Here is a 71,197-nt window from a genome sequence, read left to right as displayed (position 1 = left end):
AATTCAACCACTTACAGACAACAGTTACTTTTCTCCTCAAACACAACATTCCACCTTAAAAGATGCAGAGCTTCTTAATATAACCAAAGCAGCGAGAACAGTGTTTCCCTACAATTGTCACATCCTGGCCCAATCTTGTTTGTTTTCCCCCGCCATGTGGCTCTGTCTGTCTGTTATTGTCCATGTCTCCGCCTTTGTCTCTGCCTTCGTCTCCGCCTCTTTTACGTCACCCTCGTTATTTGTCTCAGGTGCGTCTCATCTGTGTTTTGCATTTAAGTCCCCTTCCCTCACTTCCTGTGGTCGTTCATTTGTTCTTTGTACTGTTTCGGCCCATGTTGTTCTCGTGTTGTTTCAAGTGCTCTATTTGTTAGAATCCCTAGTCATGTTGTTTCTGGTTCTCGTTCTTAGTGTTTGCCCTCGAGTTCGTTTATGTTTGTGTTGTTAATTTCTTGTAAAATAAAGTCTGTGTTATTAGCGTGTGCGTTCGCTTCCATCAGTCCGCACCCTACAAGCCTGACAACAATCCTAGACACCCTCTGAAAACAAACTTTGTTCTTTACACTCACTCACAACACATCTACTACTTTTTAGAGAAAAAAATAAATAAATTTGGGAGGAAACAAGACTTACAATGGGACCTCTTCTGGTCAGGCAAATAATAAACAACAGAGTTTAAACTTAAAACTACAGGTAGAAGCAGCCTTAGAGCCGGCTGCTAGGTCTGTAGTGAACGTCTGTGCTTAATCAGTCCCATCAAACATCCAAGAGCTGCTGTATGGTGGAGGACAGATGCCACAGATGTGGGGTGAAGGTATGGAGGGAAGATAACACCATCAGCGTCTATAAGAGGGCAGTCAAGGGTTTTATCACCATAGCAACCATCTACTCAGATAGTCTTCAATGCATAGAAGTATGAATAAAGACACAGGTTTCCACAAAGTTTCCCCACTGACCGTGATTTTATCCCACACTCGGTTAAAGCTCTATCTTAAAAAGTAGGTCTCACTGCGGTGGCCGGACTTGGTATTGACATCAATGTCATTTAGCCCACTTTACAAGTTATTAATCCCCCGTTTGTCTTTGGATGGGGGTTTGACGGGCCGTAATTATGTAATCGTCTTCTCAGACGCCAGGGAGTCTCAGCAGGAGTTTGAACTGGACCCTACAAGCCTGACAGAATGAACGACCAACAAATGGACGCAGCTAACACAGACAGTCCGTTCGCTGGGTGTGCGATTCGCCGGACTCCATTCCGTACAGGCCCCAAAGACCCTGTAGGGGAGGTTTTAAAAGCGGCTTCGGAATGGAGTCACCGGCTCCAGCACGTACACGCCAGAGCTGCCCAGTGCCTTAAGGAGGAGTCGATTCAGGAATTGAGAGATTGCTCCAGCGGGAATCGTAGGAGCCGCCGAAAGAAGTGGGCTGGAGTCTCCCCCTCGCTGGTGGATTACCCCCTCAGGTCTGGGGGAATTTGGGGGGGGGGGGGTTTAGGGTAGGTCCTGTCCAACCTCAGGACAACGGAGGTGAGGCTAACAGGGGCGCACCTCAGGGGGATCCATGGTTGAAGAAATCCCTCAAGAGAGTACCCATCAGACCCCCTAAACCCTTAACAGCTCCAGTCCATGACGTCGTCGCAGGGCCCCCTGCCTCTGTGGACATCGTCGCAGGGCCCCCTGTTCCCAAGGACAGCGCTGCAGTCCCTTCTACCGCCCAGGAGAAGCTTGCAAGCCTCCTGGCAGATCTGGAAGCTTTTGAGAAGAAGGAATACGCCGAACATGCTCCAGAGAAGGCAGCCACCCAGGCCGCTCCTGGCCCCATGAAGGCGGCACCCGCCGCTCCTGTCTCCGTGAACGCGGCGCCCGCCGCTCCTGTCTCCGTGAAGGCGGCACCAGCCGCTCCTGTCTCCGTGAAGGCGGCACTAGCCGCTCCTGTCTCCGTGAAGGCGGCACCAGTTGCTCCTGTCTCCGTGAACGCAGCACCCGCCACTCCTGTCTCTGTGACTGCGGCTTCCTCAGCCACTCCTGTTCAAGTGAAGGCGGCTTCCTCAGCCGCTCCTGTCTCCGTGAACGCGGCGCCTCCAGCCGCTCCTGTCACCATGAAAGCAGCTTCCTCAGCCGCTCCTGTCCTCGTGAAAGCGGCGCCTCCAGCCGCTTCTGTCCCCGTGAAAGCGGCGCCTCCAGCCGCACCTGCTCCATCGGAGGCGACTTCCACGGCTGCACCTGCTCCATCGAAGGCAGCTTCCTCAGCCGCTTCTGTCCCAGTGGAGGCGGCTTCCTCAGCTGCTTCTGAACCCGTGACGTTGGCTCCGGCCGCTTCTGAACCCGTGACTGTGGCTCTGGCCGCTCCAGGTTGTGTCCATAGGTCGGCCCCATGGACTTCGGGGCCGATCCCCAGAACTGTGCCCAGGCTGGTTCCTCAGACTTTTTCACAGACATTTGCCAGTCCTGGGTACCCCCCAGTTGTCTTGGTCCCTGTATCTGTCCCTGTCCTGGTTCCTATTTCTGTCCTTGTCCCAGTACCTGTGTCTGCCTTTGTCTCTGTTCCGGTCTCTGTCACCGTGTTCGTGTCTGTCCCGGTAAACGTCATGGTCCCTGTTCCCCTGCCAAGTCCAGTCCAGTCCCCTGTTAGTCCTGTCCAGTCACCATTTAAACCGTCTGTCCAGTCTCAAGTTCAGTCTCCTGTCCACTCCCAGTATCAATCCTCAGTCTCAGCACCTGTCCAGTCTATGTTCCAGTCTCATGTCTCTGCTCCTGTTCTGTCTCAGTCCCTGTTCAGTGTCCAGTCTAAGGTCCAGCACCCTGTCTTGTCACGAGTCCCGTCTCCTGTTTCTAGTTCTGTCCAGTGTCTGTTACGGTCTAGTCCCTTGTCCCCAGCTCCATTTCCTGTCTTGTCCTGAGTCTTGTGGTTTCATTTTTGTTTTGTTTCTCCTGGCCCCTCCTGCGCCAGCTTCTGGCGAGTCTAGTTTTTCATGCTCCGGGAGTTGCACGTCTTGGAGGGGGCGTCTGTCACATCCTGGCCCAATCTTGTTTGTTTTCCCCCGCCATGTGGCTCTGTCTGTCTGTTATTGTCCATGTCTCCACCTTTGTCTCTGCTTTCGTCTCCGCCTCTTTTACGTCACCCTCGTTATTTGTCTCAGGTGCGTCTCGTCTGTGTTTTGCATTTAAGTCCCCTTCCCTCACTTCCTGTGGTCGTTCATTTGTTCTTTGTACTGTTTCGGCCCATGTTGTTCTCGTGTTGTTTCAAGTGCTCTATTTGTTAGAATCCCTAGTCATGTTGTTTCTGGTTCTCGTTCTTAGTGTTTGCCCTCGAGTTCGTTTATGTTTGTTTTGTTAATTTCTTGTAAAATAGTCTGTGTTATTAGCGTGTGCGTCCGCCTCTGTCAGTCCGCACCCTACAAGCCTGACAACAATCCTAGACACCCTCTGGAAACAAACTTTGTTCTTCACACTCATTCAAAACAAATCTACTACTTTTTAGAGTAAAAAATAAATAAATTTGGGAGGAAACAAGACTTACAATGGGACCTCTTCTGGTCAGGCAAATAATAAACAACAGAGTTTAAACTTAAAACTACAGGTAGAAGCAGCCTTAGAGCCGGCCGCTAGGTCTGTAGTGAACGTCTGTGCTTAATCAGTCCCATCAAACATCCAAGAGCTGCTGTATGGTGGAGGACAGAGGCCACAGATGTGGGGTGAAAGTATGTAGAGAAGATAACACCATCAGCATCTATAGGAGGCCAGTCAAGGGTTTTATCACCATAGCAACCATCTACTCAGATAGTCTTCAATTCATAGAAGTATGAATAAAGACACAGGTTTCCACAAAGTTTCCCCACTGACCGTGATTTTATCCCACACTCGGTTAAAGCTCCATCTTAAAAAGTAGGTCTCACTGCGGAGGCCGGACTTGGTATTGACATCAGTGTCATTTAGCCCACTTTACAAGTTATTAATCCGCCGTTTGTCTTTGGATGGGGGTTTGACGGGCCGTAATTATGTAATCCGTCTTCTCAGACGCCAGGGAGTCTCAGCAGGAGTTTGAACTGGACGCTGACAGTAAATTTTCACTGTACAGAAACATACTGTGCTTTTTAGAAATGTCAGTAGCAGTTTGAGTCCTGCTTTCATAAGTCTTTATAATTGCATTCACATGCAGAAAAATATCTCTAAAACAGTTAGAACTACATGTTTACCACTTTTTTAAAGGTGCGGTAGGGGATTTTATTTCATGTTGAAACTAGTACAAACATTAGAATCATTAATATATGTCGGACGTGATATAAAATAGTTATATTAGCAACGGCATCACGTTCCTGAGAAAACCCGTTTTAGCTTGTCGTTGTTGTTGTTGTGCTTCACCTGCTTGGCCACTGCAGGTCACCCTCACTCATTCACTTATGATAGAAATCAATATACACAGCTCTGATTGGTCAGCTTCTGAGGTACAAGCTCTTGTCTGTGTACAGGGAAATGAGCTGGTGTTTATATAGAGCCCAATTGCTGTTTACAACACGATCATGCAGGAATCATGTGACCAAAACAGCTTCCAGATGCTCCGCCCAGTTTCACAGTTCTATTACTTGATGGGAAATGGATATAAGACAGTTCAGGGTTTGGATTCATAATGTAACCATGCCATATCTCACTGACCAGTGGAAACACATTATTAAATCATTATGAAAATTAATTCTTAGTTCTATTGGGTCTCCAATCAGTAACAGAGCCACACTTTTCTTTTTTGCTGAAACACCATTCTCTACTTTTGACAGTTACTTCTTTTTAAAAACTTTTACCCTTAATTGAGACTTATCTGCCCCTGTGCTGCCCTGTAGGCGTTTTACGAGCCCCGCGGGAGCGGCCGGAGATTCTCTTTGGCGAGTGTTCCTGTCGCCTAACAGTCATCAGCTTCCTCTCTCGTTTCCAGCTTCCTCTTGTGTTTCCTCTCCCGTTTCCAGTTCCCTCAATAGCCGCAGTCATGCGAGAGATTTGTGAGCCAGATTAGACAGTTTTGGGACCCTCCAGGAACATGACACATAAGAAATCTCAGTGGAACAACGGAGGGACAAAATGAGGTATTGTTCACATGTAACGCGAGCAGTGCCGCATATCGTCAGCAAGGAAGGTCGCTCTATAGGAGGCTCAGCTTGGCACCGGTTTCCATCTGAAAAGTTGGGACCTTTTACACGGTCTAAAGGGATTACACTGGCACATTGTTTGTAATCAATGCTACACTCTAAATGTGCTTTCAATGCTACAACACAAGACTTAATTTCCAAATGTGTACATTAAAGGTGCAATGAATTATTTCTACCAGTCAGTAAAGTCTGTACAAATTAATATGTATTATATTTATATTCAGTTCTGAATTTCTAATATTATTAGAACTTTATTCAGCTCTAATAATGTTTCCCTTTTTGTGTTCCACCTTTGTGTTAGAATTTCCAGTATCTCTGTAAAGTACAGACACCTATGGGTTAAAGTTTGAGTTTTTTATTCAAAGAAATTGAGGAATAACAGCAGCATTAAAGGTGGAAAGTCTGTGGTTTATGTGTTTTAACAAACAAAAATCTATTCTTCAAACGTTACCTTCAGCTTCGAATAGTCACCTTTTTAAGGTGTAGCCGGAAATTCAGATAAGATCCTAGTGAATATTAGCTTTGTAAACTGACCCATTTAAGGTGAAAATGTATGAATATGAAAATTGAGAATAATTTCTCAATATTTGCCTCCTAAAATGACATTTAAGGTGGAATGTTAAAAATCTATAAGAAAGATAATGAGCTCTCTGTGCTTCCAGGTCTCAGAGGGTCAGAGGGGTGTAATGTTTTAAGGTGGAAATGAAAACCTTTGCGGTTCCTCCAGTGGTAAAAACAGCAGCTGCTCATTTGCTTTTTGCCTCACCGTCTCTTCCCTCTCCTTATTTGTTTTCTCTCCATTTCCACCTCCACATCACTGCAACACTCAGCAACATTGAGGAGACCACCCCAGTGACCAACAGAAAAATGTTCTTGCAAATATAGAGGCACTTTTAAATTAGAACATGCTTGACAGGTTTGTCTACTCATGTCTCAGGCCCGGTGGAGTGTTTTTGCCAGAGGTTGGTGTGTGATTATTGATTTTTGAGAAGCACAGGTTGCTTAGCAGCTGTCATACTTCGATATGTCTTCACATGAATGTGCACAGCTAAAACTGGTCTAGAAGTCTAGGTGTGGTGGGTGTAATGTCTGAAAAGTCCTTCATGAAAAATGGGTTCAGATACATGCAGTGTCCCAACAAGTCCCTCAGAGCTTTGTCTTGATCCCTTAAACCAAGACATTAACAATCGCAAGTCCCACAAGATCTGAGATAACAAAAATCAACCCTCCCAGAGCTCCCAGGTATTACACTGTAACCGTAAGAAGCGTAATAGAGATGTATGAACCGATACACAAATCATTAAGTCAGTGGTAGTGGAGAATTCTCGCCCCCCAGAGAATGTGGGATATGAGAAAATGTTTCCAAACACTAGTTTCTGGTTTGGATTTCGTCCTAATGTCAGCGTTTTTAAGCATTTAGACATGTGTTTGGAAAGTGACACAAGTTTGAAGGGAAAGTTCACCCACTTTCAAGTTGGTAAATGTCATAAAATAGTCATCCATTGTTTTAAGAGTCTACTTTATGTAGTGGCTGAGATGTAAACAAGGCAAATTCATCCGTTTGTTCATTCATAAATTCATTCATTCATTTGTTCTCCTTCTGGAACCCTGTAAATCCATTCCGATCCGGAATTAAAGTTAACACGATAGTTATGCAGGAACTATGACCAGTCGTCTTTAAGGTTTTGACTTTTTCCTCACGTACCCAGGTAGTACGTGTATGTGGGACACTTACACAGTCAGTGCCACACTGCATGCCAACCAGAAGTGACCCAATTTGTTGCCTGTGTTGGTCTGCTCAGGTGTCGTTATCCCGTGTGGCAAATGGGACATGGAAATGGTGGAGCTATCCTTGCTTATGTAAGCTTATATAAAGGAGCAGAGGTTCGAAAAGGTTTGATTTCAGGCCGAAACTGTTTCAAACATATGTGAGCACTTCAGCAAAGATTAAAAAAAAAAGAAAAACACATTCCTCAAATCCTGATTCGTTCTCTTTGTGTCTGAAAGTAGAAAGCTCCTGTATATCCTTCATTGCCAACGTAGCTCAGCTTTGTACTCCAAGAATCCTTAGGACCTCCTTATTCATTCATTCATTCATTCATTCGTCTTCTGTAGCTGCTTCATCCTGATCAGGCTAGGCTCAGTAACACGGCATAGACAGGGCTCCAGGCCATCACAGGGCAATTTTAGGTGGTAGTGGAGCGTAAATATACAGGATTTGTGTTGTAAGACATGGAGACGTCTAGTTCCATTTACCACTAGGATTCTCTTCTCCCACTCTTCACACACTGATAGCAACACTGCAGGAGAAATGCTAGCAATGGCTTTCAGTATCCGTAGTTTCAGGTGCTGCACATCTCGTATCTTCACAGCATAGACAATTGCCTTCAGATGACCCCAAAGATAAAAGTCTAAAGGGGTCAGATCGGGAGACCTTGGGGGCCATTCAACTGGCCCACAACGACCAATCCACTGTTCCTCTAGGAATGCTCAGACCTGACACCCATAATGTGGTGGTGCACCATCTTGCTGGAAAAACTCAGGGAACATGCTGGCTTCAGTGCATAAAGAGGGAAACACATCATCATGTAGTAATTTCTCATATCCAGTGGCCTTGAGGTTTCCATTGATGAAGAATGGCCCCACTATCTTTGTACCCCATATACCACACCATACCATACGTTAAAACCAAGCACACCATTGTTTTTTTTTGTGAAATTCCCAATACGTTTGATGTGTCACATGACCCTCTTCCCATTTAAAAAAAAAACCAAAAGTTGGACCCAAAATGGCCGACATCAAAATGGCCTCCATGGTCACCACCCATCTTGAAAAGTTTACCCCCTCCATATACTAATGTGCCACAAATAGGAAGTTAATATCACCAACCATTCCCATTTTATTAAGGTGTATCCATATAAAGGGCCCACCCTGTAGTTCACTTTTACAGCACTGTCCTGAAATCAAGGGGGAGATGGAGTGAGAGAGGGAGGGGTGGTTTCCTACCTTCCTCTAAAAGTTACATAGTGCAGTTTCTGCAGTGTTGAGCCCGGAGTAACAATAACAGAGGCTCTATTCTCCCTGGTACAGCTCAGAAGATCATCAGAGGGATCGCACATAATGTCATTTTAAGGTCAAAATGTTACCTAGTGTTACTTATAATAATAATATATAAATACAAAAAACACTCTGAAAGACACTGTTTACGTCTCAACCTTTGAATTAAGGCTTTATGAGAAATGAAGAGAATTCCTCCTCAAACTCCACTGACAGTGTTTCACTTTGACATGAGCATGAGCCTGGGTTTCTGGCTTAATTTAGTCTGAGACTAGGCTTAATTTGTGTCTGGGAAACATGCCCAAGGAACAGAGATGTAGAGGAAGGGTGGTCATATAGGGAAAGACATATAACTGACCCCATACAAACCGGATTAAAGAAGTCGCCTGGCCTCCAGGGTTAACTAAGCTCTGTATGAACCTGGGCTTGGATCTTATCCTCCGAGATGTGATAACAACTGTCCAGCTTTTGACCTTTTCACCTCCTGCGCATGGCATGCGACCCGTTTGGTGCAGGTACAAAAACAGTGTGTCAGAGTAGACGCTGGGTATTTACAATGGCCTGTTTTCCATTTCCATAACACACTCCTTTAGTGTGGCGCTGGGTTTATTTATTTAGGTATTTTTCCAGATGAAAATATGCACTTTCTGAGTTTGAGCCAAACCTCCCGAAGCTTCCAGAGCTTTTCTGAAAAAGAAAAAAAAGACAAACGTGCGAGAGTGACCACAGTCCACAAAAGAGCAGTGTCAGTGAAATAAAGCGTCCAGAGAAAATGGAGGCTGTCATGAACATTACATTCCTCTTAGCCACTCTGAGAGCAGGGATAATTAACCAGAGCACTAATTGCACATAGCTGGCCAACTCTCTCTCTCTCTCTCTCTCTCTCTCTCTCTCTCTCTCTCTCTCTCTCTCTCTCTCTTTCTTTCATACAGACATTCCTGTCCTTCCTAAATGCTCAGAACTCTCACAGAGTAGGGATGATTTGGGTGGTGGATCATTCTCAATGCTGCGGTGGTGGTGTGTGAGTGTGTGTTGTGCTGGTAAAACTGGGTCAGCCACAGCAGTGCTGCTGGAGTTTTTAAACCCTTCAATGTAACTGAGGGACTGAGAACAGTATCATGTCCAAAGATGTCTCGGTGTGGTCCTTTGACACATGCAGCACACAGCGGTTTTCTGTTTTAGACGCGTTCTCGCAGCAGGAAATGCTCAGCATACTTTAGGCATTAGGCTGTGTAGCAGATACTCCGGGACATTAGAGGCTCCATTCACACATGCGCTCACTCAGATTTTGGCTGGAGTCTTTAATAGGGTGCTAGCAGGACACAGTTTGCGTAAAGTCCAGGGCAAATGTTGCCCACCAGGTAAACTCTGAAACATATCTAGGTTACAGTACATGTGTGAAAGGGGCTTAATAGAGTGGAGAGTAAGGAACAAAATATTCAGAAACTGCATCTATTTGGTCAGTAGGGTTGATAATGTGGACAGCAAGTGTGGACTATTAGCGTTATGACTTTTTGTTTACCAGCTACATGCAAATGTGATGATTCAGTGCATCTTTAATGATAACAAACACATGCTGGAAGACCTTATAAATGTATAGGAAGGTTTGGGTCAGTTGACACGAAGGGCTTATGTAGGTGGAGTCTGACAAACTCTGCTTCACAGTTAATGTGTTCCCATGTTTCCTGCCGCTCTCAGCTTGGATTACTCTCCTGGGGCATGGGCCCGGATTTCTGTAAAGCTGCTTGGGGACGACGCCCTTTGTAAAAAGTGCTAGACAAATGCATTTGAATTGAATTGAAGTGGATGTCCTGCAGAAACAAGCCCTTCCTGAGGTGAGCTGGGTGTGTTAGAGCTGGGAGAGCACTTCAGAAGACAGGGGAGTGGACTGAATTTAGACTAAGGAGCTCACTTCTGAAGCTCTATGGAGGTCCTATGAAACTCCAGATTCCATTCCAAAAATGAGTTGAGGCAAGTGTGATTTAATAGGGGACATACTATAAAATTTTAACCTCTTCAGTGCATGTGAACATTAAAGTGTGAATCAGGAGCTCACCAACCCACACACTGTAAAACAAGGCCGCCAATTCATTTTCTGCGTGCTGCTAAATCTGAAAACATGGGATAAAAATGAGCGGTTTTGAATCTGCTCCACCTCTGACGTCAAGTACAGAGACTTTAGGATTGCCCCGCCCCCTCATCTGAGTCTGTCCAATCACATTGTTGGACCTGCCTTTATGTGAGAGCACAAAAGACGAGGTTAAACACAACAAAACAGACATAACCAGCATGGAGAAATCAGAACACTGAGTAAAAACAGTGAAAACGAGAAAGGAAAAAAAAGAGAACTGAGCCAAAACGGCTTTGCTCCTCACTGCTGTGCACTCGGGGTTGGGGTGAACAGCAAGTGGCTCATTATCATTTAAAGGAACAGGTGCTGAAAGCGACCATTCTGAACAGGGGTGTTTAGACGGGGGACTGACCAAAGCAGGCCACATGTGTTTTATTTGTGCTCCATTATGGAAAAAGGAGGAGAATACGATCCCTTTAAGACTGGGGAAATGTTTAAGTGAACATCTTAAACAACTGTAGCAGGGAGGAGTTCAATCTGACAGCGAAGCACCAGCAATTAATCCAACAAGTTGTTGCACGCCAAGTTGTTGAGGTATTTCACACTTCTTCTCTGCATAACACTATCAGTAAATTCAGGAAAGTCTTTTGGGGTAACGGACAACGCTGACAAACCCTCTGTGACTGACTTTTTGAAATTAGAGCTGCGGTCTGACGTGACCCAAAGGTTGTGGACACCTGCTCATTAAAACATTCCTTCAGGATTGAGGGTCTCGACAGGGAGTCTGTGCCCTTTTCCTGCAGTAACAGTTTGTACTCTGTACAACCTACAGCATGGTGGCGCTGCAGGTGGTGTCGCTACCACACAGTTCCAACGTCTCGGGGTGCGGGCTTGATCCTCACATCGGGTCACTGTCTGTGTTCTCCCTGTGTCTACTCGGGTTTCTTCCCACAGTCCAAACACACATTTTTGTAGGTGGAGCTACTGTGTGATGCCCCCTCTGCCCAGTCCTAGAGGAGGCTTTGTAGCCTTCTACAAATGGTCTAAAGTGACCTTAAGCACGTGTGCAGCTGCTCCACAGCGTCCCCTTGACTTTCCCACAGTGGCCTTTGCTGATAATAAGGGGTTTCCACTCATATTTGGAAGTGGAGTGTAAATGAATACAGGATTCAGACTGGAAACTAAACTCACTAGCTTTTTTGTGAGCGTTTGACGCCACAGAGGTTCCTATTCTTTTCTAAGTACAGGGATGAGTGTGGAATTTATTGTCCGTGGTGACTGATCATAGGCTATGGACACAGAGGACCGAGCCTGGACTGGAAAACAGGGACCTACTCCTGTGTCCTGGAGAAGCTCTTCTATTTTAAGGACTAAACTGCCTGTAAAAAGTTATGATTTTTTTTTTTTTTATTATTAAACTGGAGCACAGAAGCGATCTGGTTCAAATGGTGAAAGGAATGTACCACACCGAGACGGAGCAGACGCAGACAAAACAAAAACAACACAAAATGCACCCAAAAGAAGCTGAAGACAGAAAGCACACGGTGTGCGGGAGATGAAGGTGGAGGCAGAGAGGCAGAAAGGCGGAGAGAGGGAGGGGTTAAAGGTGGAGGAGGACAGTTAGTTTTGTGTTTAGTATCTGTGTGTTTTTTCCCTCCTCTCTTTAAAAAGGCAGGGATTCCTGCCCCACTGTTATTCAGAGTGAGACTTTCTACACCTCCACCACAGGCCCTTTATCCTTCTTTTTCCTCCCCTCCACCCAAGCATCATGGGAAGGCAGAAGGTTCTCCTGGAGAAACTGGCGCAGACTCTGCAGATCCGGAACCTGCTGACGCGCCAGGCCCTGGCCGAATGTCTTGGCACCCTCATTTTAGTGGTGAGACACTATGCTGATGTGTGTGTGTTTATTGGTTTGTTTGTTTTAGCAATGAGTTTGACTCATTGATGTAAGTTAAAGGGCCCATTTCATTGTTTATAATTTTTGGATTTTTAGGTTTTTTTGTCCTCTAGCTCTACTCTTCTTATATTAAAGGACCCATACCTTACAATTGTTAGTGTAGTTTGTTTGCCACATATATGCATAAGTGCATTTAACAATCTTTAAATGTAAGTTAAAGAGCCTATATAATACTTTGTGACATTTTCTTAATTTTGGTTTTGGCCTGTGCCCTAAAATTGCTGTTATTTTTTGCATGAGGTCTACGTTTGAAGAATTGTGTGTGTGTGTGTGTGTGTGTGTGTGTGTGTGTGTGTGTGTGTCTACTGGAAATAAATTGTATTCCCTGGTGGTCCCCACAATGTCAATAATTCTATTTTAAGATGAAGACATAAGGTTTTAAGGTTGACTTAAGGTTAAGGTTAGGTTTGGGGTTAGGATTAAAGTTGGGGTCAAGTTTAGGGTTAGGATTAAGTGAATAATACTTACAGAAAATGTAATGGACTGAAGTAATGTCCCCAAAATGCACAGATACAAGATTGTGTGTATTTGTGTGTTTGTATTAAAATCCAGTTGTAATCCATTTCAATAAAACAGCTGTTGTTTTTCTCGGTAAGTTAAAAAGCCTATATGATATATATATATATATATATATATATTTCCTCTTGAGGGCCATTTCCATACAGATGTTTTCAGATTTTTATAGAGGTCATGTGACCTCCATTATATAGTGATATATATTGTTTATTTAATTAAATTCTCATCATGCTCTTTATAAGTAGCAACTTAAACAGGTCTTTTTTCTACAGATGTGTAGAGTTTGTGCCTCATTCGAGAAGCAGTCAGAGCACTCCTTATGAGTTCGGTGTGAGCAGGTGGGGCTTCACTGCTGTAGGTGGTGTAGGTGGACATATGAAAAGAGGGTTGCTTCTACAAAGCAAAGGCGTAAGGTTTATGTCATGTCAAGGTGAATTTGTTCTTTGTTTGGGCTGTTGGCGTAGGTCTTTCGTTTGTTCTAATAACACATAGACAACATGGAGAAAAACCTTAAAAATGACAGCATAGATTCATCAGTTTTTGAAATTCCTCCCTAATTTGGGTGTTGAGATTTAAACACAGGGATGGAGAGTGACTTGGTGTAAAATGGTAGATTGTAGAGAAACATACAGGTTTGTAGCCTATTTCTTTACAGTGGTGGTGAATGGAACCAGACATTTCCATGTTTTATTTATATATCAATAACCAGCAGGGACCTCCAACCCTCTAAAGGGCTTTACGTGGAATAATACTGATGGAAAATAGTGGGAAATCTGAAGAAAATATCATTTTTATTTAGATTTAAAATGCCTTTTAAGCATTGGACGTCTGGTTCCATTTACCCTTGTTTAGATCTCAACAATTAGTCATGAATTGCGAGTAGTAACTCATAATAATGGCTTATCTTCCCAAATCATTGTGAATACTCACTGAGCTGTAGCAGGGATAGAAGAGCCTCTGTTGTGACCACTCTGGGTTTAGCACTGCAGAATCAGCACTATGTAACTTTTGAAGGAGGGTAGGAAACTACCCCTCACTCTCCTTCGCACTGATTTCAGTGCAGTGCTGTAAAAATGAATTACCCCAGAGATAACACCAGGAGAAAACAAGAAATAAAAAATATTGCTTTAATAACTCACTTCAAGTATCTCCAAATCATGAGGAAATGCATATTTGAGTTACTGAGTAAATATTTTGGGATGTTAACCCACTATTCCTGCATGTGTGGTGGTTCACTGTTGGCACCAGCTGTATATTAAATAAGCTTTAATTGCCTAGCAACATCAGCCTCGTTGCTCCACCTTATAATAAAGAAAAATCAGACACTAAACATGTTTCCGCATGTCACTTATGCTCCTCTTTCCACAGTAAATAGGATCTAAAGGTCTGAAATATGACAAGGGATTTCTGAGGTGAGCAGAAACCTAGGGTCCGACAGGGGTGTCCATCTCGTCCTCTCCCACTTTGTGGCTCCGAGGAGCATTCCATGTAAAATCCTTCAGCTAGAAAGTGATTCCGAACCGTGAAGATGACTTACAAAAAAAAAAAAGATCTGCTCACTGTGTGTTCACTGGGCACTGCGTGACTGGACCGTCTGGAATTAGTGAGTCTTGGATCCATGGGTCTTTGGTGACTTTTGACTTTGAAGAAGTGCATGCCTTCCTTATTAAAAAAGAAATACAAGCGGGTCCATAAAATCAGAGTTGATTTATAAAAATAATAACAAGGAAGAGGATAAATTCCCAATATAGCATTTACAAAAATACTCCTGACTCCAAGAAAGTCCCATTTTTTCACTAAACCACATGTTTTTTCTGCTTATTTTTAATCAATCAGCATAAAGGAAGCACCCAGGCCAGTCTCCACAGTTTATAGCTAATTCTTTATTAAAAAAACAAACAACAATCACAGCTTTGAATTCAGTATGGTGGTTTATTTACAGTACGGTGGAAAAGACAAAACCTTGTCAACTACATTTCCAGTCAGGAAGTATGTTCTGGAAGAACATAGTGGATAACACTGCTACCTTCCATACACCGGGGTTCTGGTCCCCACTCTGGCATTAACTATAACAATGCTCTGTCCACGCATAGCAGTTATAAAGATCTGGTTTGTTGCTTTTTATGTTGTTTTAGAATTTTTAAGTCCACCTTAAATGGTGAAACAACTAGGTAGGTATTTTTTTATATTCAGTTCTTGGATTTTTAATCCCACCTTAAATGGTAAGCAGTTACATTCAGGCACATGTACAGACTTTGTTTTCTTTTTATTTTATTGGCACTTGTGCAATTGTCTAGTTCACCTTAAATCAGACCTTTATGCTGCTTATTTGCAATCTTAAAATTCCACCTTAAATAGTGTTCTAAATTTACAACTTATTCCAAAGTTTGAACATGTCTTAAGGTGGAACAGAAGATTCAAAATCAAGACAGAATCCCCCAGCGTTTACCAGCTCCTCAGGTAAAAAGGAGAGAAACACGCTGAAGCAGGAAAGACTGCTTTTTTCCAACCACATCACCACACTTAAAAAAACCTGAGGTTTCAGAAGCATTTCCCCTGGGGGGGAGTTGGGAATCTCTACTTGACCTTAAGCACTGTTTTCACGGGGACTGGAGGCATTGGGCCAGAGTCCGTGGGCAACACTCCAAACCGTAACTTGTTCTGAATATAATCATCTGCTAAAATGCCTCAAACGAGTAAATAAATAAGATAATGTTCATATCACGTACAATATGACACATATGGGGCTCTGTACATGTGTCAAGTGTCCATCAGGATCTGTGGGAGCTGGACACTGAGGTCAGCAGAGGTCAGTGTAGTTTTTCTAGAAGCGTGCTCTTTAGTGCACCCCGGTGAAGCTAATAGGCAATTAAGATCCGGACATGCCTCCAGCTCACTGGACGTTAGGACACTGGAGCCAATGCGGTGCAATAGGATTGTGTAGAAGGCAAGAAATGGATAATGATGCCTACCAGAGATGACACACTGTCAGTCGCGCTGCGTGACATCGTGCAACACGCAAACTCCCCTATATAATGAGGGAGCTTTGCTATAAAATTTGCAGGAGCACCTATGCCCAACACACTCTGGGACACAGGCAGGTGTCGAAACGTTCAGTAGCATAAATGTGCTGTACATAGTGATATCACATTAAATTCCTACAGTAAAAGAACATATAAGTAAAGATCATCTTTAGGGCTGCTGTGGGCAATTCTGATTTGATTTCCATTTTTAATAACAGGAAACATGTGGATTTCCTCTATATTTGTCCTAGTTTCTGTGTTTCATATCATTTATGACACTATTTATTATTTTTATTTTATTAAAATTTTTGACTAGTCAGGTTTGTTTTTGTGATTAAACCTCAGTAAATTATGTGTAATTATTCTTTTTTTTTTTTTGGAGATTCAATATCTGCAAAAAAAAAAAATATATATATATATATATATATATATATCCTTTCAGTGAGAGGCAGGTTTCCCTGTGCCTCACTGGGTGCAAGGCAGGAACACACACTGGAGGGGGCGCCAGTCCTTCACAGGGCGACACACACTCACACATTCACTAACGCACTCACACCTACGGACACTTTTGAGACACCAATCCACTTACCAACGTGTTTTTGGATTGTGGGAGGAAATCAGAGCACCCGGAGGAAACCCACGCAGACACAGGGAGAGCACACCACACTCCTCACAGACAGTCACCCGGAGGAAACCCACGCAGACACAGGGAGAACACACCACACTCCTCACAGACAGTCACCCATTATTATTATTATTATTATTATCACTGGCCTGGAGAGTAGTGCAGTCTGTCAGAGGAGTCCAGAACTAAACATCCAGCATCAATACCTGATCTTACTGAAGTTTATGTAGCTGAATGCCATCAGATCATCACAGCAATGTAAAGACAGCTAGTCTAAAGCAGTCCCAGAAGAACAGAAGTTGAAAAGGCAGCAAAAAGGAAACAATTAGCCTTTTAATACCCTTCATTTCAGGACGAGCATGTGTCCTCACCTCATCATCACTGGAAAGCACTGTCCCTTAGTGCTCAGAGCTGTGAGAGCAGCCTTTGGAGACAGTCCTTAATGAAATACTGGGAATGCGTTGTCAGATGTGCATTGTTTTTTTCCCAGTTTTACAACATGCTATTGTTATTTTTGTAAATGACGATGTAAATTACTTCAAAACGCACTCATTATTCTGGCTAGGAAAACAAAACGGGAATGTGTTAATGATTTTGAAACAAATGATTCTGCGATGAATTATTCAAACCGCAGGTGAAGCGCAGGGACGCAGATTCACTTCCACTTTCTATTAAATATGGTAATGAAATGACTATATTTAGAGGCACTGCTTGATTCCATGAAGTGTTGCTGGGAACCAGATGTTTTTCATAAGAATCCATAAACATAAGGAGGCTATATCCAAATAAAATGGTTCACACATCAAGGGATTCTTCTGAAACGAGGGATATTAATCAGAGCTGTGTCCATCTTTACTGCAGTAACTGTTTCTTCTCTTCTCAGAAGGGTTTAGACTGGAAGTTGGAGCATTGCTGTGAGAATCTGTTGGCAGTCTGCCTTCAGTAGGACATTAATAATGGGCTAATAAACGCAATGCAAGGTTTGGGTTTTTGCTTCTGGGGGTCCTTCTAATGTAATTAATTTTTACAGCCCTCTAATGAATAATATGTGAAAGGGGAGGGAAATGGGAGCTTTCCTACCCTCCTCCACAAGTTACACAGTGGAGTCTCTGCAGTGCTGAGCACAGAGTAACAATGACAGAGGCTCTGTTCTCCCTTTTACAGCTTTTTTTGGGTGTTCACAATGATTTTGAATCTGTAATTGTAAGGTACAAATATTACATAGTGTTCCTTTAATAGTATCATCACCCACCACTTTAATGGAAATACCCACCGAAGGTACCTGGGGCTAAGGGAGACAGGGCCCTTCAGCCTGTTTTCGAAAGCGATGCAGCTTGTACTTAAACTCCCTCTTGTCCAGTTATTGTTTGGGTGGTGTTTGGCAGACGTTCCTTCTATTTTTTCTGGCAGTAGAAGCTGCAAATTTTAATAACACCAAACAGTGATATTCAGAAATCCCTAGCTCTGCTCAGACCACAATGTCCTAAGACTGTGTTTTCGGCTGTAGCTGGGGAGCCTTGCATTGTAGGGGGTAGAACAGAGGTCCACACAAACACACGGTGTGGATAATGCTTCACATTCCTTATCCGTGGCGCACGGAACGAAGGTACGTTGAGCTGAGTGTGGCTCTGGAAATAGCAAACATTTCCTGTCCTGAGAGGATGGGCCGCAGAGCCATATTACAGTCCTGTTTATATTTTTGTTTCTACTTTGGCATGTCTTTTAGCCCTGGCTCTTTCGAACTTTTGACCTTCGGAGGTGTGTGTGTGCGCCATTCAGGAACTCTGGGATTTTAATAAATAGTGGGGCTGGTTTAAATTATCCGGCTGGATGCCAGTGGTACACCATAAATTGAAGCCAGAGGTGATATCAGGCTGGTACTAGAGGACAGCACGGACAAATCTGATTCTGTGATCAGCTTAGTCTGAAATAAAAATTTCTCAGATGCCCTTGTGACAAAAAAGGGTGGCCGCTGAGCATGCTGGAAGCTCCCCCATGAGCTCCTCAGCCCCTCCCACACTCGGGAATGCCACAGTATTCATCGTTGTAGACACTGCCCTGTCCATAGTGGTAGCACTATATTTAGAGGGGGGTGGGGTATGTGTGTGTAATAGTTGCCTCAGACTGGTGCTCCCTGTTATAGAGAGCTTGTTAGTCCACCGTGGGGCTCAGACTGAATCACTGTCTTGTCAGAAGCGGCTCGGAGCTCCCTCACTAATGCCATTTCACCCTGTTTGGCGGCTGAGCGAGGTAACGAGCTTCCCCATTAGGCGCTGACACCCTGGACCTGCCGCTGGCATCTGACCCTTGCCACACAAGTTATATCCTGCATAACGACTCTCTCTGTTTTCAGAGGCAGGACAGTGTGCATATAGCAATATGTCAAAAAGCAGTTTTAGCATGCATACAGTCTGGAACACGAAAATCAGCCATAACATTAAAATGGCCTCTTGTTTTACACCCACTGTCCATTTTATGAGCACTTTGTAGCTCTACAATTTTCAGTGCATACAGGATTAGCCCCTTTTTACCCTTTTCTTCAGTGCTCAGGACCCCCACAGAGCATGATTTGGGTGGTGGATCATTCTCAGCGCTGCAGTGACACTGACGTGGTGGTGGAGTGTTAATGCGTGTTGCAGAGGTAGGGGTGGATCAGACACAGCAGTGCTGTTGGAGTTCTTAAACCCAGTGTCCACTCACTGTCCACTCTCTCAGACACTCCTCCCTCGTTGGTCCACCTTGTAGATGTAAAGTCAGAGACAGTAGCTCATCTGTCGCTGCACAGTGTGTGTAGACCTTCATCAGTGACACAGGACACTGTCGGCTGGATGTTTTTGTTTGGCGGACTATTCTCAGTTCAGACACTGAGGTATTAAAAGTTTAATATCTAAACCAGGGGTCTCAAACCAAATCCACGGAGGGCCGCGTGGGTGCAGGTGTTCTTTCCAACCACGCAAAAGCCCCACACTACTGAAAGTCAAGATCTATTGATTAGATTGAATGATTAAAAACAGGTGGAATGAGGTGTGGCTTCTGCGTGGTTGGAAAGAAAACCTGCACCCACACGGCCCTCCGTGGATCTGGTTTGACACCCCTGATCTAAACTGTTCTACTACATTTGACCTCTATTGATGGTGTCCTCATTCCATCCCCTCTACTCTACTCTGCTGCAGATGTTTGGCTGTGGAGCGGTCGCCCAGCAGGTTCTCAGCGAAGGTTCTCACGGGATGTTCCTGACGGTGAACTTCGCTTTCGGATTCGCCGCCACTCTGGGGATCCTGGTGTGTGGGCAGGTCTCGGGTAAGGGCTTTAGGCTTCATACACAGTCAAGATTACTGCCTTAAGACCATTTTTCTTTCACAGATTCTTCTAAATGTTGTTGTTATTGTTTCTCACTGTTAGAGTTAGAATCAGAATCACTTCATTGGTCAATGTGCTTGCACACAGAGGAATTGGTTTTCCGCATTTAACCCAATCCGTGCAGTGAAACACACATGTACGCACACACTAGTGAACACAAGGGGGCAGTGAGCAGGCGCCCAGGGAAAGGGTGAAACCTTAAACTTGATCTCTCTGTGTAGCGAAATTCAGGGGCACCACATGCTTCTTCAAGATGGTGAACCCATAGTAAAGCTATTAAATGTGAATAAAGTGCAATGTAATTAATCAATTTAATTAAATATAAAATCCAGGCTTTCAGTGCAGAAGGGGTTTTCTATGGTGGCCCACAGAGTCAATGCACAACAGCCGTTGGGGAAGCAGTAATTCCACCACCCAGATGTAAACAAAGTGATTGATTGAGCGTGTGATGGTGGGATATGGTTCACTGTTACTAGCTCATATTTCTTCATAAACATTCTGATAGGAACCAGGGGTGGAACCAGAGGCATTAAACTCCTCAGACATCTGCTTCCTGTCACCACCACTTTAAACAGTTCTGACTCATTTCTCCATATGCCCCTCCATTCCTGAGGGTCCCATAATGTCAGCGCTCACGCTGAATGTTAGGAAATGCACCTCCTTTGTGATTCCACTCACTGGCCAATTTATCAGAAATACCCACGAGATCCAGTCCCTGGTCATTTTACTGGAATGCAGTACCTCGTAGTGACCACTTGATTAGAAACACCTACCTTGTTTCTCCACCTGATTTGGCCACTTTATTAGAAACACCTAACTTGTACATCCTCTCACTGGACACTTTATTGGAAACATTCGCATTGTACCTAATCACTGGCCACTTTATTAGAAACCCTTGTGTTCCCAAGCACTAGCCACTTTGTTAGAAACACAAACCTTGTCTTTTCAACCCTCGGTCACTTTATTAGAAACACCCTTTGTCTCTTTCCTTCACTGGCCACATAGTAAAGAATATCTGGTCAAGAGCAGTGGTCAGAACCTATCTATTGCTGAAGCACATGAGGATAGACAAATCTAAACAAGCCAGGAAGGGGTTTCCAAGAAAGTGATCAGTGACAGTTTAGACTAGAACAGCCCTGAGCTTTTTGGAAAATATGCCGCAGCTGCAGTGAAACCCTTCAAAGCCTTGTTGATTTGGGAGGTGATGTTGCCCTAGGGAAGACTTCAGAGCTTTAGACATAAGTAGTGTCTTTACAGTGCTGATAAATGTCATACTTTGATGGAGAGATTAGGCTAAGCTACTGCATTTTAGCTTTTATTGGGTAGCATTTAAAAAAAACAAGCCCGGTGATTTAAGGAGGGTGTGTTCGCTGCAGATAGAAGCTGACGGACCATGGAAGACATTTCATAGGAGGCTTATGTTAAAGATCTTCACAGCTCCACAAAATCCGAATTTTATTAGGTTCAATGATTTAGCATTAAGTAAGTGGTTAGACCTGAAATTACACAATCATAAATGCACAGCATATTCCCTGCTTAACTGTTGTATAACTGTTGTATATATATCAGACACAGCAGTGCTGCTGGAGTTCTGACGTTATACAACTATTACAGAGTGGATTCTTTGCAGGAGATGCAAAGAAACGTTCACTGGTTACTCTGGTGTGAGTGGATCAGGCACAGCAGATGCTGCTCAAGTTTTTAAACACTGTGTCCACTGACTGTTCACTCTGTTAGACACTCCTACCTTATTGGTCCATATTGTAAATGTAAAGTCAGAGTAGCTCTGATCTGTCGCTGCACAGTGTGTGTTGGGCGTCCTCGAGTCTTTCATCAGTGGACGCTGTCGACTGGGTGTTTTTTAGTTGGCGGACTATTCTCAGTCCTGACACTGAAGGGGATATAAACATCATTGGACGTTGTAGTATAGAATATAATAATATATCTCTCCTGGTTGTTGTAGGAGGCCACCTGAACCCGGCCGTGACGTTTGCTCTTTGCATTCTGGGTCGAGAGCCATGGAAGAAGTTTCCTGTCTACTTTCTGTCCCAGACGTTAGGAGCCTTTCTCGGATCGGGGATCATATTCGGCATGTACTTCGGTGAGTTGCATGAGATGAACTTTACAAGTGACAGAAGCAGCACTGGAATTCACAATGCGTTGAATTACCCAGTGTTTTCATAAATGCAAACTCCAAACATTATCCTCTAAAAGCTCCAATAGGCAGAACATCAACTGCTCAGCTCAACACGCTTGGAGGAGAACACTTACTGCCAGTTCTGCCACATCAACTAACAGAAGCCTGCCTTGGCTAGCACCTTGCTAAGTGATGGTTGAGAGGGTCTGTGTTCATTATCGGGATGTATGTTTTCACCTGTATCCAGTAAAAAAACACTATGACCATTTTGATTTGATTTACAGATGCGCTGTGGGAGTTTAACAAGAGCGGTCTGATCGTGCTGGGGGAGAACTCTACAGCGGGAATCTTCGCCACTTATCCGTCCGAACATCTCAGCATCGTCAATGGCTTCTTCGACCAAGTAAGTGTCAGGTTGTCACGAGAGAACTATCGGTCTGCTTCCGCTACCACAGAAATCAGGATTCCCCTAGTGAGGGAAACCCCCTCCAGCCTGGAGGAACAGGGAGGCCTTGCCCTTAAGCACAGGTTGTCTCTGAGGGTCTGAGATGTTGCTAAGGGATTGAAAGCTTAAGTTGAACTTTAACAAAAAAAAAAAAAAAAAAACTAGCTTTCATTCACTTTTAAAGGAAAGCTATGTAATATTTTTACCTTATAATTAAGCTTCAAAATGAATTTCATGATCCACTGAGCTGTAACAGGGAGAATAGAACCTCTGTTGTTGCTCTATCGGGCTCAGCACTGCAGAAACTGCACTATGTAATATTCGGGGGAGGGTAGGAACCCTGAAGCTGACCTTAAGACCTGATGTGTATGTGATTCCTCCACAGATAATTGGCACAGCGGCTCTGATCGTGTGTATCCTGGCCATCGTGGACCCCTATAACAACCCGATCCCCCGGGGTCTGGAGGCCTTCACGGTGGGCTTTGTGGTGCTGGTGATTGGTTTGTCGATGGGCTTTAACTCTGGGTACGCAGTGAACCCGGCCAGGGACCTGGGACCCCGCATCTTTACTGCCCTCGCTGGTTGGGGCAGTGAGGTCTTCACGTGAGTCTCTATCCCTCTGTCTGTCTGTCTTTCTGTGTATCTACAGTACTGTGCAAAACTCTTAGGCAACTAAGATTACATTATTATTATTATTATTATTATTTAAAGGAACACTATGTAAGATTTAGGTTTGTCCCTCCTGGGGCACCTCCTAGTGCAATTCATTTTTACAACACTGTACCTATTTCAGTGGGGAAGGGGAGGGAGCGGTGGTGGTTTCCTACCCTCCTCCAAAAGTTACATAGTGCTGTTTCTGCAGTGCTGAGCCCAGAGTAGCAACCACAGAGGCTCCATTCTCCCTGTTACAGCTCAGTGGAGCGTCACAGTGATTTTGAAGCTGTAATTCTAAGGTAGGAATATTACATAGTGTTCCTTTAAAAGAATTGTTTTTTCTCAGTAAAAAAGGTAGCCGCTCTGTCGTGAGTAAGTGTGAAGAACAAAGTGTGTTTCCAGATGTTCTCCTGATTGTATGCATCTGTTACATCAACAGCTCACTTGATTTAATATGATGAAGTATTTATTAACCGCTAAAACTACGGATTGGACGATAATCTCAAATAATACTGGACTGTCACGAGGAGAGATGTGTCACACTCACTGGAGTAAAGGGTTCATTCTCTGTTCACAGGGCAAAAGAGTACTGGTTCTTCGTGCCTATATTCGCCCCCTTCTTCGGCACGTTCGTGGGTGTCCTGGTGTATCAGCTGATGGTGGGTTACCACGTGGAGGGGGAGGTCCGAGACAGACAGGCAGCGGCGGCTCAGGAGGAGAAAGAGAGGCTGAAGCTCTCCAACGTCCCACAGAAAAACGACACGCCGTGAAGGCTTGCTTTAGAAACAACGTCCATTCGTTTAAAGGAACATTTCAGTATTTTATAACTGACGTCTGTGTGCTGCGTCTGTGGTTTATGTTGGACGTTCTGGATGCTTTGCATGGTTTAATGACCCCTGGGAGTGCATGGCTTCGTATCTTGACTATAGTATAAGCTACAGGGCAGATGAATCATGTTAGTAAACATCTGTTTTTAAATCATAAAACCTCATATATGCAACATGCACAAGATAGTGTTATTAAGGCCTTATGAGATTTACATAGACCTACCTACCCTATTGAGCCATAATATTAAAAACAGCCTCCACTCATTATTCTTCGCTCATTTTCTCAGCTTTACTTCGACAATTACAGAATGTAGTCTGTCTGTTGCTCTGCATACTTTATTAGGACCCCCCCCCTAATTGGTTTTTGGTTGGTAGACTATACTCCAGCAGTGACACTAAGGGGTTAAAAATTCCAGCAGTCCTGTAGGGGTCTGGACTATTGTAAATTGTTCTTACAAAGTGCTTTTCACTTATCTATTTGCCTAAATTTTACATTTGTTTATAGCTGGAAACGTGCTCTCATTGATCTACTTTAGTTTATTATTCCTTTGTTTGTTTGTATTTTTTTAATTCTTCAAATAGTTTTTATCGCTTTATTTTATTTGATTTTATATTATGTCTTTTCCTTTTATTTTATCCAAGTATATAATAAACAGATACTTGTTGTTTTAAAAATCCTTTGATGTTTCTTGTGTCGTGTCAACACTTGCTGTCTTTTAAGGGTGTTATATAAATAAAGCTGCCATGTCTTGTCTTGTATTTTAATGTTATGGCTGGTCAGTGTACATCTGACTGAAGGGATATGTTTAGAAATCCCCATTAGGAGCTCAACCATAAAACCCCGGGGATTCTCTCGACAAGCTGCTGTCCACAAACACGATTCCAGGTGTAGGTTAGAGGTGAGTCTGTTAAAGCCCTGGGAATGTCACATGAGCATATCTGGAGGTAACTATACTCAGCTGCTCATGAAACGTGCTGTCCAGTCCAGTCCCTTTCAGTTGAAGGCCATTCTTGAGAAGAGTTAATGAATGTTTATGAATGCAGGAGGACCATGAGCTTACCTGAGAGCTCCTTATATGTTGCACTACACTTCTATATATCCCTCTGTAACTCAATGAATACAAATCCATTCAAATACACTATATCCTTGACTTCAGTTTAGTGTTGTAAAGATTGATAGCTCAGATGCTGAATTGCACCCTACTACTGGTGACCTGCATGGGTAAATGTGACATCATTCATTCATTCATTCATTCATTCATTGTCTGTAACCCTTATCCAGTTCAGGGTCGCGGTGGATCTGGAGCCAACCCGGAATCACTGGGCACAAGGAAAGAACACACTCTGGAGGGGGCACCAGTCCTGTGCAGGGTGACACACACTGACACATTCACTCACATTCACTCACACCTATGGACACTTCTGAGTCACCAATCCACCTACCAGTATGTGTTTTTGGACCGTGGGAGGAAACCGGAACACCTGGAGGAAACCCATGTGGACACAGAGAGAACACACCACACTCCTCACAGACAGTCACCCGGAGGAAACCCATGCAGACACAGGGAGAAAACACAACACTCCTCACAGACAGTCACCTGGAGGGAACCCACACAGGCACAGAGAAAACACACCACACTCCTCACAGACAGTCACCCGGAGGAAACCCACGCAGACACAGGGAGAACACACCACACTCCTCACAGACAGTCACACAGAGGAAACCCACACGGACACAGGGAAAACACACCACACTCCTCACAGACAGTCACCCGGAGGAAACCCACGCCGACACAGGGAGAACACACCACACTCCTCACAGACAGTCACCCGGAGGAAACCCATGCAGACACAGGGAAAACACACTACACTCCTCACAGACAGTCACCTGGAGGAAACCCACGCAGACACAGGGAAAACACACTACACTCCTCACAGACAGTCCCCCGGAGGAAACCCACGCAGACACAGGGAGAACACACCACACTCCTCACAGACAGTCACCCAGAGGAAACCCACGCAGACACAGGGGGAACACACCACACTCCTCACAGACAGTCACCCGGAGGAAACCCACGCCGACACAGGGAGACCACACCACACTCCTCACAGACAGTCACCTGGAGGAAACCCACGCTGACACAGGGAGAACACACCACACTCCTCACAGACAGTCACCCAGAGCGGTGTCACTTGAACCCACAACCTCCAGGTCCCTGTGTGACTGCGACAATATTAATCTAATATTAAATAAACTAATAAACTCTGAATCATTACTGATTTGTTTTATCAAGAAGAATAAAGAGGATTCTCTAGAGCAGCTGCATATGATCTGAAGGTCACCATGCTTAGTGCCAAGAGTCAACCAGGGAGCACCTCAGGATTACAGCGTAGACCAAAGGGACTGTGTTCTCTGAAGTGATGCAGCTCCATCATATATTGCGGCGTTTTTGATCCAACTATTAATTTACCATAGGCTAAAGTTAGTGTTCTCCTCCAAGCGTGTGGAACTAGATGCAGTTTGAACTCATCTAACGGAGCTTCAGCTCTCAGAGAAATCAACATTAAGACCTACCCTACATGGGCATTGAATAAAAATACTCCACTCTGCATTCTCTGCTATTCCCCTTATTCTGCAGAGCTAATTTTAGCCTCACATATAAAATGGAGATTTTGAAGGTGGAACAGGACATTTAAATAAGAGGCTGGCCAATAATGTCAATATTAGTGTTTTACTTTACGTTTGAATACAAAAACTGAGAATAAGACGTAAACCCCTGCCTCCTAAAATGACATTTAATGTGTAAGGGAAAAAATACATAAGGAAGATCAGCCTCCACACATTTAACCTTAGAAGCGCCGAGAGTCGGTCTGACTGACTTTACTCTGTGGACCTTGTTAGTTTTGGTGTGGGAGGGAAGTCAGTGTGAAGTTGTCAGTCACAGCGTCAAACCAGCAGCTCTCTGTGCTCCCAGTGGGTCAGAGAAGCACAATGTGGCTAGCGTTAAGGTGTAAACAAACATACAATTAGCTGGTAAATAAGTGACCTTGGTGGTTCCTCCAGTGGTAAAAACAATGGCAAATTTTTCCATTTTTGCCTCACCCTCTTCTCCCTCTCCTTCTGTGTTTTCTTTCCATCTGAAGTGAAGTCAGTTCCACCTCCACGTCACTACAGCACTCTGGCAACTTTAGGGTCCAGAGAAAGTGTGTGTTTGTGTGTTTACTATTGCTGTGGTTGTATCTAAATCAAAGGATACACAAAGATGGCCCCTCCCTTGCTGTGATAGAAAATAAAGTGAATTGCAAAGGCTTTTAGAAGATCATCCAGGACAGACGGTTCAAACATGTTTGGGCCACCAACAAGGTGGAGCTCACAAGGGAGGGGTTTCCAATAATCCATGGAGTGCATAAGGAATGGTTCTACGAACCCCACACAGTGAATCTGGAGGGAATTAGAACAGGGTTGTTCTGAAAACAATGGCAGAAGGGAATCCATCTTAATTTTTGTGGGAGTAACTCTGGACATTTTGTGTTTAGATCAAACCACATTCAGCAAATTAAGACCATCTCCGTGATGTGCAACCATGTCGAGGTTAGAAGCAGAAACGCCCTGTAGCCACATCTGCAAATAGCCAAAATATTTGTGGCAGATTTAGGGACTTTGGTGGAGGCTGGATTTGACGTTGAACATTCAGAGTCACTTCTGTGGCGCAGGCAAAGACCTCATGAGGAAATCCATTCACTTTGCAACATTTTTGTGTTGTGGGAAGAGTGCTAGTCTGTGACAGAAATGGCTCCCTAATCCCTCATTAGTAGTGTGCTACATAGAGAGGCACTATTTACTTCGATAATGATGCTTTCCACTGCAAGGTCCCAATTTCACCTGGCTCAGTTGTACTCTTCTTTTTTGCTTTTCCATTAGGTAAATTTGATCCTGTACCTGGAACCGGGTTCTTTTTTATTACTTGCTCTCTCTTGGTTCCAAGAAAGCAGAGTAGGGAGAGGGTCGTCACTCTACGCCACACAATGCAGATGACCAGCACCAACTCTCCATCTGTAAAATCTCCAGCTGCAGCAGAGATCACGTTTGTTTTTATCCGACTCACGACGGCAGCTCGTAAAATGACGCGGTCTTTTGAAGATTGGATTGGTGGCCATTGAAAGAATGCAGCGAGAGCTGGACGCTGCAACAAGGAAGGAACAAATTCTACTGATCTGTCTGAACTGATGATAGAGCTGTGTTCAGTCCAAACAACAACAACACGCCAATACACCATGAGTAAACACCGCTTAACGTTATCGTTGCTGTTGTTCTGGTTTCCAAAGTCCACTGTTTTCGTTAGAGAAGTGGTTTTGAGCGAGGTCGATCTGAGCCAAGTCGAGTCAAGTAGGTAACATACAGTGGAAAAGAGTCATAGGTATTGCTACAAACACAAGTGTGTTCAAACACGTTGCTTAGTAACAAAGAAACTGGCAATACATTTTGGTCCAGTCAGGTGGGTGTCTAGAACAAACTGAAATGTAGCTGCCTCTCACTCAGTCCAACTCTGCTGATCACCTGCTGACATCGTCCTAACGTGAGACATAAGGTATTTACGACAGCGATCTGATAGAAATAAAGAAACTGAGCTTTGTTTGGTGACTGTTGTGTTTAGAGTTTTGCTGAAAACCTGTTTCTTTATATTTGATCTATGTATGTAGTGGTTAATAAATGACCTGAGAGTCAACCTGCTCCAGTCTGTGGTGTCCTCCTTCCCAGGGTGGTGTCTTCTTTGTCATACAAACCCTACCCTGAACGAACTGTATGTTCCTAGGCGGTGACCTATAATGGGAGGATGCAGTGCTTTTCAAATCTCATTTGGCATCAAGCAATCAGAGAAAGTGCTCTCTCTGTAAACCACAAAGAGAATTTACACTTCTGTCTGTTTAATAACTGTCGCTGAACCTAAACCCCTCAAGATCTTTCCGAAATCCCCCTCCAGTTACAAATTTTGCCTCTCTTTTGACCTAGAGTGGAGCGAAATGCTGGCGGTGACATAAATCCTGGAGGTGAGGCCATTCTCAGAGGAGTATTCTGTTCCCTCTGCAGGGGAGGAGGAGGAGGGTGATCGGTGGGTGGAGCGGTGGTGGCTGACATTTGGAAATTCCTCACCGACATGGCCTTTTAGCAACATGCATCACCAAACAGATCTAATGTCAATCACACCACCCCCATCGGCCCCTGTCTAGCATCTGGAATGCTACAGAAAGTTCTGTTTCTAAAACTTTTCCTGACGTGTTCAAACAGGCTTCATAACACACACACACACAGGTTTACAGCAGCTTAAAACATCTATACATGGACCCACCAATTATAACTGAATATAAATCTAATATTGAATATCTTTTTGATTAAAATCTAATTCATAATATCAGCATGTAATCACATTTCAGATTAAGTTCAAATGTCCACAGGAGTCAACTGGTGTGAGTGTGTGTGTGTGTGTGTGTGAGTGTAATCAACACTAGTGTTGGGTCGTGACGTTGTGGGAGGCGACACCGGTACAGAACCTAAACCCTGTGGAGAATGGAGGAGGGATGATATCTACAACACCTTATTAGAGCTTAAGTCTAATCTCATCAGCTTCTTTAGATTGGATTTCTTTAGCAGCTCTTTTAAACTGGAGACGAACCTCAGGTGAGTGTAATAGTGGGATTTGTATGAGCTTCCAGAACCAGATCCCATAAGAACCAGACCATCTGAGTAAGAACAAAAGAAGAAACAGACTCACAAAGACATCAACTAACTTAGAACAGAAGTGATACTACATCTCTCATTGATTAAGTGCTGTAACATTACCAGAATACAACGGCATCACCTTGTTTAGATGGCACTAGGGCACAATTGCTAAACTGCAGCACTAGAACACACCAGCATTCAGACAAACTGTCCTTACTTTAATAATCCTCTGCTGTAATGTTCCTTTGTAATGGGCTGAGCTCTTTCTCGCTCTGGTGTTAGTGTCTTAGGCAATAGTGACACCAAATGTACAAGAGAGGCAATTACAGGTGAAAGAAATATAATGCAGAATGGGTTTTGAAATGTAATTTTAGTAATAATTAAATAAAACAATCAAGATCTTTTAAAATATTAATGTACTATACACAACATATATAATTTTACACTCACTGGCCACTTTATTAGAAATACTCATCTTGCCACTATTTGATAGAAACCCCCATGGTCATTATCCATGGGTTGCAGTCGTGTGATTTATTTTAGTGTGGGTGCCATATTAGAGAGTGATTGTCAGGTTTCAGAGCGCAGCACTAATGCAGGTCAGGGGTTAAACAATCTCACAGTGCAGCACAATGAGGGGCAAAAAGACAGTTATCTTTTGTTAGCCATATTAGCATTTTCATCATAGGATCTAATTGAAAACTGTTAGTTTGTTTGACTCAAGTGCATTTCTCTGCTCGCGAGACTGATCCCGAGTGAGCCATTCATACACAGATCATATACACGTTTCAGCAATTGTGTTATTTCACTCGTGTTTTGTTCACTCGCAACTCAAATGTCTCTCTACAAATGAAAGAATCCCAAATGTCTCTCTACACCCTCCGTAGGGCACAGTGTAGGTAGCTGTCGAATTAGTGTCTAATTACTGTCTGGGTGTAGTATTTTTAGTTTTATTGTCTGTTGGTATGTTCTCCCTGTGTCTGCATGGGTTTCCTCCGGGTGACTGTCTGTGAGGAGTTGGTGTGTTCTCTCTGTGTCTGTGTGGGTTTCCTCCGGGTGACTGTCTGTGAGGAGTGTGGTGTGTTCTCCCTGTGTCTGCGTGGGTTTCCTCCGGGTGACTGTCTGTGAGGAGTGTGGTGTGTTCTCCCTGTGTCTGCGTGGGTTTCCTCCGGGTGACTGTCTGTGAGGAGTGTGGTGTGTTCTCCCTTTGTCTGTGTGGGTTTCCTCCGGGTGACTGTCTGTGAGGAGCGTGGTGTGTTTTGCGCTTGGAAGGACTGGCACCCCCTCCAGGGTGTATTCCTGTCTTGTGCCCAATGATTCCAGGTAGGCTCTGGACCCACCGTAACCCTGAACTGGATAGGCGGTTACAGATGATGAATGAATGAATGTCTGTGATGTGCACTATGTAGGGATGTGCCCTATTTGGGACACAACGCAAGCTCCTTCACCAACTGACGCAGATGAACAGAGCTCTGTTTAATAATGTACTGTGGCTAAATGGGTCAGGCATCCATACTTATGTTTCTTTTAATGTTTAAATGAGGATTAAAAGTGTTGAAAGAAACAATAAAAAGTGTAAACATCACAATTGTTATTTGAGTAATGAGTAGGGACCCAATATGGCGGCTACTCTGTACTGTGACATCAGCTGCAACCCTAACGCTAACCTATCAACAGTTTGGAGGAGTTTCATCATCTGCTCCAAGTGTGACCTATGCATCTTGTTCAGAGCCCTGTGAGTTTTAGGTGACTTTTCATTGAGTCTCTTTGAAATTCAACTCCTGTTTTTGGGCCAGTGTGACAGGCCGCAGTCTCAGGACCCAAGGTTCGGAGGGTTTGGATCTGAGGGTCTTCCCTGAATTCTGACCTTGTTTCACCTGTGCAGGTTTCAGAGCTGCTTGCAAAGGCTTCTGGGATCTGTGGGGTGGAAAGGAGGTTCGCATTGGCCTCAGCTGAGGTGGCCGTTCCTTTTGATCACCTTTTCACTTATTGCTTTTGCCTGAGAATGTCGGTAGCGTTGGCATTTCTTTATGGGCTTCCGTAGCTTTGATATTCCGTAGTTTTGTCTTTGTTCTGGCTTTGTTTCTGTCCTGGGAGTGGGATTTTCCAGAGGAGTCAGGGTTGGATGAATCTTCTGCATCTTTCACACTGAGCTCCAGGAGTTTCTGCGGAGATGTTATTTGAAGCGTTTTTAAGAACGTATTTGGAAAGACATATTAAGGAGAACATGGCTAATTCTCTGTCATATGCTAAACACGCTTGGAGGCTAACACTGAAAATGGATTTGTCATTGCTTACATTTTATGGCCACTATTTAATATAATGGTGTGCCATACCTGGAGGAAAGGTGTTTGCTGGTTGATGTACACAGCAGGCACACACCCCTCTGCCCAGGAATCAGTAACGCTAGGCTCAGGCTCTGCGTCCTCCGTCCACAGTGGGGCACTGTCTGAGTTCTCACCCTCATCCCTCATCAGGAATCGCCACTTGATCACCCGCACCAGGGCATCATGAGCCCAATGTATGGAAAACGGCACCAACTAACCCAGAGAAAAGAGATTATAGTTCAAATATTACTATACGTTTAGCATTTTAAACATTCTTGCTGTTTGAATATCCACACTTTTTAAAAATAACCTAAAGCGCTGAAGGTGGTTAGATGACCTGTCTCTGCAGTTGGACCTGATAGCAGCGGTCCAGCACCTGCTCCAGAAGTCCATCCATCAGATCTGAGACCACCTCCTCACCCTCGTCCTGCTGGAGCATCTCTCTCCAGCTGGTTTCCGTCAGCCGTCCCGGGACGATGTCTGAGGTCGGTGCAGGAGGCTGGAGTGAGGCTGGAGGAACAGGGACCACCGCAGACCCCCCACCACGGCCCTTCTCTGCTCGGGACTTAGCCGAACGTGACATGGTTCTCCAGGAGACCTCGCTTTGGATTCTCCTGCTCTTTAAAAACTACTGGCTGTGTTTTCAAAGCCCTCCAAATGTGCAGGAAATCTTAAATTAACAATAAACAAATAAAATATAAAATCACACACTTCACTGTTGTACAAAAAAAGTGTATTCATTTATTTAATCTTTATGTTAAAATATTTACTGAACTTTAAGGTATTCAAGTACTGTTTAAAAATAATAATAATTATATAAATAATATTAAATAGCCATTTTTTGAAGTCATGGTCTAGTACTCCCATAATCACCCGTTCCCTGTGTGGATATGAAGGGTGATTACATGTAAAAGTAGCACTAATTCTTATTTTTACCTTATTATAACTGCTTCAAAATCATTGAGATGCTCCACTGACCTTTAACTGAGAGAAAAGAACCTCTGTCATTGCTATTTTGGGCTAAGCACTGCAGAAACTGTGTTGTGTATCTTCTGGAGGAGGGTAGGAAACCATACCCGCTTCCACTCCTTCGCCCTTTGCTTTCAGGACTGTGCTGTAGATGAAATGTACTGTAGAGGAGCAAAAGTACAGAGTCTTTTTGTTAATCTAGTGTTGCTTTAATGTGTACATGTTATTTTTAATACTTTATTCCATTTGGGCTAAAATAGAACTCCCAAAAAATTTGCACACTGCAACTTTAAACAACCCATCCAGTGTTTACATGTCTGTAAACAACACTATTGAGCAGTCCACTTTGAAACTCAAACAGGCTGATTCAGACAGCCAGGGTTTCATATGTCATAATCTTAAGAAACCAATCCCATCAACTTGTAGCTACCCTGATAGCAAGGAGACGGTGGACCACTGTTGGCCCACTGAGGGCAAAGTTGGAGCTCCACTAATGTTTTGCACAGAGTTTTCTGAGCGGACCACTGGTGATTAAACAGAATTTTAGACAAAATGCCAGCCTTTTAATGCTTGAATTTTGTCTATTCCAGTTTGATTTCTTAAATATTGGTTTATAAAGTCAGATCAGCTAATGCTCACCTAATGGTATTAAGAAGACTTACTTCCATCAGAAATTCCTCTTGTGTTTACCTTTCCTTCCTCACTTTCCAAACAGAGCAACACACGGCGCTGAAGTTCTTCTGTTCTTTTGGCCGCAGGGGGCGCCGAACACACGAAAGACAAAACAGCCCCATTCAGACTTTATCAACATTCCTTAGGAGCCTTTCAAAATAAATTGAGACGTGCTAACACGCTTATTATATCATATGTTTATAATGGAATAATATGTTTAATATCTATTTCCGCACCTTATTATGTTATCTCATTCCCAAGCATTGTTAAACTGTTAACATGCCTTAGTTTATTTTGTTTTTCTATTACATGAAGGGAATTAGTAAACTGTAAGACCTCACAGTAACTAGGTAAGTAGGGTGGCATGGTGGCGCAGTCACATAGCTCCAGTGACCTGGAGGTTGTGGGTTCAAGTCCTGCCCCGGGTGACTGTCTGTGAGGAGTGTGGTGTGTTCTCCCTGTGTCCGCGTGGGTTTCCTCCGGGTGACTGTCTGTGAGGAGTGTGGTGTGTTGTCCCTGTGTCTATGTGGGTTTCCTCCGGGTGACTGTCTTTGAGGAGTGTGGTGTGTTCTCCCTGTGTCTGTGTGGGTTTCTTCCGGGTGACTGTCTCTGAGGAGTGTGGTGTTTTCTCCCTGTGTCTGCGTGGGTTTCCTCCGGGTGACTGTCTGTGAGGAGTGTGGTGTGTTCTCCCTGTGTCTACATGGGTTTCCTCCGGGTGACTGTCTGTGAGGAGTGTGGTGTGTTCTCCCTGTGTCTGTGTGGGTTTCCTCCGGGTGGCTGTCTGTGAGGAGTGTGGTGTGTTCTCCCTGTGTCTGCGTGGGTTTCCTCCGGGTGACTGTCTGTGAGGAGTGTGGTGTGTTTTCCCTGTGTCTGCGTGGGTTTCCTCCGGGTGACTGTCTGTGAGGAGTGTGGTGTGTTCTCCCTGTGTCCGCGTGGGTTTCCTCTGTGTGATTGTCTGTGAGGAGTGTGGTGTGTTCTCCCTGTGTCTGTGTGGGTTTCCTCCGGGTGGCTGTCTGTGAGGAGTGTGGTGTGTTCTCCCTGTGTCTATGTGGGTTTCCTCCGGGTGGCTGTCTGTGAGGAGTGTGGTGTGTTCTCCCTGTGTCTATGTGGGTTTCCTCCGGGTGGCTGTCTGTGAGGAGTGTGGTGTGTTCTCCCTGTGTCCGCGTGGGTTTCCTCCGGGTGACTGTCTGTGAGGAGTGTGGTGTGTTCTCCCTGTGTCTGTGTGGGTTTCCTCCGGGTGGCTGTCTGTGAGGAGTGTGGTGTGTTCTCCCTGTGTCTGCGTGGGTTTCCTCCGGGTGACTGTCTGTGAGGAGTGTGGTGTGTTTTCCCTGTGTCTGCGTGGGTTTCCTCCGGGTGACTGTCTGTGAGGAGTGTGGTGTGTTTTCCCTGTGTCTGCGTGGGTTTCCTCCGGGTGACTGTCTGTGAGGAGTGTGGTGTGTTCTCCCTGTGTCCGCGTGGGTTTCCTCTGTGTGATTGTCTGTGAGGAGTGTGGTGTGTTCTCCCTGTGTCTGTGTGGGTTTCCTCCGGGTGGCTGTCTGTGAGGAGTGTGGTGTGTTCTCCCTGTGTCTATGTGGGTTTCCTCCGGGTGGCTGTCTGTGAGGAGTGTGGTGTGTTCTCCCTGTGTCTATGTGGGTTTCCTCCGGGTGGCTGTCTGTGAGGAGTGTGGTGTGTTCTCCCTGTGTCCGCGTGGGTTTCCTCCGGGTGACTGTCTGTGAGGAGTGTGGTGTGTTCTTCCTGTGTCTGTGTGGGTTTCCTCCGGGTGACTGTCTGTGAGGAGTGTGGTGTGTTCTCCCTGTGTCTGCGTGGGTTTCCTCAGGGTGACTGTCTGTGAGGCGTGTGGTGTGTTCTCCCTGTGTCCGTGTGGGTTTCCTCCGGGTGACTGTCTGTGAGGAGTGTGGTGTGTTCTCCCTGTGTCTGCGTGGGTTTCCTCAGGGTGACTGTCTGTGAGGAGTGTGGTGTGTTCTCCTCACAGAAACTCCTGTTTCCTTCCACAGTTCCACAGTCCATAAACACACATTGGCAGGTGGATTGGCAACTCAAAAATGTCTGTGTGAGTGAATGTGTGAGTGTGTGTCGCCCTGTGAAGGACTGGTGCCCCCTCCAGGGTGTGTTCCTGCCTTGCGCCCAGTGATTCCGGGCCTGACTTGGATAAGCGGTTTTAGACAATGTATGAATATATAGAAAGTCAAATTGTCCAATAGCTGAAGTTTAATACAAGATTAAATACTTGAGGTTCGTATCAAGTTGTGTTGTTGGGGTTTTACCATCAGCATAAAGTATGTACTGGTGTGTTGAGAAGTGTATAACTCTAATAACGTAGAATAATGTATCATAATAATAATATGTGGTTTAAAAAGCCTGCAAAAACTATAAGTATTTAGATCAATATAAATGAAGTCCTGAAAGTGCAGCCTCCAGTTCTGCAGGTATATGGAATTGTTGACCAAACTGCCCTCATGCCCTAGTTCACTATGTCTTTGTACGGGTGTAAAATATATTTTTCTTGACTTCTGTTGATGTTTCAGCTAAAATGCTAGTTTTAAGTGTCAATGAAATCATTATATTGTCTTCAATATTTGTTGTACAACTTCATAAAATTAACATCTGCCCATTGCAGCCTGATAAGCTCCACTAGAAACTTCTTATCCGTTCATAATACTGCACCTACAATACAGTGCAAATGTCAGAATCCACCCTTAATTATTTTATTTCCAGTCAAAACAGCCATCAATCAGCTACCTTTATTTTTTATTAATATTTCTAAGGATTGCATAAGGAAAAAGTACTGTGTTAAAACAGATGAGGAAAAGTTATTCTGGAAAAAAAAAGTCTGATGCAACCCTCTTCATTAGTTTGGTCCAGTAGTCTGGACGATTTTGGTTTTTGTTTGTCAGGGACTTTATTCAGTCAGCACACACTCAGTCCTGAGTCAGCCGGGCTAAAAATAACAGAGAGGTCAAACTGAAGCCTAGTAGACTTTCTTGTATGTTAAAAAATAATAAGAATTAAATAAATAATAATAAAAATAATAACTGTTTGCATAACAGACTGAAATTAACTATAAGCTCTGTATATAGTTTATAGCTCTGATAACTATATATAACTATATAGTGTATAACTATATAGCTCTGCCATTTTAAATAACGATACAAAACTACATAATAACACAGTTAAAGGGGCATTTTAATCATTTAAATATTTACCCTCATGAGCATCTAAATGACAGTTCAGTAATAGTTTACTGGGGATTATTTATTTTAATTCTCATGGTGTAACCAAAACAATCGAATTCAAACGAGTACATCTCCATTTTGCATACTATATACTGACTTATTTTGGGACTGTTACACTTCTATAGGGACCAGCCGGTCAAATCAGAATCAGACAGGAAGGATTAGGGTAGTTGTAGTTTATTTACATACTCATCGCACTACAACAAGCTAAAACATGGAAAATGATATGCAGCACCTCGATATTAAAAAAAAAATCTCAATTTTGGAACACGGTGTGTAATTACTAAGTTACAGTAGTAATTATTTTTATTAATAATATTAATAATAATAATGATAAATAAATAAATAAATAAATTGACGCCAATTATATGATGTAAATATAAGGTCTAATTATATTTTAAGGGGGTTAAATGTGTAATATATTAGTTTCTTCATAAAACGAGAAACGAATCCTGTTTTGTTAATTAATTATATTTTATGTACTTTTGAAATTTACGGTATAATCTGATCTATGAATCATATGGCCTACAAGACTGTATAGAAGATGATTTGTAGATCAGCGACTCTGCGCAGAACCAATCAGATTAAATCAAAACGCACGCGCTGCGCAGAGAAAACCGTTAGAAACGATTCTCCCGTTAAAGGTTTTCTCCGCGTTTCAATCGTTTTAAATTAAGGTCAGGTATTCCTGATGTTTAAAAATGATTATTATTATTTAAATGTTTCTGTATGGTGTATGAAGGACATAACATTAAATGAAATTGTAGCTATACATTGGGGGAAAATAAGATAAATGTAGGTTATCTTTAAATGTTACTCTGCTACATTAAATAACCCTAACCCATGTAGTGCTAGTCATAGGAATAATTTCATTCTAATCGCAGTTCCATTACAACACATTTCACATGGGAAGGATTTGAATTAGAAACTGGTGATTAAAATGTTTTTAAAACACTCACTGTAATATTAATGATACTTGTCTCTTTCAGACACCAACAAAAACAATGGCACAGTTTGGTAAGTTGTTTTAAGGAATTAGGCCATTTGGCAAGTTCTAATATGGTCCATAGACTTGTTCATTGTTCCAACTTCATTTAACCTCGCAGATCGTAACCAACTAACTCAATCTCACTGTTCATTTATTTATTATTCTAGGACAAGCTGCCCAGGACATGGATGGAAACCAGAAATTCCCTTCTTTTCTGGGGTTTCCCTTTCAGAAGAAACCAGGAGATGTAAGCTCATTCTCATCATGGCAAAACAGTTGTATGATATTTTGCAATGTGGACTTCTACACACAGATCAATCATAACATTCAAATAAACTCCTTGATTCTACACTCATTTTCCATTTGAACAATTATGCTTACTAGTACTTTACCTAAAACCTGCTCTGTGGTGATAATGTAGGGGTCCTGACCATTAAGTGACAAGGTGAAATGGAGGTAACAAAGTATTCAGAACAACAGGTGGCCTGCTGTCTATATTGTAGAACTACATACTGCACCTGTATATTAAGTGGAGCTGATAAAATGGACAGTGAATGTAGAAACAAGGACATTTTCCAATATTAATTGAAACTGATCTCTTGTATTTTCCTGTGTCTAATCTCTTGACCTAATAAAATAAAAGCAGAACATCTTTCTTGTGTCTCAGTCGTCTGATGAGGTGCCGTTCACGGAGACTACCCTGTTCAAAGTCACACTATATATTGAGATATTCCTGTTCTCCTTGGTGATTCTTTATGGGGTTCTTCATCTGCCCTGTTGGGAGAGAGTAAGTAGTCACAAACCTCATTTCAGTAAACCCATTCATTTTGTAACACTGGTTTGTTGGGCTGTGTTTTTGTCAGTCTGAGTGTCCTAGGTAATTACATTAGCATTAGGCGCTCAGGAGTGTAGACTGACTCCTGCATTTATGTGTGTAGGCTGCACAAACTGTTTCTAACAATATTACACTAAAATAAGGCACATCTCAAATAGAAGGTTTACAGAAAATGTGCAAACAAAATAAAAATCTTCAATTTTACTGCAGTGAAGTATTCCAAGTCTGAGATCCATTTTGCTGGTTCATTAATTAAGAAATTACAGACAACTGCTGTATAGCAATGACATGAAAAACTGAAGTGCAAACTGCTGACAGTGAAAATGTATTATTATCATTATTTTAGTCATAATTATTATTTAGGGCGGCACGGTGGTGCAGCAGGTAGTGTCACAGTCACACAGCTCCAGGTTGTGGGTTCGATTCCCGCTCCGGGTGACTGTCTGTGAGGAGTGTGGTGTGTTCTCTCTGTGTCTGCGTGGGTTTCCTCCGGGTGACTGTCTGTGAGGAGTGTGGTGTGTTCTCCCTGTGTCTGCATGGGTTTCCTCCGGGTGACTGTCTGTGAGGAGTGTGGTGTGTTCTCCCTGTGTCTGCGTGGGTTTCCTCCGGGTGACTGTCTGTGTGGTGTGTTCTCTCTGTGTCTGCATGGGTTTCCTCTGGGTGCTCCGGTTTTCTCCCACAGTCCGAAAAAAAAAACACGCGTTGGTAGATGGATTGGTGACTCAAAATTGTCCGTAGGTGTGAGTGTGTGAGTGAATGTGTGTGTGTGTGTGTTGCCCTGTGAAGGACTGGCGCCCCCTCCAGGTTGTGTTCAAGCCTTGCGCCCAATGATTCCAGGTAGGCTCTGGACCCACCGCGACCCTGAACTGGATAAGGGTTACAGATAATGAATGAATGAATGAATAATTATTATTTGCAAGTCAACATGTTTTGATCTGAAAATACATCTTTTTCATTTAGATTTATAACAAGTGGAAGAACGCTCCTGAAGAGAAGTTGAAGAAGTGATTGAAGGAGGAAGAATTTATGGAAACACAGATTTAAATGTTATTATTGTTATTTAAAAATAAATCTTTACATGCTTCTTTCATGAGGTCCTAGATATTATCATCAGCAAAGTACCAGAGAGGAAAGGCCTGTTTTATCAGAAATCTGTATTAATCTGTTTTCTGCTTGGTTCATTCCAAAAAATGCTGGTGTGCACCTTGCCACTCGTAATAACCTTATCATCCAGCGGTTAATAACTACTTCATTATTTTAAATCAAGTGTTAATTTAACAAATCTATACGATCAAGGAGAGCATCGGGAAACAAACTTTACAGTGTGTGCAGAATTATTAGGCAAGTATTTTGATCACATCATCCTTTTTATACATGTTGTCCTACTCATGTATAGCTGCTGTATGTGCTTAAAAGCCAACTACCAATGAAGTAAATCAGGTGATGTGCATCTATGTAATGAGAAGGGGTGTGGTCTAATGACATCAACACCCTATATAAGGTGTGTGTAATTATTAGGCAACTTCCTTTCCTTTGGCAAAATGGGTCAGAAGAGAGATTTGACGGACTCTGAAAAGTCAAAAAATGTGAGATGTCTTGCAGAGGGATGCAGCAGTCTTGAAATTGCCAAACTTTTGAAGTGTGATCACAGAACAATCAAGCGTTTCATGTCAAATAGCCAACAGGGTCATAAGAAACGTGTTGATAAAAAAGACGCAAAATAACTGCCCATGAATTGAGGAAAATCAAGCGTGAAGCTGCCAAGATGCCATTTGCCACCAGTTTTGCCATATTTCAGAGCTGCAACGTTACTGGAGTATCAAGAAGCACAAGGTGTCTGATACACAGGGACAGGGCCAAGGTAAGGAAGGCTGAAAAACCACCACCTTTGAACAAGAAACATAAGATAAAACGTCAAGACTGGGCCAAGAAATATGTTAAGACTGATTTTTCTAAGGTATTATGGACTGATGAAATGAGAGTGACTCTTGATGGGCGAGAGGCTGGATCAGTAAAGGGCAGAGAGCTCCACTCCGACTCAGACGCCAGCAAGGTGCAGGTGGGGTACTGGTATGGGCTGGTATCATCAAAAATGGACTTGTGGGACCTTTTTGGGTTGAGGATGGAGTGAAGCTCAACTCCCAGACCTACTGCCAGTTTCTGGAACACACCTTCTTCAAGCAATGGTACAGGAAGTAGTCGCTATCGTTCAAGAAAAACATGATTTTCAAGCAGGACAATGTTCCATCACATGCATTCAAATACTCCACAGTGTGGCTGGACAGTAAAGGTCTAAAAGAAGAAAAAATAATGACATGGCCCCCTTGTTACCTGATCTGAACCCCATAGAGAACCTGTGGTCCCTCATAAAATCTGAGATCTACAGGGAGGGAAAACAGTACACCTCTCTGAACAGTGTCTGTACGATCAATATTGATCGTAAACAAATTAAGCAACTGACAGAATCTATGGATGGAAGGCTTTTGAGTGTCATCGTAAAGAAAGGTGGCTATATTAGTCACTGATTTGTGTTTGGTTTTGTTTTTGAACGGCAGAAATGTTAATTTCTAAATTGTGTTATATTGGTTTACCTGGGGCGGCATGGTGGCACAGCAGGTAGTGTCGCATTCACACAGCTCCAGGGGCCTGGGGGTTGTGGGTTCGATTCCCGCTCCGGGTGTCTGTCTGTGAGGAGTGTGGTGTGTTCTCCCTGTGTCTGCGTGGGCTTCCTCCGGGTGACTGTCTGTGAGGAGTGTGGTGTGTTCTCCCTGTGTCTGTGTGGGTTTCCTCCGGGTGACTGTCTGTGAGGAGTGTGGTGTGTTCTCCCTGTGTCTGTGTGGGTTTCCTCCGGGTGACTGTCTGTGAGGAGTGTGGTGTGTTCTCTCTGTGTCTGCGTGGGTTTCCTCCGGGTGACTGTCTGTGAGGAGTGTGGTGTTTTCTCCCTGTGTCTGCGTGGGTTTCCTCCGGGTGACTGTCTGTGAGGAGTGTGGTGTGTTCTCCCTGTGTCTGCGTGGGCTTCCTCCGGGTGACTGTCTGTGAGGAGTGTGGTGTGTTCTCCCTGTGTCTGTGTGGGTTTCCTCCGGGTGACTGTCTGTGAGGAGTGTGGTGTGTTCTCCCTGTGTCTACGTGGGTTTCCTCCGGGTGACTGTCTGTGAGGAGTGTGGTGTGTTCTCCCTGTGTCTGCGTGGGTTTCCTCCGGGTGACTGTCTGTGAGGAGTGTGGTGTGTTCTCCCTGTGTCTGCGTGGGTTTCCTCCGGGTGCTCCGGTTTCCTCCCACAGTCCAAAAACACACATTGGTACGTGGATTGGCAACTCAAAAGTGTCCGCGACCCTGAACTGGATAAGCGGTTACAGATAATGAATGAATGAATGAATGAATGAATGGTTTACCTGGTGAAAATAAACAAGTGAGATGGGTTTAAATTTGGTTTTTATTAAGTTGTCTAATAATTCTGCACAGTCCCACTCCAACTTCCAAAAATATTAAGCTTTGATATTTATGAGTCTTTTGGGGTTGATTGAGAACAAAGTTGTTGTTCAATAATAAAAAGAATCCTCTCAAATACAACTTGCCTAATAATTCTGCACACACTGTAGAAACAAGGTTAATTTTTAGAAAAAAATGTAATTCCTTGTAATGTATTCATTGTAATTGCTTGTAATTTTATACAATCACCGCACTTATTGAGATGTATTTTTTCAGTTATGCCTGTATGTATTCCCCACTGTAACCAAATTATTAGTGATTTTAATCTTGTGGCTAATCGGCGTATACAGCGCGGTATATTAACATTAATACTGACATTTGTACTACAATATATACATAATATTGCATCACTCAAATCGCACCGATGAAATTGCCCAATCATTAAGGACGTTATTTAAGATCCCGCCTCCGATTGTCACAGCAACCAATCAGTGAATCGGACGAGTTTTCGCTTTTTAATGAACCAATCGTGTGCTGCTGCATCAGTGCCGGTACCGCGCGTGCGCACTGCGCTTTGAGACCTCGCGGATTGGAAAGGGCTTGACGTTCCTTTCAGAATCGGCGTCCCTTTAATCAATACCACAGCGTTGCGCCTTTTCGTGCGGGTCGGTCCACCTTAGACAGAAACAGAGGACCCGACGGACACAGAACATGGAGAAAATCTCCCTGAGTGAGTGAGATTTTTGTTTCTCTTTCGCTGCCACTGCACCGGGGTTGCATCATCTAACATTACACACACACATCAGGGGCCTTAGTCATAAACTGTGCTTGAGATCTACCTCAATATTGTTTTTCATTTTCATTTTTTACATGTACGTAAATATTATTTATTAAATCTGCATTTTCCTGAAATATATTCAAAGGCCTATAGCACACTGTCGTGGTTGCGGTTATGACACCACTCTCTTATTCTCACAGCTGGAGCACACACACTCCCTCTGTCTGCTTCATTAGAAACATTCATTCATTCATTGTCTGTAACCGCTTTTCCAGTTCAGGGTCGCAGTGTGTCCGAAAACCCAACCCGGAATCACTGAGCGCAATGCAGGAACACACCCTGGAGGAGGGGCCAGCCTTTAGCAGGGCGACACACACTCACACATTCACTCACACCTATGGACACTTTTGAGTCACCAATCCACCTACCAATGTGTGTTTTTGGACTGTGGGAGGAAACCGGAGCACCCACCCACACTCCTCACAGACAGTCACCCGGAGGAAACCCACGCAGACACAGAGAGAACACACCACACTCCTCACAGACAGTCACCTGGAGGAAACCCACGCAGACACAGGGAGAACACACCACACTCCTCAGACAGTCACCCAGAGGAAACCCACGCAGACACAGGGAGAACACACCACACTCCTCACAGACAGTCACCCGGAGGAAACCCACGCAGACACAGAGAGAACACATCAAACACCTCACAGACAATCACCCGGAGGAAACCCACACAGACACAGGGAGAACACACCACACTCCTCACAGACAGTCACCCGGAGGAAACCCACGCAGACACAGGGAGAACACACCACACTCCTCAGACAGTCACCCGGAGGAAACCCACGCAGACACAGGGAGAACACACCACACTCCTCAGACAGTCACCCGGAGGAAACCCACACAGACACAGGGAGAACACACCACACTCCTCACAGACAGTCACCCGGAGGAAACCCACGCAGACACAGGGAGAACACACCACACTCCTCAGACAATCACCCGGAGGAAACCCACACAGACACAGGGAAAACACACCACACTCCTCAGACAGTCACCTGGAGGAAACCCACGCAGACACAGGGAGAACACACCACACTCCTCAGACAGTCACCCGGAGGAAACCCACGCAGACACAGGGAGAACACACCACACTCCTCACAGACAATCACCCAGAGGAAACCCACGCAGACACAGGGAGAACACACCACACTCCTCACAGACAGTCACCCGGAGGAAACCCACACAGACACAGAGAGAACACACCACACTCCTCACAGACAGTCACCTGGAGGAAACCCACACAGACACAGGGAGAACACACCACACTCCTCAGACAGTCACCCAGAGGAAACCCACGCAGACACAGGGAGAACACACCACACTCCTCACAGACAGTCACCTGGAGGAAACCCACGCAGACACAGGGAGAACACACCACACTCCTCACAGACAGTCACCCGGAGGAAACCCACGCAGACACAGAGAGAACACATCAAACACCTCACAGACAATCACCCGGAGGAAACCCACACAGACACAGGGAAAACACACCACACTCCTCAGACAGTCACCCGGAGGAAACCCACGCAGACACAGGGAAAACACACCACACTCCTCAGACAGTCACCCGGAGGAAACCCACGCAGACACAGGGAGAACACACCACACTCCTCACAGACAATCACCCAGGGGAAACCCACGCAGACACAGGGAGAACACACCACACTCCTCACAGACAGTCACCCGGAGGAAACCCACGCAGACACAGGGAGAACACGCCACACTCCTCACAGACAGTCACCCGGAGGAAACCCACGCAGACACAGGGAGAACACGCCACACTCCTCACAGACAGTCACCCGGAGGAAACCCACGCAGACACAGGGAGAACACACCACACTCCTCACAGACAGTCACTCGGAGGAAACCCACGCAGACACAGGGAAAACACACCACACTCCTCACAGACAGTCACCCGGAGCGGGGCTCGATCCCACAACATGTTTTGCCACTTTTCTGGGATTCCGGGTGGGCTCTGGAATATATATATAGTGTGTGTGTGTGTGTGTGTGTGTGTGTGTGTGTGCTGGCTAAAGGACTGACAATTCTCTAGTTAGTGTTGACACCTTTATAAACTCTCATCAATTTAAAATCAAAACCAACCAAAAAGTGTTTTACATTCTCTGCTTCACTGTACTCAGTTAAACAGGACTATCTGCATTCTCTGTAATGAAAACATGGGCGCGGTAGAATATAGCCACTAATAAAACGTATTGCAATAACGCAGCTCCTTGGACGTGAGCAGGCCTGAGCTCTAGTTCTCATCCGAGTTTTATATTCCCTTGTTTAGAGGAGCTGTACGTCTCTGACAAGCAGGGCAGCGATCAGGATGGAGATGGGACGGAGCAGAACCCTTTCAAAACTCCACTGAGGGTAAAGTCATTCATTTACGGCCTGAAGTTTTCATACGACCCTTATTCTGGTATTTTACCCGTCTCTGTGTGTTTGTGATTTCCGAGCTGTCGTTTTAAAGCTGCAGCATTGATGGTAATTTGTTAAAAATGATGTTCTAATGTTCTCTTGTAGGCTCTTCAGTTCGCTGGGAAGGAACCGTTGCCAACCATCTACGTGGATTCTCAGAAGGAGGGAGAGGTGAAACAAACGGCCCTGTTTTTTTGGTGATTCTTTTATTGAAAGGCAGAACCCAGCAGTCACCGATCTGATTTTCCTTCTTCTTTCTCCCTGCTCTGTGACAGCGCTGGGCTGTGATCTCCAAGACCCAGATGAAGAACACCAAGAAGCTCTTCAACAGGGAAAATATGAAGACTGACGCCAAAGACAAGAAAGAGGTGCCTATGTGGTCAGCTGTGGTGCTGCTTTTGTCCTGGCGTTTGTGTTTGGTGTGGGGTAAGAGTGTTCTTGCCCTGTTCTTGTACAGGCTGAGGATGCGGAGAGACGAGAGAAGAATCTGGAGGAGGCCAAAAAGGTTGTTATCGAGAACGATCCAAGTCTTCCTGAACCCAAACAGGTAGTTTCTACAAGGAGTTTTGATTCTCTTTTTGGGGTTTTGATGATGTTTTTGAGGCTACGCTGTACACAATCACGACAAACATATGATATTTATCTTGAGATTTACAGCTTTTTAGTGATATAAAATGTGGTCATGTATTATTTTATAGTATAGACTACACACATCTAAACAACAGAAAGATGTACTTTGTCTATAAAAGACACTCTTCCCTCTGTCTTTGACATTTAGTATTGAGCAACAAACAGGATTTTCTTGTTTATTCAACATCGAAATCTCTACAGGTGTTGTGTCTAAATGCGAAAGGAACAGGATCTCTGAGATTCTTGGTAACGTTTCTGTTGAAATTTCAACACTATCGGTTGTTAAATGCCAACAAATTTAAGAATGAACATCTTTCCAAAGCCCTAAAATGAACTCCCCCCGAGCATACCCTGAATCATTGGGTGCAAGGCGGGAACACACTTTGAAGGGGGTGCCAGTCCTTCACAGGGCGACAAACACTCACACCTATGGACACTTTTAGTCGCCAATCCACCTACCAACATGTGTTTTTGGACCGTGGGAGGAAACCGGAGCACCCGGAGGAGACCGTCCTCCTCACAGACAGTCACCCGGAGGAAACCCACACAGACACAGGGAGAACACACCACACTCCTCACAGACAGTCACTCGGAGGAAACCCACGCAGACACAGGGAGAACACACCACACGCCTCACGGACAGTCACCCGGAGGAAACCCACGCAGACACAGAGAGAACACACCACACTCCTCACAGACAGTCACCCGGAGGAAACCCACACAGACACAGGGAGAACACACCACACTCCTCACATACAGTCACGCGGAGGAAACCCACACAGACACAGGGAGAACACACCACACTCCTCACAGACAGTCACCCGGAGGAAACCCACACAGACACAGGGAGAACACACCACACTCCTCACAGACAGTCACCCGGAGGAAACCCACGCAGACACAGGGAGAACACAGCAAACTTCTCACAGACAGTCACCCGGAGGAAACCCACACAGACACAGGGAGAACACACGACACTCCTCACAGACAGTCACCCGGAGGAAACCACCACAGACACAGAGAGAACACACCACACTCCTCACAGACAGTCACCCGGAGGAAACCCACGCAAACACAGGGAGAACACAACACACTCCTCACAGACAGTCACCCGGAGGAAAGTAGTTGATTATAAGGATGGGTTTGATACTAATGTGCTGTTTTTTTCTGTCTCTCTCAGGTTAAGATCTATCAGCTGGAGCCTCTGAGGGAACACAGGGTGAAAGTGTTTGGCTGGGTCCACAGGTTGCGCCGGCAAGGTACAGATTTGTCCCTCCTGAAATGCTCATAACGCACGGTACAAATATTTGTTATAACTTCCTTATTATAAACAAGGCACACAAACTAACACAGTCTGCGTTGGGTGACGTCTCGGTTCTTACCAACTTATGAATGTAGTAAACTCAGTTGTCTGAACCTGACCTGTAATATATCTTGCTGAACAATACTGCTGTTGATGGTGATTGGAAATTCTGCCTGCCCAGCTTTTACCTTTATTTACTATTGTGTTACTATTGTTTCAGGGAAGAATCTTCTCTTCGTCGTGCTGAGAGATGGAACAGGCTTCCTGCAGTGTGTCCTCACTGACAAACTGGTATTAAATTTAAAAAAAATATTAGTTTTATTTCTTTCTTTCTTTGTTGTGCATTCTGCAGTGTGAACCCGTACCCCAGTCACAGCTTGATTTTAGTATTAGTCTGTGTCATCTCTAACAGCGTGTGATATGGTCCACTACTAGTGTGGTGTGCCTTTTCTGTTTCTTTTGTGTATGAGACGGCGAGGGCTAATTCTTTTTCTTCACCTGGTCTCCTCAGTGTCAGTGCTACAACGGGCTGGTTCTGTCCACCGAGAGCACTGTGGCTCTGTACGGAACAGTGAAACAGGTTCCTGAGGGAAAGCAGGTAAACATCCTCTTCACAGTTCCAAGCCCGAATTGCAGTTAAAGGAATGCTAGGTACGTTTTGGTGTTTTTGGGCAAACCTAGGAAGCCTCCCGTACCCTCTTCCCTGAGCAGTGCAGAGCCTAGAGCAGCAAGGAAGGAGGCTCAGGTCTCCCTGTTACAGGACAGTTAAAGATTTAAAAAAATGTGTTTAAAGAAAGGTGACAACACAAAGGCATAGCAGATATAAAAAGTGTGTAGTTGCTTTCCAAACCAGGACAGACGATGTTGGGCACAATAAAGAACTGCTGTGACTGTGTCTGTTCTTGAACAGGCTCCAGGAGGCCATGAGCTGCACTGTGATTACTGGGAGCTGGTCGGCCTGGCTCCAGCAGGTGGCGCCGATAACCTGCTGAACGAGGAGTCGGACGTGGACGTGCAGCTGAACAACAGGCACATGATGATCCGTGGGGAAAACGTGTCCAAAATCCTCCGCGTGCGCTCCACCGTCACTCAGTGCTTCAGGGACCACTTCTTCAGCCGCGGATACTACGAGGTTAGCCTTTTTTTTATATATATATATATATTTTAACCACCACCACACAGCCCCCACATCTCTCGGCTTCTAAATCTGTTATTTATGCTAAGACTTGTTTGATATTCTGTGTCTGTGTGTGTGTGTGTTGTGCAGATAACTCCACCCACTCTGGTGCAGACCCAAGTGGAAGGTGGCTCCACTCTCTTCAAGTTGGATTATTTCGGAGAGCAGGCGTATCTGACTCAGTCCTCTCAGCTCTACCTGGAGACCTGCATCCCGGCGCTGGGAGACACTTTCTGTATCGCTCAGTCGTACCGTGCTGAGCAGTCGCGCACTCGCAGACACCTCTCGGAGTGAGTAACATACAAAAATCAGTCAGGACTGAACTGTAACATTGTGTAATTCTCTTGTTTGGTCCAGAAGAAGGAAACCGAACTGCAAGTCTGAACACACTCTAAGAAATTTGTAGAGGAAAGGAATATGGGATTCAGGAATTTGAATCGTAACTCTCGTGACTTTTCAGGTACACCCACATCGAGGCAGAGTGCCCCTTCATGACCTACGAGGACCTGCTGAACAGGCTGGAGGATCTGGTGTGTGATGTGGTGGACCGTGTCCTGAAGTCCCCTGCTGCTGCCCTGCTCTATGACATCAACCCTGTATGACCTCTGACATTACACCCATCACTTATTCACTGCTTGCGTACTGTACTGTACTGTAGCTTGATTCATTGTGAGTGCGCAGTGTGTATCATCTGCAGGGGGTTGTAAAATATTCTGTTGTACATAAATATTTAATTAATAGTGGTTTGTATATTTGCAGGGACCTCAGATGTACTGAGTACTGAGTCCAGTATTATTTGAGATTATCGTCCAATCCCTAGTTTTAGCGGTTAATAAATACGTCTTTATGTTAATTCAAGTAGCTATTGATTTAACAAATCCATACGATCAAGGAGAACATCTGGAATCACACTTCACACTCGCTCACAACATGGCTACTACTTTGTAGAACAAAAATTCATTTTACTGTATTTATGTTTTTGTGTTTATATATAAATTTATACAAGCACCAGATAAATATATCATTCATTCATTGTCTGTAAGCGCTTATCCAGTTCAGGGTCGCGGTGGGTCCAGAATCATTGGGTGCAAGGCAGGAACACACCCTGGAGGGGGCGCCAGTCCTTCACAGGGCGACACACACTCACCTACAGACACGTTTGAGTCACCAATCCACCTACCAACGTAGTTTTGGAGTGTGGGAGGAAACCCACGCAAACACAGGGAGAACACACCACACTCCTCACAGACAGTCACCCGGAGGAAACCCACACAGACACAGAGAGAACACACCAAACTCCTCACGGACAGTCACCCGGAGGAAACCCACGTAGACACAGAGAACACACCACACTCCTCACAGACAGTCACCCGGAGGAAACCCACGCAGACACAGGGAGAACACACCAAACTCCTCACGGACAGTCACCCGGAGGAAACCCACGTAGACACAGAGAACACACCACACTCCTCACAGACAGTCACCCGGAGGAAACCCACGCAGACACAGAGAGAACACACCACACTCCTCACAGACAGTCACCCGGAGGAAACCCTCGCAGACACAGAGAGAACACACTACACTCCTCACAGACAGTCACCCGGAGGAAACCCTCGCAGACACAGAGAGAACACACCACACTCCTCACAGACAGTCACCCGGAGGAAACCCACGCAGACACAGAGAGAACACACCACACTCCTCACAGACAGTCACCCGGAGGAAACCCTCGCAGACACAGAGAGAACACACCACACTCCTCACAGACAGTCACCCGGAGGAAACCCTCGCAGACACAGAGAGAACACACTACACTCCTCACAGACAGTCACCCGGAGGAAACCCACGCAGACACAGGGAGAACACACCACACTCCTCACAGACAGTCACCCGGAGGAAACCCACGCAGACACAGGGAGAACACACCACACTCCTCACAGACAGTCACCCGGAGGAAACCCTCGCAGACACAGAGAGAACACACCACACTCCTCACAGACAGTCACCCAATGAGAAAATAAATTTTAGGTGCCTAAGGGTTTTGCACAGTACAGAATTCTAGAGATTTTTTTGTTTGTTTGGGTTGTTAATAATTTGAATTTGAATATGAAACTCAGCTCAGCTTTTTGTTTGTAGGACTTCAAGCCCCCTAAGAGGCCTTTCAAGAGGATGAACTACACTGAAGCTATTGAGTGGCTGAAGGAGCATGACATTAAAAAAGATGACGGGACCTACTACGAGTTTGGGGAGGTATGGCTTCTTTTTAGAATAAATAATAATGCCATGCCTCTGAGATCGGTGGTGTTAATGGGTTAGTTTCCTAGTTAGTTAGACGCTACTATTTAGGATTGCTTTGCACTGGATGGTTTTCTTGATGATTTGAATTCAACTGTAATGTCCAAAGTAATTCATTCTTTGAGTTATTTTCCTTCAGGATATCCCCGAAGCCCCGGAGAGGCTGATGACCGACACCATTAACGAGACCATCCTTTTGTGTCGTTTCCCTGCTGAGATCAAATCCTTCTACATGCAGCGCTGCCCTGAGGACCGCCGCCTCACAGAGTCGGTCAGTACCATATTCAAACGTGTGTATTTAACCCGAGTCTGTTTCTTATCACACAGCTGAGCCATAATAGTAGGAAGAATCCACTGAAGGATGTGTGGTGATCCCACATAGACACCAGTGTTGAGCATTTGTCTGTTTTCATTCAGGTTGATGTGCTAATGCCTAACGTTGGAGAAATTGTGGGAGGGTCCATGCGTATCTGGGATGCTGAGGAGCTCCTGGACGGCTACAAGAGAGAAGGCATTGACCCCACTCCCTACTACTGGTACACTGACCAGGTACGTTCAGGCCCCTACGTGCTGTACATGTATGAGACTCTTTTTCTGGTTTTGTGCTGCATTTTTGCTTCTTTTACTTTGAGAGTATAGGTGCAGTATTTTGTATATAGCTTTGAAGGAAACAACAACTAGTTTCTTGGCTGTTTCGACAAGAGTTTGGTGTTCAAGCCACTTTTAAGCCCTAGTTACGGGAATCTGAGCTGTAGAGAGTAACAGACACACAGCACCATCTAGAGGACTGATCTAGAGTTGCAGCTGATGAGTTTCCAGATCTTTGCTGAAAAATGAAACATGGTTCTGTAACATGCTTCTGGTGGCTCTGTGTTTCAGAGGAAGTTTGGGACGTGTCCACACGGAGGGTACGGTCTCGGTCTGGAGCGCTTCCTCACCTGGTTACTCAACAGGCACCACATCCGCGACGTGTGTCTTTACCCACGCTTCATCCAGCGCTGTCGACCCTAAACAAACATGTGAACAAACACGTACTCAAACAGTCACACGCTCGCTTAAATCCCATTCAGGAAACCTGTACATCACTGGAACAAGTTAAAGAAAACATTGCCTGCTAACTTACGTCCAGAGAATCCGAGTCAGATAAGCGCTGATCTTTATTTTTAAAATATAACCTCAATGGAATGTAACAACGTCAACATACTGGATATGCGCAGTTATTTAAAGTATGTTTATGGGCCTCTAATCTGTATGTAATACTGTGTCACCTGCAATGTTTGTCTGAAAAAAATGTAGGGGAGCGAACTTACATCACTTAGACTAATAGGAAGCAGCTCTTCATTTATCTGTATTCAAAGTTACAGTCAGAGTGCACTATAAACATATTGCATAAGTCCATTGTTCAGAATGAGTCTGGACTTAATAAACATGTGTAATGCTGTGGAAGCGGTGTCTTTCATTTTCATGGGTAATTCTGTGCTGTAATCTGTGGGGGGTACAAGTTCTACTTTTTACTTTAAGGAGTAACACGAACCCTGTCTTGAAGGTCGTAATGTTTTGGAGTATAAATAACAATCTTGGATCAGCTTTCTTCACAGTTTATGGTGTCGGTATCAACGGTATAGATTTTTTTCATTCATTATCTGTAACCCTTATCCAGTTCGGAGTCGCGGTGGGTCCAGAGCCTACCTGGAATCATTGGGCGCAAGGCGGGAATACACCCTGGAGGGGGCGCCAGTCCTTCACAGGGCAACACAGACACACACACACATTCACTCTTTTTGAGTTGCCAATCCACAATGTGTGTTTTTGGACTGTGGGAGGAAACCCACGCAGACGCAGGGAGAACACACCCACTCCTCACAGACAGTCACCCGGAGCGGGAATCGAACCCACAACCTCCAGGCCCCTGGAGCTGTGTGACTGTGACACCTACCTGCTGCGCCACCGTGCCGCCCTCAACGGTATAGATGCTGAATTTCAATCCACTGTGGTTTCTGTGAGGCTGTATTAATTTAATCAAATAAAATTATAGATCTATTGAGTAAGCTCTTAAATTAGAACGTTCCAAAACCTCGTTTTCTCAGATAAAGCCTCAGTGTAAGTGATTTATTTGTCACAATTGTTTCACTTTTGGTGTCTGGGGGTTATTATGGTGTCAATATGTATGGGGGTTCGTCTCAAATCAAAGTTGAGTTCACTTCCTAGTGGATTCCCACCTAGGGAATGTAAATGAAGGGCCATTTTGATACCCGTCTGACCTTATGGAACAGCACAATAGGCTTTTTATTGTTGACAAAATTAGGAGATAAAGATTTTTTTTTTTAAATAATGTTTTGGGGCACATGACTTTCCTTAAATAATTAAAGACAAATTTTTGGTGCGGTGCCAATTCAGTTGAACCTCTTCTGATTCTGAGTTGATCACAGTTTTGAAGGGAAGTGTGTTTTTAACTGAATTAATGCTGAAAATAAAATAAAATAAAAATACTGTGTGCGATGATATAAATCGGACTATATCCTGAGTTTTAGCTGGATAAAGGAGTACATTTCTTTTTCCTATAAAAATTTTAGAACATCCAAGACGCAACACTTTTGAGAAACATTGGACATGTAATTTTTTTACCTATACATGGGTTTTTAACTTGCAGTTGTTACTTATTAAAACTTGCTTCATGCTAAGGGTGATTTGACACTATAAATAAAGACTAAATAGATTATTATTGTTGCTAACACTTGCCTTAGCATTTCATTATTATGGCTAGCTATCTCATGATATATGAGGTGCTAAGTCATAAATATGAAATGTTAAGTGTAATCAAACTTGACCACTTGCTTGTCACTTTCTTGATATTTTGTAGCTATAGTACATAGGCTTTTGTGGTTTTGAGAGGCTTTGCTAGGCTGCCATTATAAATAATAAGCTGTTTTTAATGACTTGCCCGTTTAAAAACAAAATTAAAAACATAAGTACAATATAAATACATCTAAAATGCAAAACAAAGTTTAAATGAAGCACCCACTGATAATCTCTACGGAAATTACGACTAGTCGACTATTTTCAAGACAACTAGTCGACTAGTAAAAATGACTGGTCGTGTAACCCCTAGTGTGCACTACATAGGGAACAAGGGCTGTCGATCTGAGATGCATCCCCTCGACTCCTGATTACTCAACGTCAGCCGTGTCGTCACGCGCATGACAGCGGTAGTGTGTCAGGACAGTGCTGTGTGTATAATCTGTGTGCTCTGGTTCTGTGTTTCGCGGGTTTAATTTGAATGATCAGCGGCGTTTTCGTTTAACATGGTCGGGGTGAAGGTCATCGCCAACGATACCGAGTTCCAGCCGGAGCTTGCGGCCGCCGGCTCCAGGCTCGCCATGGTCAAGTTCACCATGGCCGGGTAAGAACTGCACTCGAGCCCGGGGCTTCGGTCAGGCCTTCGGTGGATGTATCTTAGCGTTGCCGGAACAGAGCAACAAGAACAACTGGGGTTACAGCGGAAACAATAAACTCAGTTTTGGGTTAATTAAATACATGTGGAGCCTTTCTGGCTGTCTGTAATATGTCGTGTGTGTAAGGTATTGGTAAATCTGAAGTTCGCCGGCTTCTATTTCTTCGCATGATCAGTTCCACCTTAAATGGCGCATCAGTTTAATGGGGGCATTTAAGGTGGAGTGGAGTATTTGAAAAGACTCGCATGACTTAGCAAAACACAAGTGATGAGCTGAAACAGTAACCGGGAAGGAAATAAGTAGATATAAAATGTATGTAATTATTTTATTTTACAAGGTTTTTTGTTAGTTCGTTTATTATAATTAACTCTACACATTATTAGATAGTTGTACTCTACGTTTTGGACTTTAATAAACCCACAAGAGGAGGGCGATATCACCACATTGTATCGTTATTGTGCTACAATTACTTGATAAAATAAATAATCTTTTCTTAAAACTTCATAAATTAAAAACTATGACTGACTGTGTGTTTAATTACAAAGAGAGCAGTTTAAAAACAGTGTTAAATTTTAATTGTTATTTCACACAAACGTCTGTTGCTGTATTTAAATGTGGCATATTGTGGAAAAATGGTGCAATATTTACTGCATATTGTAAAGTAGCCTAAAGCAGTAAAAATAATTTTTAAAAAATCATATTAGGTATTAAAAGTATACCAAATAATGGGGAAATATTTATATACTCATACAAGCGTGTCACCAAACAAGGTTTATCATCAACACGACATGCTGCCTACCTCTGCATTAATGTCTGACCTTCGTTATGACCCGTCTGTTTTGGTCGTTTCCTCAACAGGTGTAGGCCGTGTTTGAGAATAGCTCCAGCCTTCAACATGCTGAGCAGCAAGTACCCACAGGTGGTCTTTCTAGAGGTGGACGTCCATGTGTGTCAGGTGATTGACTGGACTTGAATTGGATCTTTGCTGCTGGCTTGTTTGTATTACTTAGATCCCATCACATAGCTCTTTTCCACCAATGTTGGACCGGTTCCTCTCCCGTTTGCATACCTAATTTGGAACAGTTTGCCCAGTTTCAACCATAAATTCGTTCCTGAACCTGAAAAGTTAGGTTCTTCAGCGTGATCAGCGATGGAGTGTGGAGCTAAACAAGCTTCAGAAAGATCATAGAGCCTCTAGTAAAGTGTTATGTAATAGACATAGTTTGACTGCCCCCTTTAACAGACTCTTCACATTTCCCCTACATTTCTTCTACCAGGCAACAGCTGCAGCCAACAACATCTCCGCCACACCGACGTTCCTGTTTTTCCGAAATAAAGTGCGAGTGGATCAGTACCAGGGGGCGGACGCTTCAGGTCTGGAGGACAAGATCAAGCAGCACGTAGAGAATGATCCAGGAAGCAACGAGGACTCTGACATTCCTAAAGGATACGTGAGTGTACAGTAAAGAAGACAACCAGTCTCAATAAGATTAAATCAGAAGCAGGTTTGACTTTTAGCTCTTGTGTTTTCTTGGCATTTACAGATGGACCTCATGCCGTTTGTGAATAAAGCTGGATGCGAGTGTCTTAACGAGAGCGATGACTGTGGCTTTGACAACTGCTTAATCAAAGACTCCACCTACCTTGAATCAGACTGTGATGAACAGGTATGATACACTTCGCCCTTTGACTTTAACAAGTTGTTCCTGTTTATGAGGCACCAGTGTGTCCTGAGACTCACTCAAGCTTTCACTTTCACTTTCTTCAATCTGGCAGTACACCTTTAATTGGAGCCTCAGGAAGGTTCAAGGGTTCATACACTCATTTAGGACTGGTCATGCTGGTGTAGCAGAGTCTGTACCTCAGGATTAACACCACCAAAGAATGTCTCTCAGCCAGTGACGCTGTCATTTATTCTGACATTATTCTCTAAATATTCTGACATTATTTCTTGAACTATTCCAACTGTGTTCTCAGAAGTTTCAGACTTTAATCTCCGAGCTGTCGTAGCTCCATTTTCATGATATATTTTGCAGTTATCATTTGTATTTTCTTTTGTAGCCTCAGAATGTTAGCACCCCGGTTGAGAAACGCTGCTGTATAGGACGGTTGTAACTGTTGTATTGCTTGTCTGCTGTTTATAGGCTCTCAAATTTGACACTTGTAGACATTGTGATTCCTGCACTCCTGTTTCCCAACGGTGGTCACGCTGAGAAGCTTAGTTTCAGTGTGAGGCTGAAATAAAAGTGAAAGTAAAACTGTCTAGGATTAGATTTCTGTATCTTATCATTCAGAGTTTATGAGACCTCTGCTACCATTTGTGTGGGTCCTAATACACAGCTTATTAAATCATTTTCTCTGTATCTCTGCAGCTCCTCGTTACAATCGCCTTCACTCAGCCTGTAAAACTCTTCTCTATGAAGCTGCAAGCCTCAGACTTGGGTAAGCTGGCCATTCTGTTCTTCTCTGTTTGTTGGTTTTTGTAGTTTAGGAATACATTTTGAGAATAAATAGACGTGGCCTTTCTGCTCCCATGTTTTCTTGTACACCAACAAAACTCCAGCAACAATGCTGTGTCTGATCCACTCCTACCAGCACAACACACACTAACACACCAACACCACATGCGCTGAGAATGACCCACCACCCAAATCAAAGCCTAGCTGTTCTCTGGGGGTCCCGTGGAAGTCCGGATCATTTAAAGTACAGGGTGAGAGCTTGGCTAAAGGAAGTGCAAAATTATGTTTTGCTACTGTTTTGCCTTCTGTGAATTATGAGCCAGTTCAGAGAAGCTGTCCCAACAGGAACACATTTCGATGTCTGCTATTTACACTAATGCTAAATTGCTAAAGCTACAATGTGCTAGTCTTAAAAGCTCACTCAAGTCTGGGTGCTGGGAGACTCGCCTATTGGGGTCAGTGACCATTTCCTGCCGCCGGCTCGGGTTCGTTTCTTTGGTCATGGTTTGTTAGTGGAGGCAAAAAATATTCAAATGCCCGGTTCGTATGTTGGAAAGTTTGTTAGTAGAGGTTCCACTGTGTGTGTGTATATATATATATATATATCTATATCTTTACTTCCTCTTCTCATTCCCTTCCTCCTCTCCTCCTCTGACACTCCTCTCTCTGCTCAGCTCAGGCCCCAAAGTGTGTAAAGATTTTCATTAACCTCCCGCGCTCCATGGACTTTGATGATGCAGAAAGGAGCGAGCCCACACAGATGCTGGACCTGACAGAGGAAGATTACAAAGACGACGGCCTCATTTCTCTCAGATACGTCAAGTTCCAAAATGTCAACAGTGTTACAGTACGTCTCTCTTTACCCCCCCCCCCTTGGGAATTGTGTTATAATTTACTTAATACTCTTTCTTGGGCTGAGCCTAAGCATGGACCACTTTGTGTAGTGTATTCTAACTGCACCTTGGGTAAAGTTATGACTGCAATAAATGTAAAAATACAATTGATTCCTGAGTCCGCACAGGAAGAGAAGTGTGTACCAATCTGTTCTAATCTTTATGTACTAACTCAGCTTGGCACGACTCTACTCGCTTTTCAGTCCCTCGTCTTTGGATCGTTTTCCACCATCCCCTGTCCCCTCCTGCTCCTAGGACACGTATCGCCATCTCAAAACCCTGTCTCTTAAGACCTTGCAGCTTCTCCCAAAACAAGTACTAGTTTTGCTTGTAAGGCTTTACACATCTGGCTCACTGCTGTTGGCGACATGACCTTCACATCACATCAACACCGTACAGCCTCATTTAGAGTTGTATAGACTACAAATGCAAGTTTTAAGCAAAATACTGTCTGTGAACTTTCTGCTGGTCAGACTGCCCTGGATTTCTCAAACACTGTCCAAAAGTTTTTAGACACCCATTAAAAGTAGTAAATGCTGCTACTTCACAGTGAACCCACTTCACACACAGTCTGTTAGTAGTGTGCATAGTGTGTACAACCTCAGTCGAAAAGCATAATGTTAAACGGGACGCTCTGGAGCAGTTGCACACGAGCCTAAGCCCAACATGCTCAATGCCAGCCATCGGTTAGACGGGTGTGAAGGGAGAACAGAATAAACGCTATTTTTAAACCAGTTTAAACTACGCTCAATGTAAGGTTAAGGATGGACTATACTTCCCAACGTACGTTCAGTCAAACTTAGGTTCAGCTGGTGCAACCGGCTGCAGGAGTGACGGAGCTCTACTGAGTACCTTTGGGATGAGTTGGAGTGGTGCTCGTGATCCAGAATGAGTCACCCAACCTCACGGTGCTCTCATGGTCCACACAGCAGTCCTAATATTTAGTCTAAAGCCTTCCTAGTGGAGTAGAAACTATCACTAACCCCCAAATACCCTTCGCTTTAGATGATTGCATAGTAACAACATTGTAGGTTGTTGTTATTTTGCTTTAAAGGAACTGTATGTAATATGTTTACCTTAAAATAACAACTTCAAAATCATTGTGATGCTCCACTGAGATTTAACAGGAAAAATGGAGCCTCTCTCTTTGTTACTTCATGTTCAGAACTGCAAAAAGTGCACTGTTTAACTTCTGGAGGAGGGTAGGTCACCATCTTCTCCCTGTTAATTTCTCTACAGTGCTGTAAATATGAATAGTGTGGGCCCCAAGAGCAAATAAATAAATAAATAAACAAACAAACAAACAAAAGGAGAGGGGAATGGGGTGGAGGGTGGGGGGTATATTACATAGTGTTCCTTTAAAAACCTTTTCCTGAATCTGATTGTTCTTACTATTGGAACAACGTCGCCTCCATGTGGTGATGAGTTGAATTAAGGTTCATGTTCATTACAATTAGGCATTTGTTTACTTCTACAGTTAAAATAATAAGGAATTCATGTTCTCTCTGTTTGGATGCTTGCAGCTGTTCATTAAGTCAAACCTAGGTGATGAGGAAACGACGAAAGTGAACTACCTGACGTTTATAGGAACCCCAGTGCAGGCCACCAACATGAACGACTTCAAACGGGTACAGCATTTATTTAACAAAGATCATTCTCCACCAACAGCTCGTCATATTCTTTAAAACAGTGGTTTCCAAACGTTCAGCACACCCCTGCACATCTTGTGCTTCCAGACTCCACAGGAACATGTCTTATACGTTGCTTTATTAAAATGGTACATGGGTTTAGAATGAGATTTGCTCTTTCATGAGGAATTCAGTAATTCTCAAAAAAATCTATAAATATATCAGTCTATAAATCAGGACTGGACCTTTAATTAGAATTAGAATCACTTAATTGGCCACTGTGCACACAGAGGAGTGCTCTCTTTAAGGGTCCAGACATGACTTAATACCGTAATGGCCATACCATAATACCATAATGTCCATAATGACCATACCATAATGTCCATAATGACCATACCATACCATAATGACCTAATACCATAGGCATAGGTTACGTAGGCTGTCCAATTAAAAACATGTATCTGCATCATCTGAACACAGCAGCTGTGTTTTACACTCGGGGGTTGGCCGATACGGTCCAAATTTATATCACGATATGTTTCACGATATGTTTCACGATATAATTTCGGTCGATACGATATGATTCCGATACGAACATTATAAAAACCACAGAAAACTGCCAAGAAAAAAAAAACAAGAAACAGCACATCACAGTCAAACACAAACGTCTTGACTTATGTTATAGTTATTTGTAATTTTAAAGTTAGTTTAAAAAATATTGAACTTCAGTCAGTGACAGGTGATGCAAATAAATTCAAAATATTGAAAATGTGTTTAAAAATGATTGAAACATTTTATATTGCGATATTTATCGATATCGAAATATTGTCCAGGCCTTTTATTACTGTGTGCAACTTTCATGATGAATGGGTTAATAAAAATGCTTCAGAATTACTCTAAATAAAGTCATTTTACATTGTATTCCATTGAAATTTACCCCGTTTCCTGTAACGTTACTATTTTGCGAGATACGTGTTTTTAATCGGACCGTAACGGTGTGTATATAGTTAAAAATAAAGGTTTTATTTGTTGATACATTTGCTGTTAGTTAGAAGTCTACAATGGAAAGTTTATATAAGATATAAATAAATTACAAACAAAATTACAAATAAATTTGTAAAAAATACAAATAAATAAAAATACCAAACACTGAGAGAACGGCAGGAGGAGCTGAGGGTCCCGTGTTAACACTGTTCTATTTCTGTTTTGTGGGAAATGTAGGTTGTAGGGAAGAAGGGGGAGAGCCACTGAGGAGAAGACAACTGGACGAAGACATGGACATACAACACACACACACACATCCAAACACACACATACTGTTAGAGACACACACACTCTCCGTCAGAGAGCTGAGGCTGCCACAAAACGGTGAGAGAGAGAGGAATTGCGTCTTTGACTCAGAGGCAAAGCATTCTCTACCTTTTTATCTCCAGAGAGAACTCCCACAACAAGGAAACCTGTAAATAAAGTCAATCCTTTTTCAAAGGCGAGCTGCTTTGGGAGACTTTGTTTGTGTGTGTGGTTTGTTCCTGTGTTTGTGTGTGTGGGTGTGGGTGGGTGTGGTGAGACCTGCTCTCACTGCAAAACAAAGCCACAGTGTTTCAGATAAACATTAATAATAATGTGTGGTTTTTACAGTAAACATGTTATACATATTTTCATTGTGTGTAGCCAGTGTGTGCTTCTCTTAATCCAGCTGCAGTTCCACCCTCCATCTCAAGATGGCGGCAAAGGCTTACAATTAAGCTCATTCCCGCCATCGCTTTTCTTCATCAGTTCACAAAGAAACATCGCTAGGTCATCTACCGTCCGATTCCTTCTCTTTACCCCTGTTTATATGTCACTTTATAAAACATTCAGAGTTATAACGAGTGAATTAAACGTCCTGCGGGAACTGGTGTTTGTTAGAAAGCCTGTTAATGCCTTTAGACACTTGACTGCGGAATTAAAATACAAGAGTCATATAAAATATTGTGACAGGTCAAAGAAAATCTTAGAAAGTTTCCAAAGTGGTGATTTTATAGGAGGAGAAAAACCTTCTTAACTTTCAGTGTAAGTCAGTGTAAAAAGATTTAATTTATTTTGGAGCATTTCTGTAAACGGTGTCACACGGTCATGTTTGGACGGTCAGAGGAAATCGCAGACACAGGGAGAACACACCACACTCCTCACAGACAGTCACCTGGAGGAAACCCACACAGACACAGGGAGAACACACCACACTCCTCACAGACAGTCACCCGGAGGAAACCCACACAGACACAGGGAGAACACACCACACTCCTCACAGAGAGTCACCCGGAGGAAACCCACGCAGACACAGAGAGAACACACCACACTCCTCACAGACAGTCACCCGGAGGAAACCTACGCAGACACAGGGAGAACACACCACACTCCTCACAGACAGTCACCCGGAGGAAACCCACGCAGACACAGAGAGAACACACCACACTCCTCACAGACAGTCACCCGGAGGAAACCCACGCAGACACAGAGAGAACACACCACACTCCTCACAGATAGTCACCCGGAGGAAACCTACGCAGACACAGGGAGAACACACCACACTCCTCACAGACAGTCACCTGGAGGAAACCTACGCAGACACAGGGAGAACACACCACACTCCTCACAGAGAGGGACCTGAGCTGGGAATGGAACCCGAGAAGCTGGAGATGTGCGACACCAACACTGCTCGAATCCTCAAAGAGAAAGCAGTTAAAAGGTAACTGTAAATCTAGGAATAAATGAACACATTCAATTTCATAATACAAGTCCTTAAGTTGAATGTGTTCTTCAGAGAAATTTGAATTCAATTCAGTTATATTTTAAAACTGTATTTTAGTGGAAAAAACTCACTGCTCTAAATAACTTAAAACTAAATTTCAAACAGAGCTGTGTTCAGACTGAAACACTCCTTATAACTTCACTGGGAAAGGGCGGGGCTACACTGCTATAGATCGAATAGGACATTATTGTGACATCACAAATGAATTAAAGAACCATTTTACACAAAGAAAGAAACGTAACACATGATTCAGCAGTAATTATAAATATAATAAACAAAGCTCTTGAGCTTATTTTCAGTAACAATATTGACGTTTATTATTATGCAACGTTTGCAAGAAATATTGATTGATGTATGACACTAACCCTTAAAAATACAGTATTACACATTAATCTAGAGCTGAGTGTCTTCAGAAAAGATCTCAAATATCTTCAGCATTCTGGTTTTAATATGAAATATTAAACATATTTAATACGTCAGCATTTAAATTGACTTTAAATAATAATAAATACAACAAAAGAGCTGGTGTTTATAATAATAATATATTTATTGCTATTGTTTTTATTATTATTAACACCAGCTCTTTGGTGTATTTATTTATTATATTTATAGTAATAATAACAATTATTATTATTGTTAATTTTCATTATTACTCATCCTCATAACATCAGTAGAAATATGTAAACAAACTATACGAGATGTAAAGGTTGAAAATAATGTATTAATATTTGAATGCAGTGTTTTAAACAATCAGTTTAGGGCCTAATAAAGACATTAAATATGCCTTAATTGAGTTAATAAAGAGGAACATTAGTATACATTATAATAATAATAGTAATAATAATAATAATAATAATAATAATAATAGTAATTGTGATGATGATGGCAGTAGAATAAAGGCCTGTGCAGTGGAAGAGATAAAAGAGAACATAAAGATGAAAAGTGAAGATTATTAAATAACAATAATAACCACAAAACATACTGAGACACATGCAGTGAATATAGACCCTGAATATTCATATTTTATAAAAACTAAATCTATTATACAGCAGTTTTCTAGAGCCTTCACAATACAACATCATTAAATACAAAATAAACATACAATAATTAAATAGATATATAATATTATTATAGAAATAAATAAAATAATGAAACAACAAAGCCATGAACAACTAAAATCGAGAGTTACTAAAAGCAAAGTCTTTGAACAGTTTTTAAACCCGTGCTGAGGCTGAATGTCTAATGTCAGCGTGGAGATTACTCCACGTTTAAGGAGCACACGCTGCAACAGCACCATCCCCTTTGTCTTAGTTTAGTTCTGGGCTTGGCCAGCAGCCCCTGGTCAGAGGATCTTAAGGGTCTCGGCCTCTCAAGTGGCACAGGAGCTCAGAGATGTATTTTATAAGAACTGTAGGTTATAGAACAATACTGAAGTCAATTAGTGGACTAATAATAATAATAATGAATAAGGATAAATGTATTCCCCTTTTTTACTCTTTTTCTGTATCACTCCGCACAATTTTTGTCTTGGAATTATTGTTCTCTCTCTCTCTCTCTCTCTCTCTCTCTCTCTCTCTCTCTCTTTCTTAATATTCCCGCTTTTTCTTCATCTCCTACTGTATTCTCTATTTTATCTCTTCTTTAATATCTCTCCATTTTCACTCACTTTCTTTCATGCTTTTCTTGTTTCTTTTCTATATTTTCTTTTATATTTTTTCTTTTCCATTCAGTCATTCATTCACCAGTTCTCTCTCTCTCTCTCTCTCTCTCTCTCTCTCTCTCTCTCTCTCTCTTTTTCTCTTTCTCTCTCTGGATTCTTCTTTATTTTACTATTTTCTGTCATCTTTCTCCCTTTTTCGTATCGTCATTCTTTCATTTTTTACGGTGCCTGGAACTATCTTCTTTACTCTTTTACATTCGCTCTCTCTTTTATTGTGCATCAGCACTTGCTGTTAATTCATTTGACTTCTCTCTCTCTCTCCCTCTCTCTCTCTCTCCTGGCGCTCTGTATCTGAACTCTGTGCTCCGGCTTTGGCACAGCGATGGCCTGCCTTTGTTACCCAGAGAATGGGACGAATTGGCAGAGGGGCATCTATCTCTCTCTCTCTCTCTCTCTCTCTCTCTCTCTCTCTGTCTCTCTCTCTCTCTCTCTCTCTCTCTCTCTCTCTCTCTCTCTTTCTCTGAAGCCTGTGAAAAGCCCACTGGATGCCATCCACCAGTGATCAGAGCCTCAGACAGCTGCAGTGTTTGAGCACAGTGCTCTGCCCCTGCCCTAAAGACACTGTCAGTGCCAGGCCCAGGGGCAGGAGGCAGTCAGAGCCTCTTTGGAGAGGTCTGTACCAAACATATTAGGAGCCTTCACTAAAGGAGCCCAGGGTCGAGAAATTGTTGAGTGTCAGTAGAAGGGGGGTGTTTCTGATAAAGTGGCCAGTGAGTGTTAGTAGAAGGGGGTGTTTCTGATAAAGTGGCCAGTGAGTGTCAGTAGAGGGGGGTGTTTCTGATAAAGTGGCCAGTGAGTGTCAGTAGAAGGGAGGTGTTTCTGATAAACTGGCCAGTGAGTGTCAGTAGAGGGGAGGTGTTTCTGATAAAGTGGCCAGTGAGTGTCAGTAGAGGGGGGTGTTTCTGATAAAGTGGCCAGTGAGTGTCAGTAGAAGGGGGGTGTTTCTGATAAAGTGGCCAGTGAGTGTCAGTAGAAGGGAGGTGTTTCTGATAAAGTGGCCAGTGAGTGTCAGTAGAGGGGGGTGTTTCTGATAAAGTGGCCAGTGAGTGTCAGTAGAAGGGGGGTGTTTCTGATAAAGTGGCCAGTGAGTGTCAGTAGAAGGGAGGTGTTTCTGATAAAGTGGCCAGTGAGTGTCAGTAGAGGGGGGTGTTTCTGATAAAGTGGCCAGTGAGTGTCAGTAGAAGGGGGGTGTTTCTGATAAAGTGGCCAGTGAGTGTCAGTAGAAGGGAGGTGTTTCTGATAAAGTGGCCAGTGAGTGTCAGTAGAAGGGGGGTGTTTCTGATAAAGTGGCCAGTGAGTGTTAGTAGAAGGGGGTGTTTCTGATAAAGTGGCCAGTGAGTGTCAGTAGAAGGGGGGTGTTTCTGTTAAAGTGGCCAGTGAGTGTCAGTAGAAGGGAGGTGTTTCTGATAAACTGGCCAGTGAGTGTCAGTAGAAGGGGGGTGTTTCTGATAAAGTGGCCAGTGAGTGTCAGTAGAGGGGGGTTTTTCTGATAAAGTGGCCAGTGAGTGTCAGTAGAAGGGGGGTGTTTCTGATAAAGTGGCCAGTGAGTGTTAGTAGAAGGGGGTGTTTCTGATAAAGTGGCCAGTGAGTGTCAGTAGAAGGGGGGTGTTTCTGTTAAAGTGGCCAGTGAGTGTCAGTAGAAGGGGGGTGTTTCTGATAAAGTGGCCAGTGAGTGTCAGTAGAAGGGGGGTGTTTCTGATAAAGTGGCCAGTGAGTGACAGTAGAAGGGGGGTGTTTCTGTTAAAGTGGCCAGTGAGTGTCAGTAGAAGGGGGGTGTTTCTGATAAAGTGGCCAGTGAGTGTCAGTAGAAGGGGGGTGTTTCTGATAAAGTGGCCAGTGTGTGACAGTAGAAGGGGGGTGTTTCTGTTAAAGTGGCCAGTGAGTGTCAGTAGAAGGGGGGTGTTTCTGATAAAGTGGCCAGTGAGTGTCAGTAGAAGGGGGGTGTTTCTGTTAAAGTGGCCAGTGAGTGTCAGTAGAAGGGGGGTGTTTCTGATAAAGTGGCCAGTGAGTGTCAGTAGAAGGGGGGTGTTTCTGATAAAGTGGCCAGTGTGTGACAGTAGAAGGGGGGTGTTTCTGTTAAAGTGGCCAGTGAGTGTCAGTAGAAGGGGGTGTTTCTGATAAAGTGGCCAGTGAGTGTTAGTAGAAGGGGGTGTTTCTGATAAAGTGGCCAGTGAGTGACAGTAGAAGGGGGGTGTTTCTGTTAAAGTGGCCAGTGAGTGTCAGTAGAAGGGGGGTGTTTCTGATAAAGTGGCCAGTGTGTGACAGTAGAAGGGGGGTGTTTCTGATAAAGTGGCCAGTGAGTGTCAGTAGAAGGGGGGTGTTTCTGATAAAGTGGCCAGTGAGTGTCAGTAGAAGGGGGGTGTTTCTGATAAAGTGGCCAGTGAGTGTCAGTAGAAGGGGGGTGTTTCTGATAAAGTGGCCAGTGAGTGACAGTAGAGAAAGGGGGGGTGTTTCTGATAAAGTGGCCAGTGAGTGTCAGTAGAAGGGGGGTGTTTCTGATAAAGTGGCCAGTGAGTGTCAGTAGAAGGGGGGTGTTTCTGATAAAGTGGCCAGTGAGTGTCAGTAGAAGGGGGGTGTTTCTGATAAAGTGGCCAGTGAGTGTCAGTAGAAGGGGGGTGTTTCTGATAAAGTGGCCAGTGAGTGACAGTAGAGAAAGGGGGGGTGTTTCTGATAAAGTGGCCAGTGAGTGTCAGTAGAAGGGGGGTGTTTCTGATAAAGTGACCAGTGAGTGACAGTAGAGAGAGGGGGGGTGTTTCTGATAAAGTGGCCAGTGAGTGTCAGTAGAAGGGGGGTGTTTTGATTAAAGTGGCCATTGTGTGTCAATAGAAAGGTGGTGTTTCTGATAAAGTGGCCAGTGAGTGTCAAGTAAGTGGTGTAAGTGTGTATTTCTAGACTGAGCTGAATGCCAAGCTGCAGTGTAAATGCGGTCCGGGTTGGAGTCAGGGGACGAGGCCTTGTTAGTTACAACGTGTTTTACTTGGTGTTCGTCTTTGTTTCGGGGCGTAGAGATGAAGAAGCGAGATTAGATGTGTGTGAGAGGAGCGTCTTTGTGAACGTTATCCAGGGACTTGAGCAGCGTGCTTGTTACAGCATGTAATTAAAAGCCCATGCTACAAAACTATCACACAACTACTGACACACACACACACATGCAAGGGAAGGTGAAGGGAGATTACTAGCCCTCAGAGAGAACACACTCCTTTATTTCACTAGGCTTTTGTATATAATTATTAAGAAGTAAAAGATCCCACAGCTAACCAGCAGAATGCTTGATGTAATTACACTACTGCTCTCCATGTGGCAGACTGGGGTTCGATGCCCCGCACAGGCACTCACTATTTGTAAAGACACACGTTCAACGAAAACAGAGCAAAAAATATAAGATCTTCATGATGGTGTTCCATTAAGAATCTGTTAGGTGAGATCACGCCACTATGCCCATGTATAGTGAGCCGTCTACAGGCTATTCTTGGCATTACTGGTTGAACCTATTACCTCTAGCCTTAAAACAACAGTACTTTGGCGCCCCCCTCTTGAGAGATTTTACTGTTTATTGCCCCTCCCAACATTGAAAATAAATTTACGCCCCTGGGATTCCAATACAGTGGTCCGTGGTCATGCAGAGGGCCTGTCTTAGCATCCAGCTTGTCCATCCTACAGCTAAATAAATGCGTTTGTATCCCGAGGGATCCTCAGCACGAACAGCGCATGTCACAGCTGGGATACAATCCACCACAGCCATGGATTCCCCTCGAGATGATAAGCAGTGGTCTCTGAAGTGGACCACCGTTTGTGCTGGACCGTGCTGGACAGTAGGGAAGGCTAACTGGTTTCAGAGAGATACGGAATAAACAAACTCCCTCTAGGGTTGGTCTGAACATCAATGTAGGTCACTAGGGAGATGGGCACACACCAGAGTTAGAAAAACGACAGAGTGACACTCTAATAATGTCTGCGCTGTCTGTCCAAATGCTTCTGGACACCGTCTCATATCCAGGGTGTCAAAAATACTCTTTTTGTAATCAGGGGGGTCCTCTATGTTCTGATGTGGGCTTAAATACTTAAAAGTGCAGTTCACAGTTTTAATATAAAAACAAAAAAGATCAAATTCAGAGGATGTTTCCTCATCATTTGTTTACTAAGCCATAGTGTCTGTAATTTAGTAAAAAACAAAGTGTCTCGGTCCGGTATGCTAGGCTTTCTCTCTCTGCTTACAGCAGAGAAACGGCATCTGGAGGTGTTTAGACAACCGTGAGAATCTAAACGTTTAAAAGCATGAAAGCGATGAGGGGGAAACTATTCCTGCGCCACAGGTGGGTAACATCGTCATATTTGTGATGTCATAGTTACATCACTTAAGCTGGCACTGTCTCCAAATTCAGGAGAGTGCTAACGGCATGAAAGTAAACGCAGACTGAAAGAGCTACAAAACTAAACAACTCGAGTTACAAATGAGTTTTTCTGTCGTAATTCAAGCAGTGAAACCTTTCCGCCAACAACAAGCTACAGTTGTGTTTTCCTCAACCATATCATTCCACCTTAAAAAACATAAACAAACCAGAGAAAGCAGCACTTACCCAGAATTAAGCCTCTCTTTCGCATTATGAACTAACAATTTACATTGCTACTGCATACACTGACATGAGGAAGAGCATCAAAAATAATTATATTAGCTACTCAAAACGGCACCAGGAAGAGACACTATGGCCCGCCCAGGACCTGCAGTAACAGCTTCTACTCTCCTGCAAGGTCTTTAAAGCCAGCTGTAGCGTAAGCAGAGGATTTGATTGCAGCCGGCCTTTCTGAGAGCATCAGCGAGGTCTGGAAAAGTTTTGGCGCTTGTGGAGAGTGCTGACTTTATTCGAATGTGGATTTATGATGCTCCACTCTCTTGGCCGTCCACACAGTGGTATGATAAAAATGTTGCCTAAAATAGCCCTGATATATGGCTCAATGTCCAGTTAATGCCCACACACACACACACACACAGAGCCCGGTCCAGCCACCTGCTGCGATGCAGCTCCTCTCCGATATCAATCAGAGGCTTTATTTTAATGTAAAATCAGCAATCTGGACCATTAAAGCCAAAGTGTCTGTCCACACCGGCTCATTTTGTCCGCGCTGTTCCGAGCGGGACGCCTTTCTAAGGGAATCACGCTCATTGATGCCGGAATAAAGACGCAGGCTGCAGGACACGCTATTGTGCTTTCACTTCCGCCGTTCAGGATGGACAAACACTGCTGGACGGTGCGTTCTGAATGGCAGTAATTATTGCCTATGGTCATTGTGTACCCGCAGGCATTAATACCTTTATGGTCCCTCTGTTGCTGTGCAGCGCTGAGAATGACCCACCACCCCAATCATACCTGCTCTGTCAGGGCATTGGAGAACGGGGTGACATGGGGATAAGGAAGTATGCAGAGCAACAAGATGAATCCTGGTCAATGTCAACTCTTCATGTAGAAGAATTTCCAAGGGCGATATCTGCCTTTTTAGTTGCCCCAATGTCAATGATATGTATCTTTGCCAATGCCAGGTGTGTCATGATGTCATCGCGCTCAGCCACGCCCACTTTCACTTTTTTCTCTTAGCACCTCACAGGTGAAGTATTCCTGGAAGAGCCGGAGCACGTGGGAACCTCGCACGTCTCGGGCAGCATATGGCGCACGCTTCGCCACGCGACGGCGATAAGTTAAGCCTGGTGTGTCTTTCATACAGCGCCGGCGCCACGGCAACGCAGCGTCTCGCATATGTTAGCGCCTGCTCTGCGGCTAAACGTTCTGAAGGCACATCACACATCGAACGTAAACGCCTGAACCAAAACTGTGGAGCGGTTATGTGAAATCTGACAGGGAGTTTGATAACAACTTTGTTACCAAAGCAGCTCGCCGTGTCTCTTTCTCTCTCTCTCTCTCTCTCTCTCTTCCTCCTTGTCTCTTCCCTCATTTTCTCTCGCTCTCTCTCTCTCAGATTCGCTTGCCAAGTTCTTCCTTTTTTGTGTCAGTCTGGGAGACCTTGAAGACGAGGCGATTGTGTGTGAACGGCGATGGTTGATGAAATGCCGTGCAGATGTAACTCCTTCCTGAAAACCTTTGCAGTAATTGCCGGATCTGGCAGGTGATCATCAAGTGCGAAAAACAACAACGATGACGACGACAACAATAGCATCGACAACTTCATAAACTTGTAAAAGTCCTACTTTATTGTTCTTCCTCAGGAGAGGGATTTGGGTCGACTGCAGTCCAAATAGGCCAAGTGCAGGGTATTTTTAGGGGCAGATTTAAAAATACAGGGGTCTTAGCTGCAATTTTCTCCGGACCTTTGCTCACAGCTGTACTTACTTGGTGTGGGAGGGTGTTTTTGTTTCCCCTGTCGAAGCAGAGAGAGAGAGAAAGGAGATTGCCGTGTCATAATTCATGACTTACCAACCATGAATTTTTCAGCCTCCTCGTGTTTACAGCAATCATTTCCATAGTGAATGATTTATCAGACGCGCCATCCATCTTTCATAGGACAAACAGTAACATCGGTGCTGTACTCCAGTCTTCGGCTCCCGTTTAGGAGCCCGTTCTCGCCCAAGATTTCAGATCAGAGCCCAGAGCGTTGAAAGGCCAAGAATCTGCACAGAAAATTCACCAGTGTTGACAACAGTAGTATTGATTTAACACTGGTGAGTTTGCTGGGTTTTTGTTTCTCTGTCCATGTGCTTTTCTGTTGCTTTGCCTTATTATTATTATTATTATTATTATTATTATTGCTGACGTTCTGTACCTTCATGCCACCCTTCAAACAAGTGCTGACTTTCAAAGTGAATAGAAATATATCATACCACTAATAGATCTCAAATTCCTTGGTTATATTTCCTAAAAACTACACATACATTGAGAACAGCAGTGACCCTAAAATGGAGCCCTGCGGAACCCCCCCTCCAAAAAATATTTACAGTGAACCCTCGTTTTTCACGGGGGATGCGTTCCAAGACCACCCACGAAAAACGAATTTCCGCGAAGTAGAGGAAAGATATTTTTTTTATGTATTTAACGAGTATTTGGACTTTTAAAACCCTCCCTGTTGCTGTTAACAACCCACCCTTTACATTAAACAGTCGTTCTATAATGTTTTTCAGCTGGAACTACATGTGATATCCTACCCGTTTCTTTAATAGAGTCATTCCTAAGCTGTGATTTAGCGTAAGTACATTTCACTCTGATGTGGACATGAACAACACATGTACTGTACGTAAGAAACACTTGTAAATGATATATTTTGTCACCTACAGGTCTAGTCTAATACATGTAAATAATTAAAAAATACTTTTAATTTACACACCATAAGAAAACGATATTTTTAAGCGATATAGCGGCCATAAGCCCCCTTGAAAAAACCGGCGAAGTAGCGAATCCGCGAAAGATGAACTGCAAAGTAGCGAGAGATTACTGTACATCTATACTGAAGTTCTAGATCTTTTTGCAGGATCAGGAACTTGTGCTGAAAGTTCCACTGACAACAGGAAACACAAAAATGGTGGCACTGACTGGAATTTTACAGTAAATTATTACATACCATGTGTGTTTAGACTGAGCTCTTATTTGAATAGAAGCATTA

General features: G+C 43.8%; 4 protein-coding genes across 4 annotated transcripts; 3 read left to right on the top strand and 1 right to left on the bottom strand.

Moving 5' to 3' along the window:
- The first annotated feature begins 11,957 nt into the window (after positions 1–11,957).
- On the top strand, positions 11,958–24,419 carry aqp3b (aquaporin 3b). Its single transcript, XM_066645435.1, has 6 exons — positions 11,958–12,138; positions 19,557–19,683; positions 21,707–21,844; positions 22,165–22,283; positions 22,711–22,928; positions 23,557–24,419. The coding sequence occupies exons 1-6, from the start codon at positions 12,031–12,033 to the stop codon at positions 23,747–23,749; spliced, it is 903 nt and encodes a 300-aa protein (XP_066501532.1). The 5' UTR covers positions 11,958–12,030; the 3' UTR covers positions 23,750–24,419.
- Positions 24,420–31,507: 7,088 nt separating this feature from the next.
- LOC136668070 (uncharacterized protein C2orf81) lies at positions 31,508–32,435 on the bottom strand. The gene is made up of 3 exons (XM_066645316.1): positions 32,190–32,435; positions 31,862–32,065; positions 31,508–31,690 (listed from the first exon to the last, which is right to left on the bottom strand). The coding sequence occupies exons 1-3, from the start codon at positions 32,433–32,435 to the stop codon at positions 31,508–31,510; spliced, it is 633 nt and encodes a 210-aa protein (XP_066501413.1).
- A 10,089-nt stretch (positions 32,436–42,524) lies between these two features.
- On the top strand, positions 42,525–52,107 carry nars1 (asparaginyl-tRNA synthetase 1). Its single transcript, XM_066645927.1, has 15 exons — positions 42,525–42,706; positions 45,114–45,196; positions 45,350–45,415; positions 45,520–45,612; positions 45,702–45,791; positions 47,055–47,133; positions 47,398–47,468; positions 47,689–47,775; positions 48,088–48,309; positions 48,445–48,644; positions 48,815–48,950; positions 50,491–50,604; positions 50,789–50,920; positions 51,067–51,198; positions 51,529–52,107. The coding sequence occupies exons 1-15, from the start codon at positions 42,688–42,690 to the stop codon at positions 51,658–51,660; spliced, it is 1,656 nt and encodes a 551-aa protein (XP_066502024.1). The 5' UTR covers positions 42,525–42,687; the 3' UTR covers positions 51,661–52,107.
- A 1,714-nt stretch (positions 52,108–53,821) lies between these two features.
- On the top strand, positions 53,822–60,677 carry txnl1 (thioredoxin-like 1). Its single transcript, XM_066645833.1, has 8 exons — positions 53,822–54,049; positions 54,960–55,056; positions 55,379–55,552; positions 55,646–55,768; positions 56,474–56,543; positions 57,235–57,407; positions 58,977–59,081; positions 60,303–60,677. Exons 1-8 carry the CDS (start codon positions 53,952–53,954, stop codon positions 60,330–60,332), a joined length of 870 nt encoding a protein of 289 aa, XP_066501930.1. The 5' UTR covers positions 53,822–53,951; the 3' UTR covers positions 60,333–60,677.
- Positions 60,678–71,197: the final 10,520 nt, after the last annotated feature.

The sequence above is a fragment of the Hoplias malabaricus genome, chromosome 15, assembly GCF_029633855.1.
Source record: "Hoplias malabaricus isolate fHopMal1 chromosome 15, fHopMal1.hap1, whole genome shotgun sequence".
Lineage (NCBI taxonomy): Eukaryota > Metazoa > Chordata > Actinopteri > Characiformes > Erythrinidae > Hoplias > Hoplias malabaricus.
This window is presented reverse-complemented; position numbering and strand designations above follow the sequence as displayed.

Coding starts and splice junctions, on each gene's coding strand:
- aqp3b (XM_066645435.1), top strand. CDS start 12,031: ATGGGAAGGCAGAAGGTTCTCCTGGAGAAACTGGCGCAGACTCTGCAG. Junction 22,284..22,710: donor TCAATGGCTTCTTCGACCAA/GTAAGTGTCAGG, acceptor ATTCCTCCACAG/ATAATTGGCACAGCGGCTCT. Junction 22,929..23,556: donor TGGGGCAGTGAGGTCTTCAC/GTGAGTCTCTAT, acceptor CTCTGTTCACAG/GGCAAAAGAGTACTGGTTCT.
- LOC136668070 (XM_066645316.1), bottom strand. CDS start 32,435: ATGTCACGTTCGGCTAAGTCCCGAGCAGAGAAGGGCCGTGGTGGGGGG. Junction 32,066..32,189: donor AGGTCCAACTGCAGAGACAG/GTCATCTAACCA, acceptor TCTCTGGGTTAG/TTGGTGCCGTTTTCCATACA. Junction 31,691..31,861: donor AGCAAACACCTTTCCTCCAG/GTATGGCACACC, acceptor ACATCTCCGCAG/AAACTCCTGGAGCTCAGTGT.
- nars1 (XM_066645927.1), top strand. Junction 45,613..45,701: donor ACGCCAAAGACAAGAAAGAG/GTGCCTATGTGG, acceptor GTTCTTGTACAG/GCTGAGGATGCGGAGAGACG. Junction 47,134..47,397: donor CCACAGGTTGCGCCGGCAAG/GTACAGATTTGT, acceptor CTATTGTTTCAG/GGAAGAATCTTCTCTTCGTC.
- txnl1 (XM_066645833.1), top strand. CDS start 53,952: ATGGTCGGGGTGAAGGTCATCGCCAACGATACCGAGTTCCAGCCGGAG. Junction 54,050..54,959: donor GTCAAGTTCACCATGGCCGG/GTAAGAACTGCA, acceptor TTTCCTCAACAG/GTGTAGGCCGTGTTTGAGAA. Junction 55,769..56,473: donor AATCAGACTGTGATGAACAG/GTATGATACACT, acceptor GTATCTCTGCAG/CTCCTCGTTACAATCGCCTT.